General features: G+C 34.0%; 4 protein-coding genes and 1 non-coding gene across 5 annotated transcripts; 3 read left to right on the top strand and 2 right to left on the bottom strand.

Moving 5' to 3' along the window:
- Window positions 1-5,274: 5,274 nt before the first annotated feature.
- On the bottom strand, window positions 5,275-6,804 carry LOC146723564 (uncharacterized). The gene is made up of 2 exons (XM_085481632.1): window positions 5,652-6,804; window positions 5,275-5,339 (listed from the first exon to the last, which is right to left on the bottom strand). Exons 1-2 carry the CDS (start codon window positions 6,802-6,804, stop codon window positions 5,275-5,277), a joined length of 1,218 nt encoding a protein of 405 aa, XP_085337758.1.
- Window positions 6,805-17,438: 10,634 nt separating this feature from the next.
- TRNAG-GCC (transfer RNA glycine (anticodon GCC)) lies at window positions 17,439-17,509 on the top strand. Its single transcript has one exon. It is a non-coding gene; the product is annotated as a tRNA-Gly (tRNA).
- A 99-nt stretch (window positions 17,510-17,608) lies between these two features.
- Window positions 17,609-18,118, bottom strand: LOC146723562 (uncharacterized). Its single transcript, XM_085481631.1, has one exon. It carries the CDS (start codon window positions 18,116-18,118, stop codon window positions 17,609-17,611), a length of 510 nt encoding a protein of 169 aa, XP_085337757.1.
- Window positions 18,119-19,483: 1,365 nt separating this feature from the next.
- On the top strand, window positions 19,484-19,780 carry LOC146723561 (uncharacterized). Its single transcript, XM_085481630.1, has one exon. The coding sequence runs from the start codon at window positions 19,484-19,486 to the stop codon at window positions 19,778-19,780; it is 297 nt and encodes a 98-aa protein (XP_085337756.1).
- Window positions 19,781-50,825: 31,045 nt separating this feature from the next.
- LOC146723560 (3-hydroxy-3-methylglutaryl-coenzyme A reductase 1-like) lies at window positions 50,826-51,974 on the top strand. Its single transcript, XM_085481626.1, has one exon. It carries the CDS (start codon window positions 50,844-50,846, stop codon window positions 51,972-51,974), a length of 1,131 nt encoding a protein of 376 aa, XP_085337752.1. The 5' UTR covers window positions 50,826-50,843.
- Window positions 51,975-65,444: the final 13,470 nt, after the last annotated feature.

Here is a 65,444-nt window from a genome sequence, read left to right as displayed (position 1 = left end):
TCAAATAGTACTGCTACGGTAATTCATCTCGAGTCTCCAGTCAAAGAGATCGAAATGAGCTTGGTGTCTTTTAAGGATGAGATAATAACACTTCAATTTTTTTTTAGAGATTTGGAAAGATTTGTAAAATTTAAATACGATTTAAAGAATGATAAGGTGGAGGATGTTGTGGGTGAAATGGTAGAGGAGTGTATAGTAAGAGAAGACCAGTACCTCTTTATGTGTGAGGTTCTTGGATCTTGTATAGAGAGATCGATTGAAAAGATAGAAGAATATTCTAAGATAGAAAGGAACAAGAGGGATGAAACATTGAATGGAAAAACAAGTGAAATTGGGGATGAAAGTGACATAAAAGTGGAAAATTTCCCTAGGGTCTATGATGATGAGATGGACATTGAAGAATTTGTCTCGGAAACCTCAAGAATAGCAAAGAGGGAACTGGAGATTACTCAAGGATGGATTAAAACACTCAGATCACAAGACATAGAGAGAGTAGGGGATCTAAGAGTGCTGGTAGAGGAAGATTGGGATCGTCTGGGTCTTACGGTATTTTCTGCTAGAGCCATGAGGAATCTTCTCTATGGAAGCGATCATCGCCTAGCAAAGGAGAAGGAACAGTGTGTTAACACTTTAATAGAGGCCTATGAAGATGATTTAGATATAGAAGAGTTCTCCAAGACCCTGTCTCGTTTAATTGGTAAACCCACCCTTTCTGCTATTTGGGAGGTAAAGTTGCTATCCCAAGATGTTAGGAGTGTGGGAGAGTTAAAATTGCTTCATCAAAAGGATTGGGACAAGTTAGGTCTAACAGTCTTTTCTTATAGAATAATTAAAAACACAATTTTTAGGAGGGGGAAAACTTTACACGATGGAAAGGTGGTGTGAGGTGGGATAGAATGACAACCTAATTGTGTAAATAAAAAATTAATTTTTACTTTCTTCCTCAGTGTTTCTAAGCCCCCTTGATGATAGGAGTAGAGGAGATAGATGAGTCAAATATAGAAGTACTGAAAGAAATAGATAGAAGAATATTCCAAGTAAGGTATAAAGAGTGTTTTTATATAAAGCTAATACAAAACAAGAATAGGAAGGGGTACATAATGAGATTAGATGATAAGTGTGTGGGAGTATGTACCTACCACATAGACTTAGATTTAAATAGTTGTTATTTAATGACTTATGGTGTTTTAGAGGAGCACAGAATGAAGGGAATTGGATCTGCCTTTCTCAAATACTTAGAGCGTTTGATATTTAACAAATTTAAGGTTAATAGAATTCATTTACACGTACAGAGTAATAACTTGGGAGGGAAGACTTTCTATGAAAGGAATGGCTTTAAAGTTATTAAATTTGAGACGGAGTATTACAGGAATATAGCACCAAGATCAGCCTATTTTTTGGAAAAGGTACTTGGTGATGATATCTTGGAGATTAATTTTAAAGAATTTGGCAAGCTGTAAAAAGTTTAATTGAAAGGGTGCATGATGAGTGCAAATCTATCTTTTAAAGAATTTGTGGAAATATAGAACTGGAAATTCCTTCTTTACTACCTCTTTAATGGTAGAAATGGTAATTTTGTTATTTTCATTCCATGCGGTGGTTATAACATTTTTAAGGTAGTGGTTAACACCCTTTCTCAGTACCTCCCCATTCTCTAAGTTGGAACTCCCCTTAAGACCATAGTGAAGAGTAATCTTTTGAAGCCTTTTGGATATCTCAGGAGTGTTAGGGATCTTCTCTATCCTTGAAGAGAGTTGGTAATTTGATGGGTGTGAATACTTTAAGAGATAGGGTTTAGTTGATACCATTGATAGAAATTCATTAAATTTAAGTTTAAAAAGGTTGTCTTTTGTGTGAATATGCCTTAAAGGATGGTTCTTTGATGTATCATCACTAAAGTTTAAAGGAGGTTTATCCTTTAAGCTCTGCTTTATCTCGACCAAAAACTTTTTATCTAAAAAATGTGAGGTTTTTAAGGTAAGAGGGAATCTCTGAGGTACCTTTTGAACAGGTAACTTTAATTTTCTTTTCATTTGCTTTATTTTTAAGATGAGGTGCGTGTTATATTCTTTAATTGAGATGTTCCTCTCTTTTAAGATGCTTTGAATCTCCTCTTTTGATAGTTCTAGCCTTAGCTGCCTCCTTAAGAGCGTTGATATCTCCTCTTCTATCGGTTTTACATCTTTCTTATTCATAGGGTAGATGGAAGGTTAGAAGAGAGAGGGGTAGGGAAAGGATTGGTAAGAAAAATTTTTTTGAAAAGAAAGAGAGGGGACCCCCTCTAAGAAAAAAGAAAGGATGAGGTTGAATGTTGCTTTTCCAAGGAATGGAACACAGAAAATGGTAGATATTGATAAGAGGAGTGAGAGTAGGTTGTACGGTTTAAAGGTTGGGGAAATCTTTGATGGTGAGAGAGTTGGGCCGGAGTATCAAGGATATAAATTTAAGATCACCGGTGGTGATGACTTACAGGGATTCCCAATGAGATTGGGTGTTCAGAGTGTTAAGAGGGTTAGATTGCTTTTAAAGAAAGGTGATGTAGGGTATAGGTGCAGGAGAGATGGTGTTAGAAAAAGAAAGAGTGTTAGAGGTGGTATAGTATCACATGAGATAGCCGTTCTATGTCTTAGTATTATTGAAAGCGGTTCTAATCCAATAGAGGGACTGACTGACAAGATAAATCCAGTAAGCCATTTACCTAAGAGGGCAACAAAGTTGAGGGAGCTCTTTGGTATTCCTAAGGAGGAGAAAGACTTGGTTGGTGTTATTAAACGAAAAATTAAGGAAGGGTCCGAGGAAAAGGAAGGGAAGATTAAGTATCCGAGAATTAGGCCTACGAGGATTGTCACTCAAAGAAGAGTTGATAGGAAAATACAGAGGAAGGAGGAAATCAGGAAAAGAAGGGAAGATTCAATCCTGAAAAGAGAGGAGTATTTAAAAAAGTATTGCTGTAAGACCGAAGTTTAATTAAAGAGGTTACTTGAAAGATTTAATATTCTCCTTATTCCCTGGCCCTTCTTTGCACCATTTACCCCATTCGGGAAGTGGTGCTTTGAACACTTTACCAGCTAAGATGTACTCAGAGGCGTGAAGGCAAATGGAGCTATCTTTATTCTTATAGATTTTATTGTTCTTTCCAGAGCAGTTCTTATAAATAAATGATATAACCTCATTATCACTCTCTCCCGTACAACCAAAGCCTACTTTCCCTTTACCAGCCATCTCATCCTTCCTAAAGGCCTTGCTATATAAAATATCTCCAAGAATTGGAAATCCAACACTTTGCAAATGTACTCTGATTTGGTGTGATCTACCAGTTAGTGGCTTACAATCTACAAGAGAGTACCCATTTTTATACTCTAACCTCCTAAACTTAGTTATAGATTCTTTACCCTCCTCGCTTATAACAACAAATTTTCCTGGAATACTCTTCAATTTTTTATTTACCTCTAACTCCTCGGGAAACATCCCCTCTACCTTACAGAGATAGGTCTTAGCTATCTCTCTATTTTTCATGTAGGTATGGTATTTCCTATGGTTATCTCTACTCATTATCAATACACCAGAGGTGGGTACATCCAGTCTGTTAACACATGCTAGCTTACCATGTTTTTGTAGTGTCCTGGTGACACTGTAATAATTGTACTCTCCTGTGGGATGTGAGGACATACCCGATGGTTTATTTACAACAATATAATCCTTTTCTTCATATAAAATCGGTATTTCTATGGGATACGGTTCATGGATATGAACTGTATGTTCTATCTTATCACTTAACTTTAACAAATGGTTTGGTTTGATCTTCTTACCGTTAACTTTTATTACACCAAGATTTATAGCTTCTCTGTAATACTCCGGAGGTCTAATTTTGAATTCCTCTTTGAACACTTTTAATATCTCTTTGTTAACCCACCTTTCCTTAACATTTGTCTTAAATGTATGAAAATATGTTATCCCACACTCATTTTCTTCCTTTTCTGCTAATTTATCTTTTATCATTTCCTGTTCACTGTCTTCTCTTTTCATTTACTTGAGAAGGGAAGGTGAGTTGTCTGAATGGATAAGCAAAAGAGAAATGATTTGAAGAGTTAAGAAGTTTTAATGAAAAATAACACTTCTTAGTTAATGACCAGATTTAAATGGAGTTACTAATCTTTCATTGTAAAGGAAACAATCTCAAATTGATTTCCACTTCCAACTTGATCTTCTTTCCTCCTCCTCTTCTTTCCTTCTCTTCTCGTCGTTTCTTATCCTTTCTTCCCTTTCCCTAATTTGTTTTTCAATCTCTTCCAATCGTTGTTGATTTAGAGATGTATTTCTACTTCTTTTGGGTCTTTCATTTAGAGATGTATTACTGGTTCCCTTTAACCCTATACTCCAAAATAAACACAAAAGCACCTTAATTCCTACCAATTTCATTATTTTCGTTGCAAATTGTAAAGGGCATATTGTATTCTTGCTCCAATATAAATTGTATATTTAGAAAATGAGTTAATTTTAGAATATACAGTGATTTTATTGGGAATATTTTTAATACCATAAATGGAAAATAGCTTTTTTATAAACTCATTTATATCAAAGATATTTTACAATTTATTATATGCAGTAGTATAGTACCTCTCTCCTATCTTTTCATGTTTCTCTCAATTCTTTTATGCTAAAAATTTTATTTATAAAAAGAAGAGTGTCTTAATTCAATATTTAAATTGTTCAAAATTTATGCTTAATATGGAATATTGGGTAATTCTAGCTTAAAAGGATGGGTAACAGAGTGGACTAGTCTCAAGATCATAGATCAAGATTAAATCTGATGAAGTGGTAGATCTTTCAAAATTCATAGACATGGATAATGTGTTCCAGGGTAAAAACCACAACACAGATTGTTAAATCTTGTCTTAATGAGCCTATGACAACGGTAATGAGGTATGATACCATTCTAAGAGGGAATTGCTAAAAATTCTCCCTGGTGCTAAAAGGCACAACCCCTGATCAACAGTATCACCTTTTTTAATTATACTGCTTTAAGTAAAGGCTTTAGTTTTAAATCTCTATTCCCCATATCTTTTCTAAAAAATTATACAAACTTACTTTTATTTGTTTATATTTCTAGGTTATATTGTTTTTTATGATTTATACCATTTATGGTCATACGTTTCTAAATAGACACTCCATTTTTGACACTTTTTCAAAATTTTCCATAGAAAAAGAGAAATATGAAGAGATGGGTGAAAGATGGGATACAACATAAATTCAAGGATTTAATTAAAAATTACTTTAAGAATGTTTTTTAAATGTACGAATCATTTCAACCAGAGCATTAGTAGAGAGATCACCTTTAGGTGGTTTTGAACTTTTTATATCCTCTAATACTTCTTTTGCAAGAGACTTCCCCAGTTCAACGCCAAATTGGTCAAATGAGTTGATGCCCCACACACACCCTTGGATGTAAATCTTGTGTTCATACAGCGATATCAAAGAACCTAACGTATTTGGTGTTAACTTCGAGAGACAAATCGTTATTGATGGTTTATCTCCTGAAAAGTCTTTATGTGGGGAACTCTCAGAATTCTTTCCCACCATCAGAGCCTGTGTTTGAGCAACACAGTTGGAGACAAGTAAAGTGTGGTGGGAATCAGATACGGACTGAAAATCTGCTAGGGGTTGAAGGGAAAAAATAAACTCTGATAGAATCTTCCGTGTTCCTTGATGTAGCAATTGAAAAAATGAATGCTGGGAATTAGTACCTATCTCACCCCAAATTATCATTCCTGTATCCATGCTAACTTTCTTCCTGTTTATAGATACACTCTTTCCATTACTCTCCATTTCTGCTTGTTGTAGATAAGAAGGTAGCTTTTCTAGATATTGGTCATAAGGTAAGATACACTTATTGTTGTAATTTAACTCATTGTTATAGAATAGCTCTATTATGGCATGTACCATAGGAATGTTTTGAGGTATGTCCTCTGATCTAAAATGTTCATCCATTGCAGATGCACCGCTTAAGAGTCCCATGAAATTCTCAAATCCAACATAGAGGGATATTGAAAGTCCAACCGTACTCCATAAAGAGTATCTCCCACCTACATAATCCCCCATTCCAAATACGTTTTTTATTCCAAAGCTATCTACCTCTTTTAGGTTAGAACTTACAGCGACAAAATGAGATCGTACTATCTCTTTTTCCTCTCTTCCCAGCTTTTCGACCATTAAATTCCTTGCGAGCTTAGCATTTGCTATGGTTTCAAGAGTTGTGAATGTTTTACTCACAACTATAAATAAAGTTCTTTCTGGATCTATCACATCAAATACCAATTTTGTATCTGTACCATCCACGTTAGAGATAAAAAACACCTTTGTATTTCTTTTTTTGTAGAACTGTAGTGCTTTGCATACCATCCTTGGTCCTAAATCACTTCCCCCAATTCCTATACTTACCACAGTATCAAGTGACTTACCAGTCACACCCTTTAGTAACTCATTTTCAAACTTCTCACTAAACTCTTTAATTTTGACCAGTTCGTTAAATACTTCCATATTCTCTTCTTTCAGGTGTATTGAATTATCTCCTGTACATAACTTTCTTATAACATCTTTGTTACGTAAAGCTACATGTAATACCTTCCTATTTTCTGTAAAGTTTATTTCCTTACCATTAAACATCTCTTCTATTCTTTCCTTTATCTTTAAATCTTCCAGTATCTTAAGATATTTCTCTAGGATTTCCTTACTGAGATGTGTTTTTGAATAATCAAAATACAAAAAATCTTGTCCAATGTTCATTCTCTTTGTAAACATTTCCATTCTCTTGTTGTCAAATAATTCTACTATTTTTTTCATTATTTTTTCTTTTCAGAATTTTTTTTTATTTCGAATCCTTGAAACATCGTTTTTGATTTGGAAAGATTGACCTTAGGGAGATACCCTACCCTGAGATTTGAGTACATGTAACATGATACCTCCCTTTAAATTAACACTGTGTAGATCTGACTACACAAAAATTAGGATGCTTGTCCCGAATAAGCTCACTATATGCTAGTAGGGAGGTCTACCACACCCTACCATTAATACCTTCCTAGAACCAAAGGGTACAGCTCATTAATGCTAAATTGTGGTGCATTACTTTTAAAGGGTTAATTCTTCTCAATTAACTTTAATTAAAATTTTAATTAAAAGTTCAATTAAAAGTATAAAAATAAAATAAAAATTAATAAAGCAATGAGATACAAAGAAGAACTGGAAGTATTTCTAGTAACGGGAGTTTCATATGTAAGTAAATTAAAAAAAACTAATTTGTAGTTATCAATGATAGCTTATAAATCTTTAGATTTAAAAGATACCTCACTTTTAGATTCATTTCTAGGGTTTTTGATTTGGATAGTTCCACAATATCTTTCTATATTCTATCCCCAGCTCGTTCCTCATATTTTTGGTTTTCTTATTCTAGTGATCTATCTTAAAGGTAGTAAGAGAATCTTCCTCTCTTTAGATAATAAGAAGGATAATAAAATGAAAGGTACTACTAGATACTACCCTATCTTCGATTCTTATAGATCATATCTTATTTTAATGGTCATAATTTCCATCTTAGGATGTGATTTTGAGATATTCCCTGATAGATTCAAAAAAACATCATTTTACGGCATATCCCTTATGGATGTAGGAATAGGATCATTTCTCTTTAATAATGGTATCACTAGTGTTAAACTATCATCCTCTAAAAGCTTTAACTCTTTCTTAGTATTACTACTCTTGGGGGTAATAAGGTTAGGGACTATTTCTCTCTTTAACTATACCATTGATATCACTGAGTATGGAGAACACCTAAATTTTTATTTCATCCTCTCCTCCATTTACTTCTTTTTCTATCTCTTCAGTACCATTAAGGACAGAATCATTGGGAGATGCAGAGATGTAGGGGAAAAGGGTAAATTAAAGGACAGCTCTCTTTTAGAGTCACTCCTTTTACCGTTAAAAAATGTAAAATTCATGGAGTTTAAAATTTCTCTAATTTTAATTCTAATCTACGAGTATCTTTTGAGAGTTAAAGAGTTTGATATTTTCATATTCTATGAGAAGAGAGATAGTCTTCTTTTAAGAAACAAGGAGGGTATAGTTGGTGTCATATCAAGTCTTTCCATTTTTTTATTTAGTAGGGAAATAGGAAAGATTCTCTTTGATAATGAGAGTGGTGTTAAGAAGGACTCTAATACCACTCTTGGTATGTCCAAAATAGCAAGACTATGGATACTTTCCATAATATTCGTTATTTCGTACCTAATCTCCAACGAATACAGCATGGTATCTAGAAGACTTGGTAATATCTCCTATGTTATGTGGGTATTATCCTTCCATTCTCTACATTTAACCCTCACCTTTACCATCTCACATTTCATACCATTCACCCCACCCCCAATTCAGCTCTATGTAAGTAAGAACCTGTTATTTCTATTTTTACTGAGCAATCTTTATGTCTTACTCTCTAATCTATCTTTCAACTTATCCTCTTTTGGTTTTATTCCTTCTAATCTTTATATTCTCCTCTATCTATTTCTAGTCATTTTCATTCCTTTTAAATTTAATCTTAAAATTTAAGAATCTAACTCCTAATAAAACTGTAAATAATTTAACTTTCTCATTTTCTTATTTCCCCCTCTTCTAACTCATCTTCTACATTACATCTTTTAGAATACTTTCTTAAAACCTCCTTATCTATCTCATTTAAATTACTCTCCTCAAAATTGTGCTCGTACTTGAATAATCTCTCCTCTAACTTGTAAATAAATAGAAAGAAAAGATCCTTCACTAGGTTATACCCTAAGAGATGGTTAAATGCTTTGTTCCTTCTTATCAAAGGTAGAATCTTTTTAAACTTCATTTTGTAGAGAATCTTTCCATCTTTGTACATGGTGTTTAGCAGAATGTTAAATTCATCAATATATTTCTCATTTATCTTTCCTGTCCTCTTATTCCCTCTAATTACCTCCTCTTCTAAAAGGTGGATTCTCTCTTCAAAGCATTCTAAGAGATCTAAAAGTGGGTACTTAGCAAATATGACCTCGTTTTTTATATCCAAAAAAGATGTATTCAAATCTATCTCTACTTTACTCCGCAAAATATTTCTTATTTCCTCCTTCAAGTTCCTTTTTATCCTCTTTTTAACATCTTCATTAAACATTTCCCTTAAAAACCTCACTTTATCGCTTATTTTATGGTAAAATGGATATCTCCTGTATTTCCTATGAAAAAATCTAAAAAAAGCATCAAATCCTTCATCTTTATGGTTTTTTATGTCACTTTTCATTATCTCTCTCATTTTAAGTATCAATTCTCCCTGCTCCTCCGTCTCCTTCTCTCTCTCAATCTCCTTGAGTCTCTCTAGATAGCCTTCAAAATACCTCTTCTTGTCTGAGAAGGAGGAAATGGATCTAAAAATTGAGTTATTAAAAAACTTCTTGATAAAACTCTCCCAAGTGCAATTTGAATTTACTTTTGAATCCCTTAAAAATTCACAGAACATTCTTTCTTCATTTTTAGGATCGTCAAATGTAACACATCCTCCTAGAAGACACACACCTGGTAAAAATATCTCTTCTTCATATCCATTGTTCCATTCCCACACCTCCTGAGGTACATCCCAAGTGGTTTTTTTCGTTATTAAATTGTAAAAGAAAGGCTTTCCGCTCCTAGATTTGTACCTCTTGTAACACTTTGGAGAGAATATCTCCCCATCCTTCTTCAAAATATCAGGTTTAACAAATGTACTCTCTTTGGTTCTATTATTGTAATAAAAGACGCTTTCATCTACTTTTAATATCTCCCACTCCTTATTCATTGCTTCATTCTCCTCTTCTTTTCCTCTTATCTCCTCTTGCATAATCAAAATGTCCTTTTCCTTGAATTATGCACACTGACAACAAAATACTCACACCACTTCCTTACCACACTCTCTTTTCTTAAAATACGAAAAGGGGTGGGACTGGCGCATAAATAAAACAATTAGAGGATTATATTTATGGAAGGAAATAAAAAGAATGCTAAAGAAGATGATAATTCATCTGATAAAGAGAAAATGATACTAAATAATAACAATGATACTTGTAGTGAAAATGAAGAAAATGATAAAAAGGGTCATATCATAGATGAGTGTAATGAAAAGATAAGGAAGAATGAAGTAAAGTGGAAAGGGAAGAAGAGTCACAAAAATATGGGTGATGGGAAATGTGAAGATAATAAAGAAAAATTGGAGGGTAGTGAATTAGATAGTACCAATAGTATAGAAAATAGATGTGGTCTGTCCCCAATTTGTAGTACCTTAAGGGAAGAAATGATGAGAAAAACCATGAACTCTATAAATGACATGGATGAGGATACGTACAAGAAATATGTAGATAAATTTATAAACACTAATTGGGATGAGCTGAGAAAGTTCTTTGGGGTCTTTGAGATGTACGCTTTAAGTGGGGGCATTTTATTTGTTAAATGCTTTTTTAGAGATCCTCCCTTTAGAAAAGAGGGATGCTTCCTAACCCTCTCGCCTTATAAATTTGGAGAGAGAGCTTTGTGGATACCAGCAGAGTTTAAGTATCTCATGGACGTGATTCTAACCAAGGATCTAGCGGTAGGTGGTATTTTCAGGGTCACACCTTCGTATGAGTTATTAGAAAGATGTTATAGGGAGTTACAAGAGGATATCTCCTCCGGTAAGAAAGAGGAGGAGATAAAGTCGAAGCTGTCAAGATATGAGTTGGTGGTTCTAGCCTCATGTTTCAAAAAGTTATTTCAGGCTTATGACAATCTGTTAATACCTGAAAAACAACAAGAATTTATAATTAGAGGGTGGATCTATCCATATACACCATATGACAGGAAATTGGTACTTAAAGCTGTCCTCTATTCACTACCTGAATTTAATAGACACCTTTTAGAGTCTATAACCAAATTTTTTCATTTGATCCACACTTTGAGTACTCTCAAAGATGAGAAGCACAAGAGGAACATGGATCTTAAGGGTATAGCTGTAGTTATGTGTCCCAGAATATTTCTTAAAAAGGATGTATTAATTGAAACAGATAGACTTAACAAATTGGTTGAAATCACAGAATTTATTTTTACAAACATTGACTCTCTGTTTTGTATAGATGAATCGACCTTAAACAAAGTTGGTGTTAGGATATAAAAGATGTTATCTGGTAGTAAAGAACATAGCATTATGTATTTATAGAAGGTATAATAAATATAAATTTAATTAAAGAAGAATTGTGTAAGTTTGCATATTTTTATAACTCTCTCTTCTTCCCTTTTTGAAATGAAAGGTGCAATTCCACTGGACAGGAGAGAAAGAAGAATGAATCTCTTCGATATAAGAGTTAAAGAATTGGATGGGATAGAATATCTAGAGGAAATGCTAGAATGTAAATTAAATTTGATACCTTTACATATGGAAAGGAATGTACTGAATTATTTGATGATATTTAACAAAATGAGAGAGATAGATGGAGATATTAAGGATAATCAGGAGGTAGAGAGTAACACATCTCTGATTTTAATTTCAGATTTAAATAAAAGGGAGATAGAGGAGAGGATAGGTAGAAGAGTGAAGATAAAAAGAATTGATGAAAAGATAACACAAGTATTCTTTAATGAGGTTAAAGATGTGAGTGATACCTTCTTAAATGAATCTTTAGAGTTTTATAGACCTAGAGGATACCAGGGAGGTATTTGTAAAGTAAGGGATGGAGATAAAAGAGAGAGACATGAGAACAGGGTGATATTTGGTCCTCTAGATATTAAAAAAGAGGAATTTTTGGATATATTGAGAGGAATGGATGAGGTTTTGTACTTTAAAGAATGTAAAAACAATTTTTTTATCTTTGAGTTTAAAAATAGGAGAATTGTTAAAACCTTTATGGAAATTCTATCGGAGGTAGAGATCTACGATCCAGGTAATAGTGCTTCATACGATCTGATAGTCAAAAAGGTATTTGATAATTGTAAGATAATGAATTTAGGGGAGAGTGTGAGAAGAGGTGTTTCTAAGGGAATGAGAGGAGAGATAATTTGCAATTTAGAAAGGAGCAGAGTGGTCCAAATAATAAATCTCCTAGGACCTGATGAGATAAGAAATGAAGAGCAGCTAAGAGGAATAGAAGAGGATCTACTCTTAGAGTGCAAGAGACATGTTAAAGGGAGTGTAGACATCAAAATACCAATTCGATCTTTTAGAAAAGAGGATCTCTCTTATTGGATTAGAAAGAACGGGGAAGGGAAGGTTTATTTAAGATGTGAGGATATGACTAGCTCAGAGCTAGTCTATAAAAACCTTTCTGGGATGATTTACAAAGACAGAATCATTGGGTGTACATACTTCCCGGAGATTCTTTATGAGGTAGAAGAATTTGAATGTTGCTAAATCTTTTAGCCATCCCTAAAATGAAAGAAAGTGACAAAGAAAGTGTAGATATGAATTTGATTGAAAATGAGAGGTATTTGAGTAACGAGATATATCATATAGATATAAATAGCAAGGGAGATACCATGATATATGGAGGGGGTGATGATACCTGTACTATAAGAAGAGTACCATCTAAAGAAATTGTCTACGAGATAGATGAGTTTGACGATTCGGTTATTTACAATAAGTTCATAGGAGAGAACTCAATTTTGGTGGTAACACTCCATGGGAGTATTTCTATGAATTACTTTGGTGAGGTGGAGATAGTAGAAGAGAATAGAATTGAAATGGAGGAGGATTTAACCAAAGTTGGTGTTTTTGGTAAAAGGGTGTTTATAGGTACGGAGAAGGGGTGTATCCACTCCCTGGATCTGGAGTTAGGTGATGAAAGGATTTATGAGGGGCATTCCTCAGAAATTAAAGATTTTTATTTAAGAGATGGTCTGATTTACAGTCTCTCTTCCGGTAGATTTGTAGTTCACGACGAAGAGAACCACACCATTGTGTATAAAAGGGAGATAGAAAATGGTAACACTTTCCATATCTCACCAGACAGTACCACTCTATTTATAGGAAGTGATACCTCAATAGAGGTATTGCTTAACATAAATAGGGGAAGATCTATCACAAGATGTAGAGATCATCCAACACTCATAAAAAGATTTGGTATTAAGGATAACAGCACCATAGAAAGTATAGCTTATAGTGGGAACACCTTGGTATTGGGTGGTAAAGGAAACATTTTGTATTGTTTAACGGTGAATGAGAGCTATAAAATTTATGAGATAAAGCTTTTTGATGATAATCTACCGATAGAAGGAGTGGGTAAGGTTATTTTAAAGGAAAATTCAAATTTTTTAGTTTTTTCTACTTTTTGTGGGAGAATTGGAGTTGGTGATTTTAGAGGAGTGAATTTCAAGTTTTTTAAAGGGAGCGTTGGATCAATTTTTGATTTTTGTGTTTTTAACACTCTGTGTGTCATTGGTGGTGAGCTAGGAATGGAAATTTTAGAGATAAAATGAAATTTTAGAGATAAAATGAAATTTTATTTTTATAGACACCTGCTTATTATCTCTATGTCCTCTTCTATGGTACTAGGTGCACTTTTGTACTTCAAAAATAGAGAGGAATCTCTCTCTTTCTTGGAAATAAAAGGTAAATACATTTCCATGTCCATTTGTTCATATTTAATAATTGAATCACTCATCTCTTTATTCCTCTTTACTACATTACTTCTATTTTCAGATACAAATGCTAAATAATTATCTATTTCCTTACTTTTAGTTCTACTTTTAACTCTACTTTTAGTTCTACCTTTCTTTCCTAAATCCTCATCCGAACTTTTACCCTTTTTCATTTTTAGTAAAGGGTCTCTTCCCTTTAGATTAGATAATAAATTGATGTCTGATAACCTTCTCTTCTTAGGGTAGACTAGAGAAAGGTAGAAGGTGCACTACCTGTTTATGAATGGTATCTTTATAGACAGGACCTGGTAAGACTATGGGAATGCCAAAAGTAAAGAGTAGAAAAATGATATTCCATAACAAGATCACAACCAAATAAACTTTTTATTGATAAAGGTAGTTCATTCCATTCACTACACCAACGTATTGTTACCATAACTTGTAGTATTTCCACCGTTCCCGTATGTCTTCCCTGAAGCACTATCTAAATAGGCTATTAGAGCTATACTGGAAATCTGTACGAAAGAATAAACCAGTGTAGGACAAATAACCTTAAGCGCAAAGTGGTTCTTCTCAAGTATGTTTGAGGTGAAAATTCCAATAATTATTATGATACTATACCAAAATGCAAAGATTGAACATAAAACACCTTGAATCCCATTAAATATACTAGTTATCATAGCCAAATCCATACGTAAATAAGTATCCAATAGATAAAGAGATAACAAGTAGCTAAATTCGTGAATTAAAGCGAGTATTACCATTATAATGGATCTTTTTACGGGAAACACCGAAACCATTACAAAAATTGGTAGCACTATGATAAAGCTAGTAATGGTTAAAGGAAAAAACACAATGCTTGAAGAAGAGAGACCTAATAAACCATAACTCTTACTTAAAATAACTATAACCACCAAAATTATAATATACCACCATCTACCTTTCATTGATATCTTCTTATCATTTATTTTACCCTGTGATTCATTGTCTTGTGTTTCATCCTGTATTACAGTATGTTCTCCCATTTCCATCATCATAGACCCTTCCTTCTCCTGAGATTTATATATTTCTTTTTTACGTTAAATTATTACCATAAAAGGTATCTTATCTTAAGATTAGAATTTAAAAATCAAATTACCATTTTTTTGAATAAAAATTTTAACTCTAACTACCTTTTTTTGAAATCAACTTTATTTATTGATCCACTGCGCATCCAGCGCTGACCATGGGCTGTGCCCTTTGGCTCTAGGGAGAATTTTTGGTGGAGGGTGGTGAGGAGGTGGTACTGCACCTCATTACCATCGTGGCTCCGTCAGAGACAGAACACACCAACTCGTGCTGCGGCAGCAGCTTGCCGCCCCCTCCCCAGGAGCACCCAGCTTACTCACCACCGCCGAGTTTTGAAGGATCTACCACCTTGCCCGGGCTCGAACCCAGGACCTCGGACCTGTGATCTTGAGGCCAGCCCACTGGCTACTTGCCCCCACTCTAACTACCTTTTTATAAAAAATGACAATTTGATTTGTAAATTTTAACCCTAAACATTTAAATTTCCAAAATGAAGATAATTAACACTTTGATTGAAGTATCTCCCATACTCCTAGTGGTATATCACCTTATAAATATCTTAGGGGATAGATACACCAATATCAAAAGAATACTTGAAATACTTATCACCATCTTTATATCATCAATTTTGAAAGAAATATTCAAAGTAGAGAGAATTAAAGAATATAAGGAGATAGATGGATCAAATCTCCATAAAATATTATTTAATATTCTATTAAGATGTGTTATATCTAACTATGCTTTTCCCAGTACACATGCTATACTATTTAGTTATTATTACTTTTCAGATCAATCTTTCTATACTTTCTTTGTATTAGTATTGGTATGTATCTATAGAGTGGGGTATAACCATCATACGATGTTCCAAGTGTTATTTGGCGTATTTGTTGGGTACACAGTGGATAGATTCTTAGAGTTAGTAAGAAGTAAGGCTAAGGAGAGGTTTAAGGGGAAAAGGAAGTCTAAGAAGGAGAAGAGACTGGAAAGACATGAAAGGAGAAGGGAAAGGTTTAAAGAGAAAAGGAAGGGGAAGAGAAATAAGAGGGGGAGAGAGGTGAGAATTCAAAACTTTAAAAAGTTTTCTATTTGTATAGAAATATTAAATAGAAGAATAGATGTACCTGAAATACAAAGTAATATTAACACCACCTTGATGACAGAAAGAGAAATGAAGAGTTTGATAAGTCAAATCCAATTTTGCTATTCAAAGAATAGAAGAGTTACCAACCCGGTCAACTTAATTGTTAGCAACTCTAAGGAGATAGAAAGCGAGAAAATAAAATTTATTAAAACTTGGGATATTACACTTTTAGATGGTTCTATTCTTGAAGGATCTAAGGATGGATATAAAAAGATAATTTTTTTATCTTCAGATGCACCAGAACCTTTGGAGAATATCTCCCCTGACAATCTTTACGTTATTGGTGGATTGGTAGATAGAAATAGATATAAAAACCATGTTTTGAATTATTCTACCTCTTTAAAGGTAGAATGTTACAGATTACCTATCCTTGAGAATATTTCATATTTTAAAAATTGTAAAGCCTTGACCACTAACCACGTCTTTGATATCCTCTTAGACTTTATAGAAAATGGGAATTGGTGTGAATCATTTGAAAGGAATATCCCGCAAAGAAAGATCAACAAGAAAGGTGTACAAGATAATAAACCCTTTAGAGACACTTTAAAAATAAAAAATTTTAGGGTTCTGGAGAATGGTAGGGAGAATGCTGGTGAATGTAATAACCTTCTTACTAGTGCTTTATAATAGCTATAACTCTTATAAGGTAAGGAAGTATAAAAATAAGGAAATATCAAAGCATTACTCTCATTATTTCGTGGTAATGGGAATACTTCTGTCAACAGATAAAATGTTAGGTTTTATAACACAGGTCTTTCCATTTTATCAGGTTATAAAATTGTTCACCGTGTTATGGCTGTCTATTCCCTTATGTTCCGGATCTTATTTCATTTATAGATCTTACATTCATTCCATCTTTGAGTGCTATGAGGGCGAAGTTGATCAATTTTTAGAAGAGATAAGAAGGAGGGTTTATGACATGGTGTGTCATTACTACTTGTATGCTTATTCTGTCTATTCTAGTAACATTAAAAACAAGATAGCTAATAGCTTGTACTTTAAGAAGGGTTCCAAAGAGAACGATTCTATCGAGCTGATGACAATCGAGGAGAATCTTTGCGATGTGGTACCTAAAGAATAAGAGAGAATGATTGACATTAAAAATGTGCTAGTTTTATTTTTTATCTTCCAGTTGCTCTACTATTTTAATAAAATCCTCATATTCTATCTTACCATCCTCTTTAAAGAGATAGATCATGTCCCTTAGATCGTTAGGAGAGATATTAAAATTGAATTTATTTGACAATACGGAAAGTGTGTTAGTGTCTATGTACCTGGTGCTATTTGAAAATAGATTAAATAACTCTGAATAATCTTTCTGGTTTTGTGTTGGATACTCTAGGAGTTGTTCAAGTACTTTTAGGGTTATCTGGTCAGGTAGTTGTTTTTGCTTATAAGGATACTCTTTAAGGGCCAAAGAGAGTGTAGTATATTCTCTATATGTGAGATATCCCTTCTTCCCGATGTCGAATGATCTAAATGTCTGGTTTAAAAGATTTTTATCAATCATTTGAGAGGGTTACGAAGGGAGGTGGTAAATGCAAAAATTATCAAGTTTGATATTTTAATAGATAAGTGCCCTGCCTGCGGAGCACTGCTGGTCTAATGGTAGAATTGTCGCTTGCCATGCGATAGGTCCGGGTTCGATTCCCGGGCAGTGCACTTTTGTTAAAAGTAACCATTAACTTAATTTTTATTTAATACTGCCCCCATAACAACTCAAATGAGTTATTAACCTTCTCCCTTCCAGAGAATATTCCATCATTTAAACTTTCCCTTGTGTTTAAACCTCATGTCAAATAAGAACTCACCACAATTCTCCTTACACCTCTTGGCGTTAGAAAGTAGGTCATCTAGCTCTTTTATTGAGTCCACCTGCTCGGCTACGTATTTATCCAAGAACTGTGTTGTTGCAAAGTCCTTCTTTTCACTTGCTCTTCCGTAAATCTTAGTTAAATGACTCATTTCATCTTTCTCAATTTCCAGTGACTTGGTTAAAACATCAATTGTATCTCCAAATTTCGAATTAGTAGAATTGATAGACTTAAACTGTACTATCAACCCAATTTTATTCATATATTCTATTATTCCAATGGCATGCTTTATCTCTTCCTTATAAAACTTCTTAAATTTCTTCTTCAGTCCTAGTAAAGCCACGTTCTCCCTATCTAAGTAAGAATACACCTCGCTATAAAAATAAAATGCCTTATATTCCAGGTTCACCTGTTCTGAAAGTAACTTTTCCAACTCATCCTTTCTCCATTTCTCCATATTTCAACACCCAATTTTCCTTTTTATATTTTTATAAATCATCCTTTCATTCTATTCGCTACATCTTCCTCCACTCTTCCCCTTTTTCAAGTCTCCTTTACCTTACCTTAGGATACAACACCAAGAAGAGGTAAGTGTAAATCACCGTATAAATTATGAGAGAGTTAGATCTAAGAACAATTCTTTTATTAAAGTAGGGAATATCCAAAACAAAAGAAAACAAGGAAATAACAAAAAGAGCACTTGGGATGATAATCAAACATACACCACAAAACCTTCTAAATCTTTTTCTATTCTCCATAAGGGAGAGTGGATATTTCACTTTTTATATAAAGGGACATCAAAGTTACAAAGAGAAGGTCCATCCAATTAACAAAATTCAAATTACCACTTCCATAGAAACTAAAAAGCAAGAAAATGAATGTTCTAGCAAAGAAGAGCAAAAAAGAGAATTCGTAGATTAAGGTATCACCTAAAATACAAAACAAGAGGAGATAATTCTTAAAGGTGGTAATTTTAAAGAATAAAACCACGAAAATATTCCTAACGAATGACTTGTTGGTGTTTATCAAGAAAGAGTAGTAGAATGTTATTAAAATTATGGTATGGAAATATTTAAGGTATTGTTTAAATAGATTTAAGTAATAAAACCAATGAGTGGTACTACACGGTAAGTGAGACATGCTATATGTTCTATTGTATGAATTTAGTAGAGAGATTCTCAATATCTCTATAGATGTATTGTAATACTCTAAAGGTATTAAATAGAGGGATGTGATGATGGTATCTATAACACCTCTATTGGCTTTTACAAGGATTTTGAGTACAAGTGGGAGATAGGAAAAGTTAAGGAAAATTAAAGGGAGAGATAGGAAAGATGAACACTTTAATTCCCTGTAAATTAAGGAGAGGATGAAATTCTCCAGAGAAAGTAAGTCATTGGGTAAGAATATGGAAAAGATAAAATAAAGATCGCTTTCTAGTACCAGAGAGGTGGTAAAATCTAGAATACAAATTAAAACATTAAAATATCTCTCTTGCACCACTTCATAGAACATCTCAAGTAGATCTAAAGGCTCTTTATTTACTCTTTTTCTATAAATCTTCTCATAGACTCTCTTTGGATCGTAAGGTGTAAAAATCACTCCTTTGGTGATATCCTTAACCTTTAAATAGAAAAGTAGAATAAAAAGTGGTATTTTCTGTAAATTAAAATATCTTTTTGTTATTCTATCATTCTTTTTAATACCCATCCTTCTTTAGGGTCCTAAGATTAATTATTGTGTGTTAATTAAACTTTTTGATTGACTCAACTAAAAGTCTTTTTAAAAGTTGGTATATTCTTCATTTCTTGCAATCCCTTCAATGGGAAATGGTCCAACCACTAAATCGAAGAAAGGTGGAAAGGGATCTAAGAAGAGATATGGTTCTAGAGATATAGATGAAATACAAAAGAACATTGAAAATGGTGTTGAGTGTGTGGTAAACGAAGACTTACCAGGATGTGGTATGTCCTATTGTATTGAGTGTGATAGACATTTTATTAGTAGGAATGACCTCATGGGACATAGAAAAACTAAGAGCCATAAAAATAGGGTAAAACAACTTAAAGATTCGACATACACACAGAAGGAATCCGAAATGGCTGTCGGATTATTTTAGAATTGTTTTTTAATTAAACACTCTACCTGTGACTGGCACCATGCTTTGACTTCCCTCTAAAGAGATGTGGTGGTTTACTGTTGTAGTACCTCTCTCTACCACTCTTTTTACCTTTCTCATTCCTTTCTCTTGCCTTAGCAATCTTACCACTGCTCATTGCAAATCCATCCCCTTCTATAACCTCTAGCTCATCTCCTAGCTTTTCACCCCTAATTACTCTCTTCCTACCCTTCCATCTCTCTGGTACACTGCACCTGTCCTTAAAATTTCGCTGTTTGATCTTGCTCATTCTCTTGTTGTTTATCATTTCTTTATAACCACTCTCCTCCTTACTCAGCACATCGTATCTTTTATTGTACCTCTCTTCCATTTCCTCTTCCTCTTGTTCTAGTCTTATCATCTTTTCATAGATCTCTCTGTCTATAAAATCAGAGACATTCTTACCATCCAATATCTCTCCCATATTATCGTATCTCCATTCTTCTCTATCTAAAATGTAACACTCTCTATCATTAAATAGATAATCTTTATCTTCTACTTCCTTTTCTCTCTCTGTTACTATCTTCTCAGTTCTTAAACAACTCTCCTCTTTATCTCCCAATTGAAATGGTTTGGTTAAACTAATTTTATTTCTAAACTCTTCCACTTTACTGTTCTCTATTTTGCTTTTAATTCTCTGTTCTAACAATCTCTCACACCCTATCTTTTTTAGCTCTTCTATGTTCTCTTCACTAAATGTACTGATCTCTACGTATTGCTTATCTCTCAGAAAATTGAATAACTCGTCTATCTCATGGATGGAAATGGTACTCCCACCACTCACATTATCTCTACCGTTGGAAAGATCCCCTAGTCTCTTAAGATCACTCTTGGATAGGACAATGATAAAGCTATCGGAGAAGAGGGGAAGGAGTGAGTTGAAGAGATTTATCTGTTGGGTAATGGAGTACCCACATACCTCAGATATATCCATGAAATACAAAACTATGGAATTGATATGTGCTAGTGCAGTTATTGTTTGCATCTCAATTGTATTTCTTTCCTCTATCAAATGGTCTAAGATCCCAGGTGTGTCTATGACTTGGAACCTGAGGTAGCTGTAGTCAAACTGCCCAACATAGAGATTCTTAGTGGTGAAGGGATAGGGTTGCACATCAACGTTGGCACGGGTTATCTTGTTGATGAAGGAAGATTTGCCAACATTGGGGAACCCACAGAGTAAAAAGGTACGAGTTGAAGGGTCTAGCTGTGGTATTCTACTCATGTGCTGTCTTACCTGCTCCAGATACTCGGTGGTTTTCTTTAGCTTTTTGACTATCGTAGCCATTCTACCTAGCGCTGCTCTCTTAAGCTGTTTACATCTGTAAAGATTGTCTCCATACTTGAGTAGCTTTACATACTCCTTAGATACATTCTCTACCATACACCTTGTAGTGTTGACATGTCCCAGAGCTAGTTTATAGTGATCTTTATCGTACAAAATATTTATTAGATCACAGTAGAAAGGATGGGTCTCTTCCAATCTCGGGAACTGTGAGGTGATTCTCTTCATCCGCTCTGAGAATTCGTTAGAAGCAAATTTTATCTTTTTGCTGTAGAAGGTCCGTATTTTCGTTATGTTAAACTGAGGATGTACTACTGTTGGTGTCTTTCTCTGTGTCTTATTTAGCACTATGTCTATCAGCTCAGTGTTTGATGGAACTGTTTGAATTGTTCTAAAGTTCGCTGCCATTTCAAGGGGAAGAAAATTTTTATAAAATTTTAGGGTGATTGGTTATTGGTGCTAGTAGAAGGGTGTGTAGAGTCAGTGTCAATGCCAAAATAACGAATTGATTAAAGTTTTTAATTTAATAGGGACACTGTACCTAAAGGAGTAATGGTGTTAAAAATAGAAAAGGGGTGACTTCAAAATGGATGGATTTTGTAAGAAGTTGAAGGACATATTTAAGAGGTTATATGATAAGATATTTGTCAAGAAAATACATATTATGTTTATTTCAGTGGGTGATACAGGTAAAAGCTCTCTTATCAACACCATATTTTCCAAAAATTACAGGGAATTGAAATCACCCTCTAGTCTATCGGTAGAAAGATATAAAATAAACAATAATTCGTATATCATCTACAACATGCCATCTTCTGTAGAATTTAGGGGAAAATGGGACCATTATTATAAAAAATCAGATCTTTTAATCTTTTTGATTAGTTCTATAGCAGATGATAGCACATTTGATCAGGGAAGAGAAGCTCTGATGAGTCTTCTCTACAGGAACATGTGGGCTAAAAAACCACTTCTAGTTCTAGCTACAAAAAATGACCTTCAAAATTCAGTTATGTGTAGAGACGTAATTCTTAAGTTAGATCTTGTTTCAATCATTGATCGAGAGGTAGCTTGCTATTCCGTGAGTGCTAAGAGCATTACAAATACGGATCTTGTACTAAACTGGATAAATGAACAAGCTGAGAATCCAAATGAACAAAAAGATATTTGAAAAATGTAATTTTAGCATTTTAAATATTAAATTCATCTTGAAGAACACATTACACTTACATTTTGATCTTTTTTATTTTAGCTAAGACTAGATCTGTCTATACTCATATTAAAACTGTTAAAGATTAAGTCAGATATTCGAATTAATTTCATGATATAGCAATAGCATTGTGTCAAATAAAAAAGATTTGATAGATTCCCTATCCTTAAGTGATTTTTAATGTTTTGTTCTATCTGTAGAGTGGAAAGTTATGTTTATCGTGGCTATTACAAGGTTTTTATATTATCTGGGGAATTACTGCTTTAGTGTAGATTCATTCTTAAATCTATCTTGGCTTGGTATTCCTTTAAATCTTACAATGTGATAGATCTAGACATTGGATTGGTAATTTACCAAGTACAAATGGATTTGATAGTACTCTTTTAGGAGATACAGAATTAGGAGAGGAGCGTAGGGATCTGAGTTTAGACAAACCTATATCAACTGATGGCTCACCTTTTTTGACTTGTAGTGAGATAGATGCCTTTTTTGATGAATTAGATCGCTGTGTTAATACTTCCACACAAGTGGAGGATGTAAATACCTACAACGATACAGAGACATGGTATCATCAAGGTGTGCTACAAAGGTGTTGTAGTGTAATGAATTATGATCCATCATGCTGCGGAGATGTCCAGGAAATGTCTTCTTGTCCACATGAGAACTACAATTTGGGATCTACACCAGTTGGTCAATCCATCCAACCAGACCAAAACATGTCTTTAGATCTTAAGGAGCTACCATCTACTAGTCACGATCTTAGAATGGATGGGGGATGTAGTAATACACAAGATATACCCACATCTCTAGAGAGTGATCCACTGAGGTCGATCAAGAATGAAGTAACCCAATGGTTTTTCCTTGGTACATTTGATCCATGGTGTTTAATGAACCCCATCAGTGAGAAGGATGGAAGGTTTTATGAACTGGGCTACGAAGAAGTACTGGAGATATTCGAATTTGTGAGGAGCGAGGAGAGGAGATATCCCAGGGTTATTATCACAGAGGAGATGGTTAGAGAATTTAGTGACCATTTAATTAGAGTAGTTGAAGAGACACTAAAATACTCGATGTTGGTGTACTTCAGAGAAATGATAAGCTTTGGTGAGTTCTTAACGAGGAATTACAAACTTGGGTTGGTAGATCATCACTTCACCAATCTTTTTATCTTTCACTACCTTCTCTCCAGAATGGTAAGACACGATAACAACCTCAAGTGTAAAAGTGGTGGTAATAGCAGAGTTAAAAATAAGCACAATGCTAGAACTTCAGCTACATTTGGGAGAGATTTTCCCATATTCTATCTCTGTATCAAGGAGTTTCTCAGATCCTTTAACGATAAGATATTTTATAACTTTTTTGGTTATTGCTATGAGAGAAGGTTTGGATGTAAAGAGTACGAAATTGGAGATGATGTGTACTTGGATGATAACTTTTTGATACATAACAGAAGGGGTGTTTATAAGAAGATTTTTACATTCACAATTTTTATCCTTGAGAGAGATGTTCTTAGAGGTATTTATGAAGGTTGTAGCAATTTCCAGTTTTCTAGTAATACCAGGAGGAGTTTACTGAAGAACAATGCATTGAGTGTTTTAAAGATAGTAAGGAGAGATGAAATAGTTGACTCTTACTTTTTACTGTCCAAAAAGCTTGTTGAAATGTTACTTGATAATAAGCTTTGTACTAGTACAATAAGAGTTCACTTACGTATAGTTAAGAATATACTACCAAGGGTTGAACAGCGATTCAGATCCTCTACAAATGATGAGGAAAGGACCAATACATTTTTTGATCTTACTTCGATATTCTACAAGTGTTTTTATGTAAAAATACCACGTAGGTATATGGGTGCTCATCATATTCGCTTGGATGAATTGAGAAAATTCCTATCAAGGTATGAGAAGTAACTTTCTATCAATAAAGTGATACTTGGTTTAATTTTTATAAATAAGATATCTACAACCACAGAAGTATTTTATATCCTATGTTGGTGTTAGTCTACCGTTAATATCATCTTTACAAACAGGACAACGTTTCTCACAACCTTTTAAGTGATCCAAAATACATTTAAAGCAGTAACAATGGTTGCAGTCCGTAAATACTTTCTCTATACATTCCTTTTTACAGATATTGCAAAACATATCATCTTTACTACTCTTCGCAGTATTATCATCCATATTTAAATATCTTTCATGTAAGTATTTGCATGTGTCCCCATATCCACCTCTGTCTCCTTGAATGGTTTACAAACAACCTTTGTGTAGTCTACAAATTAAACACGAAATACTCATAGAACCAACGTTATCAGTTATAATCCATTAATATCCCAATTCTCGATCATTTCCATAACCTTTAATATAGGTCACATCCTTTGCATAGCCATGGAGAGTCATACAATTGGAACTGAGAGGAGTAATTCTAAATGTAAAGATAAGGAATATGAAGATGTACATAGAGAAATACATAACATAGCGAACACCAATAATATGATAGTTCCATTTGACACTCCTTGGAACCAACAGACTTTCAAGATTTTTATAGAATCTCAAAGGGAGCTGGAGGAATACAACAAGAAACACATAGAGCAGTATATTAGAATAGAAGAGAAACCCAGAAATACTAAAATGGAAAATGTAAAACATAGAGAACCTTTCGGTAATCTGAATTCTTTACACTCTCTAGTTTCTACGATCTTAGAAATGGAGAGTGTTATAACAAAATTTGATATTGAGATTGAGAATGAGGATATAAATAGATTAAGAGATGGTAGATGGTTGAATGACAAGATAGTAAATGTGTATTTTAAAATGATAAAAGAGTATGGAATGAGGTACAACATACAGACAGAGGTATTTTCTACATTTTTTTACACATGTCTAGAGACTAAGGGAATAGAACATGTACAGAGATGGATTGATAGAATTAACATTTTTGAGAAAGATTATGTGTTTGTACCGATTCACCTGGGCAATCATTGGGTGCTATGTGTATTAGATGTTAAGAGTAGATTTATTGAATGTTTTGATTCTATGAAGATTAAGAGGAAATGGGTGATATCGAGTTTAATTAAATTCTTTAAACGGGAAGAGTTTAGAAATTTGGGATGGGAGAGTAGATATTGCATCTTTTTTAGGAGAAACATTCCCATTCAACACAATGGTGATGATTGTGGGGTGTTTATGTGTACATATGCTAAAAACAGGGTTAGGACCAGAAATGTTCTCTTTCGATCCTCAGATATTCCAACAATTAGAAAAACAATGATTCATGAAATATTTGTTGGTGAGATACTGTACGAAATTCCTTATAGCTTAGATAAGTTATGAAACACTCTCCACTCTTCTTTTAGTATCTAACACTATGAGATCTTATAAGAAGGGTGCCAGGCACTGAGTTTTCCATCCCCAAATCCGATGAAGGAGGAATTGTTTAGAGAAACTGAAAGGTTAATTGAATCTACGTTGATGTCTGTTAGAGATATAATAAGTGGATTGCTTGAAGAGTGTAACACTAGAGGTAATGGGGATGTGAATAGATCTTTGAATGTATCATTGGAGGATGTCCTTGGAAATATAAAAAGTATACAAAAGAATGTAATGAAGTTCTATGGGAGATGAGGATGTGAAGAGATAAGGCTAATTATTAGAAAGAGAGGGATGGTTGTAGGTAAAGTTACTTTATTTATGGTTTCAGTGTTAGTTTATCCCATTCTTGCTTGTTTCCCTTGTGACCCACTCATTCTGTCTACAGAGTGCTAAAAGCTAAATTGGGTTAAAGGGAACCGTTGGTGCTTACAGACACGTAGAAAGCAGAATGAGGTTGGATCAAATAAATGAAGATAGTACTAAGAACAGAAATCTATCCTTGCACATCTCTATAGACAGTGAAGGTTATTTGAATATCCAAATAGAGATATCGAATGTATCAAAAGTCATTTTGGAGAGTAGTGGGGTACACTAATGACATGGAGGTGGAGAGTTGGAGTAGAAATAAGAATCTATCTCCAATTAGATGACTAATCAAAGATGGGTACAGTTAATCACCATTTCTTTATCTTATCTCATATCCTTTTATGAATGTATCTGTGGCAATAAACAGATAGTCATCAAAACAACACATACCGTTTATTTGTGTATCACTTTCTATTTTACTGTACCCAATTCCCACAGTGTATTGATCACCCAAAATCACTTCATCACCCTTAAAAGATAAATAATTTACATAATTTAAATCCACAGCTCTTATATCACTCTTTCCTTCTTTATTGTCTTCACCCACAAAATAGATCAATTTAGCCCTAGACGTACCAATGACCAATGTCTCATTCATCTCCACAAAGTTAATTAGAGGAATATTAAAATCAACTTTTTTTATCTTTTCATTTCCATAGATCAATAGCTCACCAGAGAGTGATGTAGCATATAAACTATCTCCTACAAATCTTATTCTCGATACACCTCCCCTACAACTAAGGGTTTTTACTTCCCTGTAATTCTCCTTGAAGTCCAAGAGCTTTATTGTACCGTTCTCTGTACCATAAGCTAGAAAGGTATCTGAAGAGGAAATGGCTGTGATTTGGGAACTATCTGTAGATATCACGTCTGTGGATCCCTCCTTGTACACGAATATCTCATTGTTAGAGTTATAGAAATAGAAGATCTCCTTACTTACTACTGATACTCCCATTATAAGGTATCCCGTTGTACCAATAGTGTCCTCTAACTCTATCTTTCCATCAAAGCTGTATATCACGATCTTATTATCACTCGTACCAATAAATAGCAACTTTCTATAAACCTCCAGAAATAAGACACCAGATCCCAAGTTAACTTCAATATCCAATGGAAAGTCTTTTATTTCAGCATATTCTATTATAAGAGTGCTTTCCCTATCAAAACCATTGTTATTTATCACTTTTTCTAATGTATCCCTAAAGGATGCACCATTTATGAATAACTTGTACTTTTTAGTATTGTTTAGGGTTTGATTTAAATATTGAACTACATCTTGATCGGTATATTCTGTAGAGAGTTGTATCTGATCCATAAGAAATACTCCAGTGGTCTTTGATTTCAAGTGAACTAAAATATCTTTCATCAAGGGATGTCATAACTAATTTCTTAATTCAAAAGCTTGGTGGTGCTCTAAAGATGTAAATTACATTAAAATGACGATAATATCAGAAAGAAATGAAAATACAGGAGAGAAGGAGATATGGGAAAGGTTAATGAATCTGGAAATGAGTGAAAGAGTTGTGTAGTTAGAGCCCATATAAATAACTTGTTATTGATATAAACACCAAGAAAGTACAGGTTCTTCTGGCCTTTGACCCACCCCTATTCAATGTGCTTTCTGAATACCTTATCACAATATGGATGTATCTATCCCGACACCCCAAGTTATCACTTCTCTAGTCGAGAATAGACACTGGAATGGATACGAAGTAGTACAAAGATAAAACAACAGTGTTACATATTACTACCAATAACTTTATTTCATAGTGTTGATATTACTCTCAGCAGATACCGTTAAATATTCTTCCGCTAAACTCAGTGATCCTGTAATAGGAAAAACGAGAGATAACAATAGAAAGAGTTTTGTTTGACTTGGGATCAATATTTTGATATTCTTCAAGAGGATCATATGGTAAAACCTCAAAGATTGCACAGTTTAGACTTGGCATGATACTTTTACAACTTTTAGGAAAGAAACGGTAACACTGTATAACAACTCTTTTAGCTTTTCCCTTAAATAAATTGTCAAGAGCATAGATACAACTTTTCCAATCACTGGTATATTCAAGATATAATAAGTCTAAATTAGCGTTAATACTTAGTTCATAATCTATGTATCTCACTGGACACTTTCTTACATACACCTCCTTCAAGTTTTTACATCCTGACAATGCTTTAAGATCATCTGATGTTAACTCAAAACCCTTAATATCTAAACAAGTCAAACACCTCGCTAGTTCTGTTGGATTACCTTCATGAGTCAAGAGATTAGATAAAGTATTCTCTCCACCAAATTCCTGACAATCATTCCTAAGGAACAAAGAAGTCAATGGGAATCGTCTCAACTGTTCCCAAGCAACAATTCCCTCATTAACATCATCGTTTATATAATACTCAATGTGAAACTTATTTAAGTTTGATAGCCATTCCAATACTTCTTTTTCTTCTTCTTTTAGATCAATTTCTTTCAAGTAATAAAGATTTGTTGATATTGACAGGTTTTTGAGGCTTTTATTGTTAGCAATTGCTTTTAGATTGTCATAAGTAAAGACTATATCTTCACTAAAGACTAAAGTAAGAGATCTGAGAGATTTGACAAGCTTACTATCCTCAACGAATATCTTATCTATAATAGAGCAATTGACATTTTCAAGATAAAGCTCATCTAATCCAAGACTTGATAAGTTTGAAAATATTGGTAAGAGTGATAATGTTTTTTTAGAAGTTAGCTCATCTCCCCACAACTCGATACCTAGTTTTCTTAGACTTACCAACGATTCTTTATTGCTTAACAGTATACTCAATTGATCCTTAATATCAACCCATGAACCATAAAATATTATGCTCAACTCTTCAAGTCTCTTAATAAATTTATTGGTATTTGGTGATTTATTCAAAATAAGTGAAGAGTCACATCTCAACACAAGACTTGTCAAGGAATAGTGTTTCTTTAATATCTTTATACTCTCAGCATTGTTACAATAAAACCCTGGCATGTTTAACACCTTTAAATGTTTTTTTAATGTACACTTTTTCTCTATAAATTTATAGTCTATCGATTCGTCACCATCAATGTAAAGTTCACTCAACGAAAACTTGGAGAGTTGTTTGAAATCGTCTTCTTTCATTTCTCTAGCTGTAAGATCTAGTATTTTCAAATGTTCTATTAATACTTCACTCTTCAGTATTACATCTAGGTTAGAACATGCAACAACCTTCAGTTTAACCAACTCAAAGTTGGCAACACATTGTAACTCTTCCTTTGATAATTCAATTCTCCTCACTTCAAGTGAGTTAAAATACCTCAAGTTGTAGAAGATTTCAAGCGCCCTAAAGGAGCCCTCCATTAAATTTCTGAGATGAGTTATGGCATGTGGTTCAAAAACAATTCCTTTTATAACCACTTCAACTTCTTTCTTACCCTTTTTGATCTCCAATCTATTCTTTCTAAACCCTGCATCGATCATATCTAGAAAGACTCTAAAAAGTACTTTCATTATATTTCGAGTAATTGTCTTATTATTAATTATTTTTTCATAAATCTTACTATTTTCTATTTTTAACCATATCACAGAAAATAACAAGCTTCGATATAAATTCTTCGTGCCACTGGTGTAACTAATCAATTTACCTACTTTCAACAATAGATCAACTATGATCTCATCTTTTACACATCCATCAAAACTTGCTTTCTGTTTGTTTAGTGATATAATCTTGTCAAATACCTCTTTTGTGATATTCATTAGTATTTGTTCTATATTATTAGATGATTCTTCAAAACGATAAATTATTATCCAATTTTGTGTAGAGTAAAGGTTGAATATAGCGACATCACTAAGACTATAAGAATATATTGTTCCATCTCTGCACTTAATTTTAGCTGTTTTTTCTTCACTTCTTCCATAAACAAGTTGTAATAACATTACAAATATGTATAACATCTATGGATGTCCTTTCTTCCCTTCTTTTATACTTTTTTTTATTTATGGAATACTTTTTAACTCAACAATCATATCATAAAAGATTGAATGAATTATAATACCATAAAAGGTAATATTATAAAAAATGATAAATTGGTCATTTTGGGTGTACAAATTTTTTTGCAAATTTTTTATTCTCCCTCGTACCAATGTGTCTGAGGAGTGAACATCAAGACCCTTAGGGTGGAAGAGAAGCTTAACATTGATGCGAATGATAGAGTAATTTATTGAAATATGAACAAGCCATTGAGATAGTGTGTTAGCTGGAGATGGTGTGAAGATATTCTAGGATCGAAGAGATGTACAAAAGAGTGTCCAACACCAGAGAGACACGGTACACAACTGGACCCTGGTTCCACTCCATCACACCCTTGTTGTAATCTACCGTTTCTCTTGTTCTACATCCAGTACTATTTCATCATACACACCTGGATCTAAGATCAGTGAATGGATGTGGCAATCCCACTCTCTGGCACCAGGAACACCATCTTTGACCCAAAGTGTCTTTCCACACCTCCAACAAGTGTGGTTTTGTGTATCCTTCATTAACGCTATAGAATGGTCTTTCCTGTCAGTAGTGGTGTTCTCACCTGTTCAACTTTGTTAAATAATGTAATTTTTATTGTAATTCTCAATCCCCAACATACAATATCTTCTGCTATTCTTTCTTCATGTTATATCTATGAAACACGTTTTAATTCAACAGGTATACCATAAACGATAAGCGTTATACAAAATGACAAATTATCCACTTTTGCTACTTCAATCTTCTATTCTCCTCTGTTTAAATGTGTGTCCTCGAGGAATTAAAGTAAATTTTTTCGTTGGGAGAGTGAAAATCTTTCATGGTCACTTATCATACCCTCTGTGACAATGAATTAGAGTGAAGAACTTGAAAAATAGAAAAGAGAGGGGTAATGGAAGAAGAAATTTATTTCACCAGAGGAGGTAAGTCACATAACTTGAGCATGGGAATTGTAGGGCTGCCAAACGTGGGGAAATCAACTCTATTTAATTATTTAACAAGAAGTAATGTCCCAGCTGAGAATTATCCGTTTTGCACAATAGAGCCAAGTGAGGGAAGAGTAGAGATCCCAGATGAGAGATTTGAATGGCTTTGTTCTCTTTACACCCCACTAAAAAGGATTCCTTCTTACTTAACGGTAGTTGATATAGCAGGACTGGTTAAGGGTGCAAGTGGAGGTGTGGGCTTGGGAAACAGTTTCTTGGAACACATAAAAAGGGTAGATGGAATCTTCCATCTGGTGAGGTGCTTTGAGGATCTAGGTGTGCCACATTATGAAGACACAGTTGATCCCGTAAGAGACATAAAGATTATAAATGAAGAGCTGAGACTTAAAGATAAGGAGTTTATCGAAAGAAAGATTGAGAAATGCCAGAAAGAGATGAGAGGAAGATCAAACGATAAGAAATTTGTGGCAGAGTTCAATGTGTTAAGAAAGTTGCATGAGATCCTAGATTCTAAGTGGGTCAGGGAAGAGAAAGGCTACACCAACGAAGAGGTGGCATTTATTAACACTTTGAATCTCCTTACTGCCAAAAATGTGGTTTTTCTTCTCAATCTGAGTGAGGAAGATTATCTAAACAAAAGGATCAATACTCATTTGAAGCGTGTCCTGCAATACCTAAAAGATGAGATTGTAATTCCAATTAGCGGGGAATATTTAGGTAGCAGCAGTGGTGTTAATCTGGGATTTCTCTCGAAGATTTCTAGAAGTGGATACAAGTCCTTGAATCTCGTTAACTTCTTTACAGTGGGATCAGATGAGGTGAAGAGCTGGACAATAAGAAGGAACACAAGGCTACCTCGTGCAGGAGGAGTAATCCACTCAGACTTCGAGAGCTACTTTATTATGGGAGAGGTGATGAGCTATGAGGATCTGCATAGTGTAGGAAGTGAATGTGAAACGAAAAAAAGCGGGAAGTATTATCACAGAGGAAGAACCTACGTGGTGGAAGACGGTGATATCATCTACTTCAAGGCCAATCCACCAAGGGGTGGATCTAAGAAGAGGTGATCTTTTCAATTAAACTCTACAGAAAATCTGTGCTTTATTTATGAATCTCTATTGACAATCTAAAAGAACAAGAAAATGTAGTCTTTGCCGTTATTTCCTGGGTCGGTGGGAAGTGATAAACTCTTTCTGTCTCTCCCGAGTTCTTCTTGATTCTATAAACAGTTGTTGTGGTTCTTGTATGACGTTGTAGCGTTCAAATAAAATGGTGGATCTATATGGTAATTCGTCTTTCCCATTATCCATCTCATTCTTTCTGTAATCCCAGGCACATCTTCTGTGATTCATGAATACTTGATAAAAGTCAAGGAAGAATATCTTGATGGTACCACATACCTGGATGAAAAGTCTTGAAAGGGAGACATCCAAGAGACACAGCATTAGAGATGGAAGATTGAGAGAAGTGGATGTGGAAAATGCTAAGATGTATGAAAGAAAGACCCATTGAAAGTGAGATGGTCATATACAAAAAGATGATTCTTGAAGCAAGAAAATAAAACATAGAAAGACAATATTAGCCCTATTCATCTAGAATCACAGAGTTGAACGAGAAAATAACCATATCTCACTCTACATCATAGCCTCTTTTCTTACCGTCCAAGAAATGGATCTTCTCAATATTTTGCTCCAATTTTTAGTTTTAAGTGTTATAAGTAATGTAGAACTATCAAAATTATACTGTACTACATCTAATACTGTTTAACAAGTAATTTTCATGGTTCATCTATCTTGTATTTTTCTAACTGTTAAAGAAAGCTATGAGTTCCTCTTTCACAAGAATTGGATCTGAGAACGTTACTTCGAGCTGAGAGAGACACCAAGATAAACTAAATGACAATTAACACTAAACTCATAGAATATAATGATGTAGAGATACCGCTAACACATGAAATCCAAATAAAGTAGCACATCAAGGTAGATGAGAATTGACTGACAGATCTAGATAGTCTAAAGGGAGTGTAACTACCTTAGACCCCCACCCCTCCGTAAGTATCATGAAAATATTTTTATCTATATATGGTACACAATTTATTAAATTGCTCTTCCAAAACTGTTAGTGACCTCTGGATATTTCCAAGTGGAAGAAAAGGGTACATCAATGAGAATAGTGCAGTACATTATTATTTTTGTAGTACTTATGGTAAGCTTGCTTTCTCTATGCAGTGTAGCACTGGTGAGTGGGAGAAACAGCTCTGAAGTACTGAATACTAGCTCTAGCCGTGGTGTTGATGGAAAGAAGAACACTACCAAGCTTAGTAGAAGGAAGAGAGGCTTGTTTGTAGTCTTGGGTATAATCTCACTTGTAGGTATAACTATGGCTGGAGCTGTGACTGTGGGAATAGTAGAGACAAAAAAGGCAGAGAGTAAAAGATCAGAAGTTGTGAAATATCTGTTAAATACATACAAATATGAAGTATATGGTTATATTCCTGATACATATAATATGAAAGCTGTAAATCCATGTTCCAAGTATTTGGATCTGGATGTGTCTTCGAGAATCTTCGATGCTTTTAGCCACGAGATTGGGGAGGGTAGAGTGTTCAGGGTTAATGATTTTATGAAGGAGTGCTTTGCAAGAAAGCTAGACAAAGATGAGCTCCTTAATATAATAACAATGTTTTATTGCTTTAAACTGGAATCTGGTAGCTAAACTTCATCGTAAAGACCCCAATCCTTTCAATCTCACAACAAGAGGTGGGCTGTAGGAATTCTGGGCGTCAAGACAATCTTTGGGTCTAAGATAATTAAAAGCGATAGTTTATCAACAAGCTCTGTTTCTACTGTATGCTCAACATTTCTTTGCAATGAGTCGCTAAAATGTGTGTGAACAAGTGATAGAAAGATGAGTTACATGGATTGGTGAGGGTGTGAAGTAGCAGACACTGTATGCATGGGTACTCAAATGACACAAAACTACAAGGTTGGCATGTTAAAGATAGTTGTGGTGCATGAGTGTGTTGGAATTGTATGTTTTACAAACCCCAAACAATGTCATAGATTGTCACTGATAGTTACACTTCACCCTTTTACCCCACCTCCTTTTTAATTTAATTTGTAACACTTTTTTAATTAATAAAGATAAGGAGATGAGAATGATCTACAACATATTATATGCATTAACAGTTGTGTTACAAGTGGTGTGTGGAAGTGAAGAAAAAACAGTTAAAATTAAACTAAGAGATGGCATGGGTGAATATAAATGTGAAGATGTCATGATATTCGATCCTATAAAAAACATGTTAGATGAGCTTTCTGGAGAATTTGAGGGTGATACAGGACCAATATCAATAGATACAACAAAAGAAGTATTTGATATGATTGTATCGCTAAATAAACAGGAGCCAACTATTGATAGCTGTGTAAAAGATAAGTCAATAATTGATGTATTGTTGAAAGTAAACGAATACATTGACTACACCAATGACACTAAGAATCTGTACCAAAGTTTGTTGTTTTCAGTAATGTGGCTAGTGGAAGACAACTATAATTATGTAGTGATGAAAGAAAGTGGATTGTGGAAACGACTATTCTATGGTATGGGGAAACATTTGCGTAAAATGATATATGGGGAACTTAGTTGTAAGGAAAGTTATGAGACATACGATGAATTAATCAACAATGATACTATTAGAGAACATGTTATGAGAGTACTGTTCCAAGTCTTTCTAGACATGATTGGTGCTAGATTTAGAAGAGATGTGTTGAAGACCAAAGAGGACAACAAAGATGTTGAAATACCCATAAAAGAGCTTGTTTTCGAACCGCATGCTGTAACATATCTTAGAAATATCGGATGTGAACCCTTCATTATTGTCAAGTTTTTCAATAATTGTGGCTACTTTAACTCACTCGACATGACAAATAGTGAATTGAATTCCTCTGAGATACATCACATTGCAGCACTCAATCTAGTGAAACTAAAACTTATCATACCTACATTTACAGCTGGTAAATTGAACATGTTACTTAAGAGTGATACACTGAGAGAATGCTTGAAAGTGATGGATGTTATGGTCTGGGAAATAGTAGAAGATGACTTTATAAAGTTATCTAATTTCTCGCTAGAAGAACTGTACATCAGTACAATATATAATCGTGAGATCGTTATAGACTTCCTATTTATTTACAATGACTGCAAGCTACAGAAGAGTCTCAAGGTGTTAGATATGTTGGGATGTAAGATCACAAATAGTGAAAGTATAAGGATAATATCACTGTCATATTCCTTGACAAAATTCACTCTAGATTGTAGCGACTTTTTTGTTGCATATACTTTGTTCTGCAATGATAGATTTGTAGAAACTCTAGAAGAGTTGACAGTAAAACTAAGTGATGTTATACCCTCCAGCGAACTAAGCAATGAGATCTCCAGTAAGCTAAGAGAAAGGGGGATAGACTGTCCACTGGATCTGATACTAAAAAATGAGAAGCTACAGAAAAAGTTGAAAAGGTTGGGTGTTAGTGTTACAAAAAAATACGAAGGAATTGGATACAGATCTACACAAAACATCTCACTCCTGTCACAGTTTAGCTTGGATGAGCTTTTCATTCATAATTTTAATGATTTCATAGACAAGATCTTTGTTCGAGATAGTAGTATTGTCAAGACTCTTATATCCCTTACTTTAAGTTTTTATAGCTCTCACATCCTCACTTTGAGTGATCTAAGAACCATTACCAACATAAAACTCAGAAAGCTATGGATACGATGTAATAGAATGGAAGAAATCAAGTTGAAAGAGGAAGAGAATGTGTTGAAGTACTTAAAAGGCTTAGAAGAATTTCATCTCAATTATTCCGGTAATGAAGAAGATAGACATATTGCTTTGCAAAATATAAAAGACTTTCCACTAACATCACTCCTTTGTGGAACGATAATTCAACCTTCTATTTTATCTTCTATCTTGAGTGACAATGAAAGGCCAAGTATACTATCACAACGTTTGGTTTCTTTGGTCCTCATTAAAATTTCTTTAGATAGGAATGATTTCATTTCTTTGTCACATTGTGCCAAGTTACAAAGATTATGTTTCTATGAATATGAAATAGTGGATGATATATCAATAATGGACTCATCCATATTTAATGTTAAGTTAAATGAGTTGTGTTTTGTGGAGATGAGAGTCCAAAGTATTGAATCTATTGCTAAACTATTCAAAAATAATACTGATAGGCTTGTTATAGGAGGTAGAGACTTGACACTTCAAAACATGAAAACTATTATTTCGCTGTTAAGCGAAGGAACTAGCATAGAAGTACTCTCCAAAACTCGGAAACAATACAACTCATTCCAAGTAATTCCATACAATCCGAAGAAGATCTGCAGTTTGATTGTCTTTTTTGATCTTTTCTCCAGAATTACTGAATTCAGTGGGAGAGCATTCTACTTTCTCTGGTCCTAACATCCATAAAATAAACTTATAGTAATTACTCTAACATTTTCTACAACTATCTCTCTATACTACTTCTGTGACCAATCTCCAGACCAAGTTAGTTCTCTTATCTGAGTAATAATCGTGAGTATGTATCCAGTACCTCGTTGTGACCATGACAAAGTAAAACAACAACTTTGCATCCACCTTTATATCACCCTTCCTGTGTTACACAGTGTGTTAGTTCTCACACTCTACCTTGCTCCAAGACTGTAAATGTCCTTTGGTGGACATGGAGATGAAAGGTCGATTAGACATGGATGGAATGAGTCCCAGAAAATTAGAGTGGAATGACTCAATGGTCTAAGGAAGGGTAGTAGATGCACATTCTATTCACGAAACATAGAGAGAAGGGTAACTCGAGATATGTAGGGGTATGGTATAAGATACGGATTCTTAGGTGTAAGAAGTGTTATACGAATAAAGAGGGATAAAGACCCTACAAAGATAGCATAACATGATCCAGCAAAGCTGTGTTCTTGAGAGTGTGAGGAGGAGTCAGTAAAGTTAGACCCGAACTCGCTACATTGGTGGATATTGAGCTTCTATTCAAGACTTGGTGTATGCTCTGAAGGAACAAAGACAATAGAGTGGTGAGAATTGCACTCTAGTGGGCTTTAGAACTGGAAGTTAAACACTCTAGTAAATAATTTAATTGTAGATCTCTCCTTTGTAGCTTCCCAGTTAAAACCAGACCCAGCTTGGTTGAACAGATGAAGGGGCTCAAACAATTGTTGGGAATGGGATATTGTTCTCTTTACCAGAAAATCTAAATAATACAACCTTGTTGATGTGTAAAGGTGTAGTATTAGCGTAGCTTTACCCCAGTGTGGGAAATACAATGGAATCTCCTACAGCCCTATAGATGTATTTTTACAAAGGGTGTGGTCAGAGTCTAGCAATCCTCACGAGTGGTGCAACATTTATATGGTCTAAAAGAGTGTAACTACCCTACCCACACCCTTCCGTAAGCGTCATTAAAGTTATTTATCTATATATGGCACACACTTTATTAAATTGCTCTTCCAAAACTGTTAGTGATCTCTGGATATTTCCAAGTGGAAGAAAAGGGTACATCAATGAGAATAGTGCAGTACATTATTATTTTTGTAGTACTTATGGTAAGCTTGCTTTCTCTATGCAGTGTAGCACTAGTGAGTGGAAGAAACAGCTCTGACGTGTTGAACACTAGCTCTAGTCATAGTGTTGATGGAAAGAAGGACACTACCAAGCTTAGTAGAAAGAAGAGAGGTGTATTCCTATGTATAATTATAGCTATAATTCTAAATACAGGTGTGGTTGGAGCTATGACTGCGGGAATAGTAATAACGGAAAAGTTAAAGGACAAAAGATTAAAAACTATAAGATATTTATTGCGTACATACAACCATGAAATGTGTAACCATCCCATCTGTATACCTGATATCAAAATTGTAGATGCATGTTCCAAGTATTTGGATCTGGATGTGTCTTCGAGAATCTTCGATGCTTTTAGCCATGAGATTGAGGAGGGTAGAGTGTTCAAGGTTAATGATTTTTTGAAGGAATGCTTTGCAAGAAAGTTGGGTAAAAGTGAGATAAATGGTATAATAGTAATGTTAAATTGCTTTAAACAGGAATATGACATTTATATTCTACACAAAACTTCTAATTTCTCTACCATCATGTAGCAAGGATTTAACTCTATCTTGGATTCCAAACTTCAAAGACAACTTTTGGGTTTGAGATAATTAAAAATGACGTGGTCTCCATAAGATTCTATTTTGACATATTTTTTCAACAACTCTTTTCTAGTGAATGAATCCAGTATTGCCTGAAGATATATGTTGAGTTAGGGTTCATAACATCAAAAGATACATTTATCAGGGTTATAATTTACCTATTTACCAGTACCTCTGTAAAATAAAATTTAAACATTTTTAGTGAATATTATTGAGACATATCATAGTATATCTCATTGCTTCTAAAAGTCCGTTCCAAAGCCTACCATTATGTTTTCTTCGCCAAATAAACACTCCTAGGCTATCTCCAATATTTCTAACCCTACTTCTTGGTCTAATCATTATCTTTAGTGTATTGTTATTTCCCTCAACCGTGTTTGTATTAACACCTGTCTTTGGATTGGTAAAGTTTTGTGTGTGATTAACCATCTTATGCACAAGTCCCAGTTCTGCTGAGAGCTTGGAGTATCCCTTGAACATATCAGTATGGACTATAAATCCAGGCAACACATGTGTTTTTATAATTTCAAGCAGGGTTTCTGCAGAACGGTCTTGTACCTCAACCAAAAACACTTTTCTTTGCTCTGTCTTCTCAACATCTGCTACTACCCAAACACCGTCAACCCGATGACCTGATCACTTACTTCCAATGTTGAAGTTACTAACCTTCTGTTGCAAAAACACACTGACTGTACAACTAGAATGTCCACTCTGTGCCATAATTTGTGTTTTAGCACAGCGATTAAGCCAAAGATAGGCCATGTATAGGATCTGAGCACAGTTTAAATGACTTCCAAAAAGTGTGTGTTCTAGCTTATCTCAGTGTTACACTGTCTTCCACCACTTCTAATGATCTCCTTTCTACATTTCTTGCCATAATTTTCGAACACTCTGGACAAGGGGGCTTGCCATAAAGCACATCAGCCTCGTCTTTATCAAAGAGAAGCTTTAATATTGAAGAGATTGGTGAGATTGACACCATTAAATTTTGTTTTACAGGGTATTGGTAAATAAGTAAATTAATCCATAGTTAGTATAAAAAAGAAAAGCTACCCATAGATGTTGAGTATATTGGTAGTGGCATTACATTTGATAAATAGTGAGATGAATTGCAGAGAAGGGTCACTTAAATATAATCCTGACAGGCTGTACTATCTCTCATTAGATTCATTTATGAACATTGTAGGGACTATAGGAGAAGATGATTCCATACCTGACTGTCTAACTAAATTGTTCTATTCAAAAAGAATGCGAAACCAGTTGCTTGAAGAAGTTGTGGATAAGATGGGGTTGAGCGAAGGATTAACAAATACACGCGACAATTACAAACTAACAATTCAAGGTGATGTTATTGATCGTCTCAGAAACTCAAAGTATAAGTTTTTGAGAATATTCAGATTCTTTTGTGAGGCTGGATGTTTAAAATCGCTTGAAATAATATGGGGAAGAAAGAATTTATTGGTAAGTGAACTAAAAATTGTATCCAAGTTTAGTGCAGAGGTGAAGTTGGTTGATCTAAGCGCTATTTCGATTTTCAAATTTTATCCCGTACTAGAAGCTGGGGGCTCAGTAACATCGCTTGGAGTAAAAGGTCATAAACTATCAAGGGTCAAATTCGAAAAATTGCTCAGACTTCCGTTAAGAGAGCTTTACGTTAATGTACATCTTCACTGTGGAAACATAGACCACAACTTTCCAATTCTTTCCTACCACCATGATTTTGGATCGTGTCGCAGTACTCCCATAACACCACTGGTTATATCGGGCTTTAGAATTGATGGCAGAAAAAGCGTAGCAATGCCCCTACAGCCATGCTCCTTGAAAAGTCTTGCTTTGGATTGTAGAGACTTATCTGTTATGTACACACTCTTCTTCTACAATCAAGATTTAATTAATCAGCTTGAAGAGTTGGAAGTAATGGGAATAGATGATGTTTTTTCTTTCTATGAAGTAACGAAGGTATCTACTTACAGAAAACCAAATGATGCTTTACATGAAAGGATCGTTAAAGAATTAAAAGAGGATGGAATAGAATCTCCGCTGGATTTAGTACTAGGAAACAAGGGGTTACAAAGAAATCTGAGAAAATTAAAGATCACAATGTGTAGTGGGGAATGTAATTCTACGACTCCACGTCTATCAAAGTTTAAACTGTTTGTAAATTTTATACTAAAAAAATTGAAGATCACAATGTGTAGTGGGGAATGTAATTCTACGACCCCACGTCTATCAAAGTTTGAAAAGTTAGTTGAACTTGGCCTTATTGACTTTAGGGGCTCACTAGAAGGTATTTTTGAAAGGGGTAGTAAAATTACTAGAACTCTCGAATCTCTCTTTATTGTGACTTTTGACTCTAACACAAAGTTCTCTCCAAATGATCTGGAAGTCATTATCACCGATCCAGAAAGCAAGCTAGAGAAATTGATGCTAGCAGGATATGAGAACTGCATTGATTTGGTCACTTTAAAGAGTAACACAAAGGTTTTTGAGAGATTGAAAGAACTAACAACGTTCTGCCTTTGTTATTTATCTGCAGAGGGTTTGGATTTTGGAGAGTTGAGAGACCTTCCACTAACCACTCTATCCCTCTCCCTTCCACCATCTCACGAACTTAGTGTTTTATCACTTATCTTTGGTGAGAAGGGAAGCCCAACACTGATAACAAAAAGGTTGAGATATTTGAGTTTCGAATCCTACTCACTAAGAAGAGATGACATCACCGCTTTAGAGAATTGTGAGAGTCTCAAAAAATTATATCTCAAATGCTCTAAAGTAGAGAAGGCTTTGTCTGACATGGATCCATCAGAACTTAGGATAAAACCAGGTATAACGCTGTATATCGCTGTTCATGGAGACTCCTCTCTTGATACCACTGTCAAACTAAAAAGACTGTTCAAAGGTAGGATTGATGAGACTATTTTCGTTTGAATGATAGTTAGACCAAGTGTTATATCTTGTTATCACTCGGTTGCGTTCTAAATAACTCTAAAACAACACTTTTATTGGAAGCTCGCCTTATCAAACTATACCATCTGTAAGTCCTTTACTCACTTTGGTAGGGTCTAGAAGTAAAGCATCAGAGGAGTACCACTGGTGAAGTCAAGTCATCCCTCAATAAACAACAATTTTAATCGATATTCACCCATTCTTGCTTTGGTTGTAGTTGTTATCACGAACCATTGAAGATACCTCTTTGTATCATCCACAATTCACCAATTCAATTTATCAGAATGGGAGAGATGTTAAAAACAAGTTGTTAGGTCTACTAACAAGAGATAGCTTCTCAAACGTTCAAGTGAATGATTCTAATGGGAATAAATATAAGAAGAGAGCTGAGAAACACTCAGAGTTATCAAACATCTTAAAATCTTACACATTTCCTCTGGCGAAAGATAAAACTCCAGGATGTTCATTTTCAAACCCTTTTGATGTAAAATACCACATTCCTTTCCTATTAAAATGAGTCATTTAAATACTAAAGATTTTATTTAAAGCTATTCTTTGGTATATGTCGTTCAAAGTCTTTAATTATATTCTTATTTATCTCTTTTGTCAATAAATATCTCCTACTCTTGTCTTTCTTACAGCTCTTCTTGTACTTAGTTAACTTTCCCACTAAAACTATCTTTTTATGTGGTTTTTGTGCCATCTCCCTTCTTCACGGTTCGGTTCTATTTCTTCCCTTCTCTGAATTGTTTTAAATGGTAGAGAGATTACCACAGAAAAGATCCAAGAAGGATTCCATGAAAATCGATAAGAAAGGTAAGAAAGATCAATTATCACATAACTTTCTGAAAAATTTAGAAAATTATCACATCACAGGACGTGTCACTGAGAGTTATTCTAAAGATACTCTGAAAACCATCCCCTCCTCAGATAATGAAATTGAGTACGTAGAAGATGTGCTATTTAGAGCCGATTTCTCTAAGATAGAGGAATATCACAGAGATAAAAAGGACATTTCAAGTTTCCTCAAAGAATTTGTTGAATGACACATTTTGTAACTCAAAGTTTAATTAAAACACTTCTTGGTACACTTCATATCCAATCTTAATAGGAGCGTTGTTCTCAAGAGGGAGAGTGAACTCATCTCGTGGCCCACGGGGTTGCCTCTTTAAAGAGGGTAACTTTCCACCCTTCTCTCTGATATTCTTGACATTTTCCTTTCTCAGATCAAACTCTTCAGTGCATCTACTCTTATTAAGATGCTCAACTCTAATGTTGAGCCTCTTTTCTAGATATCTATTTCCCACTCTCTTGTTAACTACCACTCCTATACTCCTAAGTGCAACATCATAAACCTTTCCAGTCTTTCCATGGTAGTACTTATGAGGCATGCCCTTGTGTATAGATGGATTAACCTTTATATCAACATATTCTCCCTTCTTGTAAACTTGTAGATACTTAGAAGTAGACACAGGCCCATGCTTTCTAAACCCTTGACTGAATAACTTCCTGGTTCCTCTTCTATAACCCTTACTCCTCATCTTAGGGGCGTAAAAAATTTTAATTTTTAGATTCTCTTAGAGGAGAGGTAAATCTAAAAATTAAAAAAATTGTACCCTTACGAGTGTATGGTCCAGCCAAGAACATCGAAAAGATCGAGAGTGCCAAGGAGACCTTATGATAAGGATAGGCTGATAGAAGAAATGAAGTTGGTAGGTGTTTATGGACTGAAAAATAAGAGAGAGTTGTGGGTTATGCAAAAGCAGTGTGATGATATGAAGAAGAGGGCTGGTAGTATTTTAATATGTCCAGATGAGAGGGAGATGGTGGTGAATGGTAGGAACTTACTCAAAAGATTGGTAAAGATGGGTATCTTTTCTGATGTTGATTTTACAGATAAATCAGACATCGTTAGAAATTTGGAGCGTGTTCTAGATCTTACCTTAGATAGGTTCTTGGAGAGGAGACTGCAACACAGAGTTTTTGAGGCTGGTCTTGCCAATTCTGTGCATCACGCCAGGGTGTTGATCTTTCAGAGACAAATTAGTGTTAAGGGTGGGGTGGTTAACAAGCCTGGGTTTATTGTCAATGCTGATAGTGAGGGTCATATTGAGATAGCAGCTAATTCAGCACGTTCTGGATACAAGTTAGGACGTAAAAAGAAAAGAGATGTCAGGTCTAAAGGAGGTAACGAAGAATAAATTTTTCATTTAGTTTTATTATTTCGAGTTTCGAGAGTGGTCCTACAGTATCACCGCTCCAAGACCTCTTCTTGAATAGGGTGTGAAGGGTGTGTTTAAAACAACATTTTGGATTGAAATAGAATTTTTATTTTTTGGATGCTTTTTCACTTAAATTTTTAGCTGTTTCTTTTTCAAGGTTTCTTATATCCTGGAGAGATAACTCCTTCCATTCATCAATCGTACAAAAGATCTGCTGATTGGAGGAAAGAAATAACTTCTTCCAAAACTTCTTAATTTCACTTATTATGGTACCTGACCCTATGGAGTTTACTTCAATTGTCACATATTTATAACACGTCATTATAGGAATACCTTTCTTTTTGTATTCCTCAACCCAATCCTCGTTCAGCGGTCCTCTACCAACCTTTTCACTAGAGAAGGTATTCGGGTTATATTTCTTGTTTACTATCTCTCCAGATATGTCCAATTCTAAAACCTTTGTTTTTCTCCACTGTTCCTCATCAACCTTCAAAATATTCTCTACTACTTCATAGCTCTCTTTGTGAACTGATTCAACCGTGATTTTAAAGGTCCTATCTGTAAAATAGGTGCTGGTATAACTTGTAATACACTTAGGGTAATAGTTATAAGCTATCTCTTCTAAATGACATACCTTAGAAGGAACTATGGATCTAAGTAAGAATGGTATTTTAGATCCAACATCTAGAAGCTTTACAGTCTTTCTACACTCCCCATATCTCTCATGGTTAAAGTTTTCATTTTCCAATATCTCAATTTTTACATCCCCCTTACTCTCACTCTCTGATAATTTGGCTATAGCGTACAACTGTCCGATATTATACTCTTCCAAAGTAAGAGGTAGTCTAATTCTGTATTCCATGTACTCTGTGGTCATTTATGGTTTTAAAAAAGGGGACTTTTTTATTTTTTTGTTATTTCAAACTGAGAGATTGAGTTACTACTTTAAAACCTTAAAAATGTTTCAAAATTGAGATATAAGGAGGTATATCACTGGTCTATCTTTAAATTTATGAAGTTTTGATTTTTCCAGAATGGAAGTTTAAGTTTATACAAATTTCTATAAAAGATTTAATGGTTGAACCCTTTTAGATATGATTGGAGTAATAAGTATATTATTAGGTCTGGGTGTTATGTATGTTATGTATAATTTTAGTATACGTAAGAATGAGTTTGATATGTTAAAGAAGGAAATGGAAAGGGAGTATGATGTACTTGAAAATGCAAGACTATTTAAAAATAGTAGGAATGAATTAGACAACTATGTTATACTATGTAATACTCTGACTTTTATAGGGTTTGATTCTTTGATTAGAGTTTTATTTTGTGATAGAGAGTTGGTGGATTTTTTTGTTATGAACAAGTTTACGGAAGATTGTAAGGTTTTAAGATTGGTACAGTTATTATTCCGTGATATGTTAATGAATAAAAAGATCCAATGTGATATTTATGTTATGTTTCTGCAAGAAGAAACAGAGTTTAAGGTGTTATGTCGTAATGGCTATAGTAAAATTAGAGCTTTTATGAAGTTACTTATTGATGACTATGTCAAAGTACGTGGTAGAAATAAGAGAGGAAATTATTTGGATAGATATTTATTTAAGATTGATCTTTTATCAAGAGATTACATTACTGGTAATTTGGTAAATAAAATAAAACCTCTTATAATCGAAGATGCTAATAATTACATCTTAGGTGATGTATTTATAATACACCTAATAAATAAATCGAATCTTGTTACGGGAGATCTAAGGAGCTCGCTAATTTCGCCAATGGAAAAATTAGGATATGAGTTATATAGTGCTATAATCACTTCTATGGTTAACGGGTATAATATAGTGAAGAGAAACAATGTGTGGTTTAAAGAGACAAAGTATGAGCGGTCTATCTTAAAGGATGATTATGAGAGTTTGATTTTAAGGTCTCGCAACTCTACGCTGTTCTTTCGCAGGATTGTTCAAGTTAAATAAAGCTTCTATTTAAGTTATAGATAGAGTTGTATCTTTAACTGGTGGTCTAGTTTTTAAATGCTGTGATTTTAGAGTTTTTATTTGGAGTATGGAAAGTTTCATTCTAAATCAAAACATAACCCAACTAAAGTAAGAAGATCTTTTAGGAAGGAATAGAACTTAGAGCGAATAGCTAAATGCTTGAAGAGAGAGTGATAAAGATAAAAACGAATGATAATGAGATAATAGAACTGAAAGATAGGCATCTAAATCAAAGTTTGTTACTAAGAAATATAGTAAAATATACAATTATAGTAAATCCAATAGAATTAAACATCCCAGCAAAGATACTGAACATAGTCTTACAGTACATGAACCAAAATAACATAATTCTAGAGAGGGAGTATGACTCATTGGATATAAACTTTAAAGAAATGGATTATTTGTTTATTGGTAAGTTGGACTCTAATACATTGGTTGAAGTATGTAATGCAGCTAACTATTTAGATTTTCCGGTTTTATTAGAGCTTTGCTGTAAAGTTATAGCCTACAAAATGAAAAATAGATCTGTTCAATCACTCAAGGAGTTTATAAACGTGGAATTTGATCTAAATGAAGAAAATAGAAGAGACATAGAAAATGAATTTGAATGGCTTACCTCTTCTATGGAATACGACATTTAAGTAAAGAATTTTTATAAATTTATTGAGATGGTACTGGTATCTCCCTTTAAAATATAACACTGTGTAGATCTGACTACACAACAATTAGGGTGCTTGTCCCGAATAAGCTTACTATGTACTAGCAGGGAGGTCTATCACTCCCTACCATTAGTACCTTCCTAGAACCAAAGGGTACAGCTCATATTAATGCTACATTGTGGTGCATTACTTTTAAAGGGTTAATTTCTCTTTGTTTCAATCCTCCAATAATCTTTCTCTATCTAAACCCTCTAAGATGTTAAAATTTGAATCAGCTCAAAACTTTGAATATCAGATCGTTTATAGCTTGTTGAGTAGAAAGGAGATAGAAGCAGACATCAATAAAGATGTAAACAATGAGAACAATGTAAATACAAAGCATTACTACAGAGAGGATATGGTGTTCATAAGCTCTTTTCTAGATTTGATATTAAAAATATCACCAAATTCAAGTTACAAAATACGAGACAACAAGATACTCTTCATGCCTGGTAATATCATAGGTGGCAAGATATCTCACAAATGTTTAGATAAATCTATTTCCAGCTATCTTTTACCATTACTCGTTGTCTCACCCTTTACTAGAAACCCATTCCAATTGACTCTCCAGGGGATAACAAATGATAGATCTCTAACCGTAGATACTCTGAGGTTGGTTTATCTAAACATTTTGAAGTTATTTGGAGTTGGGGATCCAACGCTTAAAATTCTAAAGAGAGGATTCTATCCTCTAGGAGAGGGAGAGATTTTCTTTAGCTGTGGAAATGTTCAAAAATTGAATTTTATCGATTTTGGAATTGAGAATCTTAAAAAGATAAGAGGAATGGTTATCACCTCACGAATTAACTCGCACACAGCACATTCTATGATTGAGATGATCAAGGAGACACTCTCCGATGTTTGTTCTAATATTAAAATATTTTGTGATATTTCCAATAAAAATGATTCAGGACCATCTCCGGGGTATCAATGTGTTCTGTACGGTGAGGGTAAGAACACGGTGTATTATGGAGAGGAGATTAATGGTATGAATGAAGAGGGTATAGACAAAGGTAGCAATAAAGTTAGGGATGTGGTGATGAAAGGTACCAATAAATTACTTAAAAGTGTGAGAAGGGGTGGATCCTTTGATTATAAAACACTTCCACTGGTTCTCTCTTTGATGTGTCTAACTCCTATGGATGTGAGCAAGATTTGGATCTGTGAGCTAACAAATGAAAACAAAGGGATCTTAGGGTTACTGGAAAGGTTCTTTGGATACACGTACAATCTTAGGAAGGAAGGTGAGTTATACATCCTCTCCTCCTTTGGGATTGGTTTTACCAACTATTCTAAAGTACTTCAATGAATGATCACACTCTTGAAACCAACTCCTTTACCTTTACAAATTAAATTTAACCTCGTCACTTTCTTTGTTTACCAGAAGAAGAGATCTCCCCTTTATGGAACACTCTCTAGCACAGGTGAGTAAGAGAGCCCAAATAATGAAATCTCTGTATAAGATAATAGAGAAGCTATTTCATTTACATTCCTCGAAGAAGATGAGTGACGACGTATTTTTAGAGAAGACAGCAAAGCTTAAAGAGAGAGTTAAAGAGATAATAGAGGAGAGTATTAAACTTACCTTGGAAATAGAATCTAGGGAAGATAAAATGTATCAATCCGTAGATAGCAAAGATGCATTTAATACCACTACGGGTGGTCCATCCACTAAACTAAAAGCATCAAGGGATGGATCTTTGGAGGTATCTCCTAGGAAGAGAAGAGATGATAGAACACTCCAGTTTTTTATAATAGAACATTTAACCCTTTGTGGTTATCTCATTACCTCAGAGAAGTACACTAAGAAGTGTTGTTTAGAGGATCTGTGTGCTTTTGAAGTTTTAAACTTCGCGAGAGAAATTCAAAGTGAAATTTTGAATGGAAAGTTCAGTAATGGAATTGAGTTCTGTAAAGAGAATAAGAATGGTTTAAAGGGTATTTATATAGAGGATATGGGTGGTAAGGTGTATTGTAGTGAGTTAGAGAACATGTTGAGAATACAAGAGTACATAGAGATGTGTAAATATAACAAGAAGGAGGAGGCTTTACTCTACGTAAAAAACGCTTTTAGTAAGGAGTCCTCTCTTATCAAACCTTACCTCCCCTTGTTGGTGTGTAGGGATATTAAATACCTCAACTCTTCGGATAACTACGAGAAACTCTCAAACTTGTTTAGAAAGTGTGTTCTATCCCTTCACAAGTACCCATTCACTTCTAGGCTTAGTAAGAGGATAGAATATGGGATAATCTCCCTCAAGACAAGGTTCTGTACCTTAAAGTATAACTCTGACTGTCCCACGTGTTTACCCTTTCTGAGAGAGTTAAGAGACAAGCTACCCTTTAGCAAGAGGGAGAACAGTGTGTTGCTCTGTAAAGGGAGCGGTGTTGAAATGAATGAGATGAATCAACCCTACGTATTCGACTCAGGGTACATCTACTGTGAGGAGTACATTAGAAAGCTAGATTATAACTATCTGTGTAAAGAGACAGGTACTCTATGTACTAAGAATCCAAAATTGTGTTATTTCCTTTAGAGCAAGAATGGTTTAATTAAATCTCATCATCGTTAACTTTATAGAGCTTAACAAAGACTCTCTTTCCTTTTACCGTTAAAGAAGATCAAAATTTACACTTTAGGCAAAAAAGGTAAAATTTTAGTCTTGTGGAAGAAAGGGCAAGAATGAGTAAAGAAATTGATAAAAGTAGTGAAAATGAACCATTCCCTTTGAATTGTATTAGGGATAATCTTAAACTTACAATTAGCTTAATATTTAGACATATTATGCTATTTGCCTATAACTTGAGTTTTTCAATAATTGTACGGAGGAGGATTAAGGATTTTAATGATCTTTTGGTGAATTTAATGATATCTTTTGGTATAGAATCGATCTTCATATTAATATATTACATTTTTGGTAAATACTTAATACCTGAGAAGATTCAACCAATCTTTTTATTAAGTGTAGGTTTTTTATTCTTACTTTTAAATTTCTATTCTTTATTTTTACTTAATTCTAACCATTCCTGCACTCTCAGTGTGTTTTTGAGATATTTCAGCTCGTTTGATGATCTGAAACACCTTACCTTTCTAATCTTTGCGCTCATCTTAAATCCATGGATGAGGTTTGACTTTGAGAAGGAATACGGAGGATTTTTTAAATATTTAAATTGGATTGGTTTGGTTTTGAACTTAGTTGGTGTTATACTTGTTGTTCTGAATGGATATAGCTACACTGTGGTTTATTTTCGGATATCTCTGTTTGTTTTAACGCTGGCTGGAGATTATATGAAGGTATCCTTTAAATTTAAGAATTACATCTTAGAGCTACTCACCGTGGTGTTATCAAGCATTACATTGATCACATCATGGAATTATTCCTTATGTAATGGTATAGATAACAATACTATTAATGGTAACTTATATTTTAATTAAAAACTAGCTTAAAGCTTGTTGATCCCTAAAACAATCTTATCTTAGCTTTACTTCTCTTAGATAGACTCTTCCCCTTATTGATCCCTAAGTTTTTATAAAGTATTGGACATCTAGAGCTGGTTAAATAAAGAAAGGTAATACCTTGTTTAAATATTTCCTTTTTACTCCTTTTATCTTTCTTTAATTGCTTAAAACTAGAAATCTCCCTGAACCCATGGAAGATCAAAGAAATGAGAAATTTAAAGGGATTGGTAATGATCCACTAAAAAATAATTCTAAAAAAGATGGAGGATCTTTTGATGTAGAAAATAGTTTTGAAATATTAAGAGATGGACCTATGAATTTATTGAGTACTCTCTACATTTCTTTAGAAATGATTAGATCCAATTTGATTATGGAATGTGATCCAAATGTAGAATCCGGGACAACCACTGATACAAGTGATAGAGAGAAAATAAGCACAAAAAAAGGATGTGAAGAGGGTTTATATCAACCATTCTGGAAGGAAGAGATCTCAGACAGGGTTTTATTATTTGATATTGATAATACTCTCTATGACGAGAGCAATGGATTGAATGTTAGAATGACAGAGAGGATTCTCTTATTTGCTGGGTTGCACAAGATTTTAGATACCGTTAAAGTGTGTAACGAGTACTACAAGAGATATGGGTTATCAATCAAGGGTCTCTTGAAACACCATAATATAACGTTATTCCACAAGTGGAGGGAGATCTTTGACGATGGATTGGAAATAGAAAAGTTTTTGTGTGAGGATAAGATACTCAAACGTATATTAAAGAGTATTCCCCACAGAAAGTGGTGTTTTACCAATGCGGATATAACCCATTCTAAGAAGGTTTTAAGGGTATTGGGAATAGAGGAGTGTTTTGAAGGTGTTATCCACTGTGATTATCTCCCTGGCGGAGATTTTCTATGTAAACCCGATAAGAGTGCTTATCACCTTGTTGAGGAGATCTTAAAAGTTAAAGATCCAAGAAATATCACCTTTTTTGACGATAATCTTGAAAATATAACTGTAGCTAGCAAGAGAGGATGGAAATCCATTCTAGTTAAAGGTAGTATTAAAACATACCTTAAAGAAATGTTCGAAGAAGATTGTTTATACATAGAGAGATAGAGATTTAAATAAATGGATCTTTTTAAAATTTTATTTCTATTTTGGTTTTTCAAGATCCTTGGGAAATGGTAGGAACAGCTAAGAAGTGTAGTAATGAGAGTGGAAGAGGGATGTGTAGTACAATGGATTGTGATAACACCAAAAAGGATATTAATAGCGCAATAAAACTAAAGGCTAAGAAACTTTTTGAAGATATGTATGAAGAATGTAATATAAAGGTAGAAGGTGTGATCAGAGATGATGATTTTAGTGAAGTTGCTAATAGGTGTTGTGAAAATATCTTGGGATACAAGAAGATCCCTCTGGGTGTATCTAATAGAAGTGTTACGATAAATAATATGAAGTTTTGGATCCCGCTGTGTACAACAGAAGGTGCTTTGGTTGCTTCGATGTGTAGAGGAATAAAACTTATAAATGAATGTGGTGGTGTACAGGGAGTAGTAGAGAATTTAGGAATAACAAGGAGTTTTGTCTTGGAATTTGAAGATTTCAAGAAAAGCTGTGAGTTTTATAAGTGGTTAAAAGAACAAGCGAACATCTCTAAACTAAAAGAAGTGGGAAATAGCACCAGTAAATACTTAAAAATAAAAAGTATTACGTCAAAACACGTCATAGGTAACAAAGTATTTATTAAGGTATATGCCTACACAGGAGATGCAATGGGTATGAATATGGTAACAAAGGCCTGTAATGAGATCTCCAGAATGATTATTGAGGAATTTGGAAATGTGAAGTTGTCGTGTATTAGCGGCAACATTTGTACGGATAAAAAGTGGAGTATGGAGAATTATTGTAATGGTAGAGGGAGGAGGGTTTTCTTAAATCTAGTCATTTCTGAATCACAATGTAGGTCTATACTTAAGGTGGATCTAGAGGAATTGTACAAGGTTTATCACACAAAGATAGTTTTGGGGAGCTCTCTGGTGATGGGTGGATTCAACTCTCAAGCCTCTAATTACATAGCAGCTCTATTTATAGCGATGGGTCAAGACCCGGGTCAGGTAATCGAGAGCAGTAATTGTTTGGTTAGTATGGAGAGGGTATCTCCTACCAAACTTAGCATATCACTTTGGATGCCCTCTCTTGTGGTGGGTACTATAGGGGGTGGTACACATTTGGAGCCAGGGAAAAGCTTTTTAAAGCAGTTTTACAACTTTTCTGATACTTCACACTTCATAACTGACTCATCTCTGGATAAAGCAATAGCTCCAAATTACCTAGCGCTAGCTATTGGATCAGCTATTCTAGCAGGAGAATTGTCCCTCTTAGCTTCGTTATCAGAAAATACTCTCATGAAGGCTCATCTATCTCTAAATAGGAAGTAAAAGATTGATATGAAATATTCCCTGTGGTTTAATTAAATATTATTATCTGCGATTGATATAAAACACATTCTCTCTCTCTTCCCATTCACTAAATACACTCATTCTATCAAATAGCTCGAATTCGAAATATTTAAAGAACATCTCCCTATCATGCAGCACAAAAATAACCTCTCCTTCACAATTTTCAAATTCCCTATGTAAAATACCATTTAGAGTATCATCTATCTCATAAATGCCATAGTATAAATATTCTAAATCATTAAATACTTTATAATACCTTTTTATTAGTCCACAGGTGTCTATAACTCTAATTTTTATTAAATTTTTCTTTATTACCTCCAACTTGTCATCCAAATTCATGTCCCTTAGTCTATTCACAAGTCCTCTAAAATGATACTCTAAAACATTGTTGAATACCATTACCACTCTTCTTTATATTCCTTGGGCTCACTTTAAGAAAATTTAAAAATTTTCATTTTTAAGGCCATTAACCTCTTTTTCAGAAAAATATTTAAATAAATTATATAGAAGTAAAGTATTTACCTTATATGGTATATTTGAATTGTATAATTAGATGTGTGAGAACATCAAATTTAAAAGGTTAAATTAACCATCTCATCAATTTAAAATATAATTTTGTGATTTTTTGAAAATTTAAGGCTAATTCACTCTTTTAAATCTAAAATTTAAAATTCAGTCCCTTAAATGAATTTGATTCTTTGTTTTTATTTAGAAAGAAGTTTAAGTAGTGCTGTTGAGGAGAATGTTCTTGAGAGGGATATAACTACCATGCTAGATAGTAAGAAGGAAGGAAGTGATTTTTTGAATAAGGAATGTTCTATCAGTGAGAATAAAATTGAGGATAACCCTGCCAAAAGAAAGGATAAGGAAGAAGTAATAGTGGATAATAGTGACGTGGATCTTGGCTTGTTATCTGAGGGATCTCATAAATCTGAGGATTGCAACATGGGAGAGAAGGAGAATATTGAAGAATTGGAACCTACGTCACCATCACCTAGTGATAATAGTGATGAAGATGAAGGTAAAGGTGAAGGTGAGAATTACCTCAGTGAGTCTCAGAGTGGGGAAAATGGAGATGAAGACTACAATCAATTGGATTTGAATGATTCGTTATTTTCCATTTATGAATTCTTTGCTGAGTTGCTCGATGACTTAGTTATACCTTTGTGGCAATATTTGCTAAAAGTTCCTTCTATTTGCATTAACAAGGTAATCTCAATCTTCTCCTGTGGAGATGAGGAATTGAAGATCCCAAATAAAACCGAATGATTTTTAAATAAAACCATTCACTTGGGAGTATTCTTAAGATGTTATGTTTTATCCACTTCCATTGTACCTTTCATTCATTCCTTAGCTTTGAATTTTTATGGGATTTTCTCAACAAATTTAACTTTGAGGTTAAATAGAACTTGTTAATAAGATCTAGGAAAAGTATTCTATTAAAAGGAAAAATTGTATTATATAAAAGTTCATTCGTATCTTCCAGGCCTGAGTGTGTGTTATTTTCTATTTTATTATAAAATGCTGTAATAATCTCTTCATATTTCTCATTCTTTATCTTTCTACTCTTCCAGATTAGTCTTGTTAATGTGGCGTAATACGTTGTAATAAATCCTGGTATTTTTATATTGTTATAATCTCTTATGTTAGTTTGTATTTTTGGTGTAAGAAAATTCCTTATCACATTTAATTCATTTTTACTAACCAAGAATATAATAGTGGTGAACAATTTTATAGTGTAAGACGTTGTACCAGTACATATCACACTATCGAACCAAATCACTCTTGATAATCCACTAACCTTTATTACCATTTGGGGAATTCTTATATTAATATACGAACCACTTTCGTGTTTGTACAAAAATTTAAAAAGCTTGTATCTCGACCTATCTTTGAATGACTTTAGCATTTCTGTAATCAATAGATAGTTTATGATGAACTCGTTCTTAAACTCAGGATGTTCAAATGGTCTGTATGAATATTTGTATTGTTTAGTGCTGTTCTTGTAGTAGAACATCTCGCTCTTTATCTCGCTCCTCCTGATTACAATTTCAAACAGCACCAGAAATACCGGGATTCTATCCTCTACCACATCGCCATACTTAAACTCCTCGTTTACCATGTCTTTAAATCCAATCATTTCTGGGAAACACAAGACTAGGATCGAGCTGAAAGGAACAAACTCTTCATCGATTATAATCCTTTTCATCTCATCAAAATATGTCTCTTTGTACGATGTTCCAAATGAACTTACTATTTCCCCTTCCTTATCCATGATCATCTGTATCACACTTTCTATGTTCCTTTCTTCTAGTCTCTCAGTCAACAAAGGAGTTGAAAGCAATCCGTTGATCCATTCCTTGATACCTTTATTGAATTCATCATCTAGTAATTTACTCAAATAAACAGTCATGTCATCTTGAGCACTCTCAATACTACCATCACCCTGCATCCCACCGATATCAAGTTCACAGGAGGACAGGTCCAGCAATGTACTACTTCCACAAGCCATTTGTTGGTCGATCTCATTAGTATATGAAGGATGTGGTTGATCACACTGTGGATAGTGGATATAAGATGGTTGTTGTGAGGCACTTTGTGTAGGTAACCTACTGAGTGTTGTTATGTGTTCATTTCCAACATCTACTAGGTGTGTTTCTGGATTTTCTATCCATTGTGTAAAATCACTATAATCTATACCATTTCCTTGTTCACATCCATAATTTAAGTAGTTTTCCACTCCATTCATGCATCCCTCCAACAAAGTATACTCTATCATCTCAACGTCCTCATTACCTACATCTTCACTCATCAATGCAAGGTCAAAAAGTATAATTAGACACATTAACACAATTCCTTTCATTTGAGGGGAATATCACAGGTATATTAAATTTTTTACCTTTTGGAATTGAAGCTCAAAGACTATAGTTGGTCTATATGTGCGGTAGCCACGAAAAAGGACTATAATCACCCCACAGTTATAGTTAAGGGATGATAGATATACATAGAAGATTTTCCTTCTCCTGGTGGAAAATAATTTAGAGAATTCATAAAAACAAGTAATTTGATGAACTACTCACAAATCGCTTCAGTCTTTTCCTGCCATAAAGACACATACACTATTATGGTTGGTAGAAATTAAACCAAGTATCACTTTATTGATAGAAAGTTACTTCTCATACCTTGATAGGAATTTTCTCAATTCATCCAAGCGAATATGATGAGCACCCATATACCTACGTGGTATTTTTACATAAAAACACTTGTAGAATATCGAAGTAAGATCAAAAAATGTATTGGTCCTTTCCTCATCATTTGTAGAGGATCTGAATCGCTGTTCAACCCTTGGTAGTATATTCTTAACTATACGTAAGTGAACTCTTATTGTACTAGTACAAAGCTTATTATCAAGTAACATTTCAACAAGCTTTTTGGACAGTAAAAAGTAAGAGTCAACTATTTCATCTCTCCTTACTATCTTTAAAACACTCAATGCATTGTTCTTCAGTAAACTCCTCCTGGTATTACTAGAAAACTGGAAATTGCTACAACCTTCATAAATACCTCTAAGAACATCTCTCTCAAGGATAAAAAGTGTGAATGTAAAAATCTTCTTATAAACACCCTTTCTGTTATGTATCAAAAAGTTATCATCCAAGTACACATCATCTCCAATTTTGTACTCTTTACATCCAAACCTTCTCTCATAGCAATAACCAAAAAAGTTATAAAATAGCTTATCGTTAAAGGATCTGAGAAACTCCTTGATACAGAGATAGAATATGGGGAAATCTCTCCCAAATGTAGCTGAAGTTCTAGCATTGTGCTTATTTTTAACTCTGCTATTACCACCACTTTTACACTTGAGGTTGTTATCGTGTCTTACCATTCTGGAGAGAAGGTAGTGAAAGATAAAAAGATTGGTGAAGTGATGATCTACCAACCCAAGTTTGTAATTCCTCGTTAAGAACTCACCAAAGCTTATCATTTCTCTGAAGTACACCAACATCGAGTATTTTAGTGTCTCTTCAACTACTCTAATTAAATGGTCACTGAATTCTCTAACCATCTCCTCTGTGATAATAACCCTGGGATATCTCCTCTCCTCGCTCCTCACAAATTCGAATATCTCCAGTACTTCTTCGTAGCCCAGTTCATAAAACCTTCCATCCTTCTCACTGATGGAGTTCATTAAACACAATGGATCAAATGTATCAAGGAAAAACCATTGGGTTACTTCATTCTTGATCGACCTCAGTGGATCACTCTCTAGAGATGTGGGTATATCTTGTGTATTACTACATCCCCCATCCATTCTAAGATCGTGACTGGTAGATGGTAGCTCCTTAAGATCTAAAGACATGTTTTGGTCTGGTTGGATGGATTGACCAACTGGTGTAGATCCCAAATTGTAGTTCTCATGTGGACAAGAAGACATTTCCTGGATATCTCCGCAGCATGATGGATCATAATTCATTACACTACAACACCTTTGTAGCACACCTTGATGATACCATGTCTCTGTATCGTTGTAGGTATTTACATCCTCCACTTGTGTGGAAGTATTAACACAGCGATCTAATTCATCAAAAAAGGCATCTATCTCACTACAAGTCAAAAAAGGTGAGCCATCAGTTGATATAGGTTTGTCTAAACTCAGATCCCTACGCTCCTCTCCTAATTCTGTATCTCCTAAAAGAGTACTATAAAATCCATTTGTACTTGGTAAATTACCAATCCAATGTCTATCTTCATGGTTATCTTCGTTACCCATAACGACATTTTCTATCTCATTACATTCCATTTCATGCATTCCCACCACCATCTCTAAATATAAAAAAAATAAAATTCCTTCTAACAACATCCTTCCCATCAATCCTATCATAGCATCAATTTCACTTTTTATAACTTGTATTAACTGCTTTAAGTAAATTAATATGTTCATAGTAAGTCTCTTCCCTGATAAGAGCTTCTTGAATCTACACTCACTCTAAAAAGATAAAAGCATCCCAAATGTGATGTTTATGCATAAGCTAATCGTTGAGAACTTTTATGCAGTGTAGCCATTAAAGTCTAATTAGTGGATGTTAAGATTGGGAAAAGAGGAGGGGTAATGGAAAGTAAGGAGAAAGACTTAAATGGAGTTAACACTTCTTTGATCAACACCCAGTGTGATCCACCACACAAGAGTACAAAGAAGGATATTATAATAACACATAATGGCAAGTTTCACTTGGATGAGGTTCTGGCTTGTGTCATACTAAAAAGTATAAGGCCAGAGAGTGTGATTGTTAGAACCAGGAATTCAGAGTTGATAGAAAAATTAAAAGAGCTGGGATATGTGTATTCTATAGTGGATGTTGGAGGTGTATTTGATAATACCAAAAGATATTTTGACCACCACCAAGCTGGTTTTGAGGAAACCTATTCTGAGAAGTACTCCGTGACTTTGAGTAGCTCTGGGTTGGTTTACAAGTACATGAGAGATGAATTTTTCAGGTCTGTGGGTGTAGATAAGGATAAGGAAGAATTGTATGAAGAATTGGTGGAGGATATATACCTTGAGTATTTTTTGTATGCAGATGCTATAGATAACGGGGTAACCATCTATGGAGAGATAATACCCAGAACAATGGCATCAATGATAGATTCACTTTATGAATATAAAAAGGATGAGAATGAGAGAGTAGAAAATGATATAAACAGTTTGATAGAAGAGATTCTAGAGGATAGGATCAAAGATACAGATCAATCCTTTTATAAAGGGTTTAATCTTGTAGAAGAAGATTTAAAAAGATATCTCCATAAAAAGATAAACCATTGGTTACCTTCATTTAAGAATTTGGACAAATTTGTAAGAGAATCTACCAGTGATACACTAATAATAGATAAGGATACAGTTATAAGCACAGAGATGATAAATGTGGTAGAGAAGAAGTACAACAAGGATATAAAATTTCTAATTTACGATGATAAGAACCATAAAAGGATATGCACCATTAATAAAGCTAGATGGAGATTTGAGTCCAAACACAGCTTAAAAAAGGAATGGGGTGGTCTTAGAAATGAAGAGTTGGATAGGGTCTCTAAGATCCCTGGAGGGATATTTGTTCATAGAACGGGCTTTACAGGGGCGCACACAACTCTAGAGGGTGCTATGAAGATGTGCAGGGAATCTCTAAAGGATGAAGAGAGGAGATAGAAAATGGTTTTATTTAATAAATCGCGTTAAACCTTCTCTTTACCCTTATTATAACACCTTCTATAGCACAGTAAAAAATCGTTCAATCTCCTAGGAACCCTGAGGGTAGAGAACTCCAAAGAACCATCCTTGGATCTAACCAAGTTAAACTGAGAAATGAAATATGAAATATTCACTATCTCTCTACTTCTAACAAGGATAAATGAATTATAGATGTGGATATTAAAAGATAACACTAAAATGGTAGATAAGACAAATCTAAAGATGAGATCTTTAGATATTAAAACTATCTTGGGATATAGAAATATCTCCCCTCCGCTGTCCCCCTCCTTGACCTTTAGGTACCAATAATACAAATATGAAATATAGCACAATGAAATTATAAATTTGTATTTGTAGATTGATTTTATTTTTGACTTTATCCTTCTATTTAAAAGCTCTTCTAATATTAAAATATCTTTAGAGGTATTAGGAATGATCCCTTTGTTTACTTACCTTTAAATGGACTGCTATTCTCTCTTATCATAGACTAGGGGGAAGTGATTTGATGGTCTCAAAATTAGCTTTTATTTACTTTTTCGATTAATTAGTGAAATCATAGAAATTCTCAACTATCTTCATATTCTCATAACGTAAAGGTTCTGTTTCAGGATATTTCATAAGAGAAGCAATGGTTTGGAATAGATCTATGCACATCCTTCTTTTAACACCAAAATCTCTCATTCCCTCCTTTATATTCTCAGAGTAATAAATGTCCCCCTCTATATACCCATTGATATATCCTAATTTTATGTTCTTCATAAGCAAAAATTGTACATCGTTGGATTCCATTCCAATGAGCTCAGAAATATCCCTAAAGCATATCCTGGAATATACCAAGCTAACCTTTCTTAACCCTTCTTGGATTACGTTTTGATACAATCTCTGTATTATAACATACAACCCATCCTTAAGGTATATCTCTCTATTCCTTTCAACTATCTTCCTAAATGTACTCAAATTAGAAGATCTAACACACTCTACCAATTCAAAATACTCCTTTTGATTTCTCTTCCATTTAAAGTTCTTTAGAGTAAGGAACTCTCCCCCTAGAAGTAAGCAAACAATGACATACTTCTCACAATGGGGTATAAACCTAGAACTAGAAGATAGAATGATGGAATAGTGGAATGATTCCAAAGCCTCTTTGTACCTTAGAGATACCAAATAAACAATCCCTTTAAAATAATTAAATTTTGAGATATTCTCAGATCCCACTATCTCTATGTCTAGGTAACCTAAACACTCCTTGAACATTTTCAATTTTATTAGAATATCCAAAATGATATTTACCAGCACTGAGGTGGTATGTCCATTTCCTATCTCTCGATTGGTAATAAAAATATTAAAAAAAAACTCATCTTCTTCAATTCTTAGCTCCTTGACTGCTAGATAATAAAAACTTAAAATTAGGGAATTCAACAGATCAACCCTTCTATTCTCCCCAAGAAATACTCCACTCTCCTTTAAAGGTGTAACTACCCCTACTACCTCCTTGTACTTCTTTGTTCTAAGGAATATCCCAGCTTTAACCAAAGTTAGCCCTAGGGATACTTCGTTTGACATCAAAGATTTAGATTCAAATTCATTCTCTATACTCACTACATCATTTACATCTAAACCTTTAATAATTTTATGCAATGTTTCTCTCAACATGTCTCTTCCTGATTCCTTCCCTATCTCTAAGAGAATATCCCTTAACATCTCCGATTTGGTTCTTTCTATCTCCATGTTGGGGGTAAGAGAAAGTTTAGGATGTGAGGAATGGAATTAAAGGGAAAGAGAAAGATTCTGAGAATTTGGTAGACGGTGCATTTAATTAAAATTCATTCTTCTTTGTTTTTATAGTTTGTGATTAGTCTTAGAATATAATCTTCATAATTGGTACTCTTTGCTTTGTATTCTGATTCGATAAATGAAAAGGGTTTTTCATTTCCTATTTCTACGGTACCATCAAAATTATCTTCTAATCTATCTATTCTAATGGCAATGTTTAATTCTTCATCTATTACCACATACTTGTGGAAGAACCCCGATTCATCTATCATTTTAATACACTCTTTTTTATCTTTAGTAAATCTATCACCAAAACCTGCTGTGTCAATCTTTAAATTTGTCTTTCCTTTCATTTTGTTTAGATTTAGGGTCAATCTATGAAATATAGTGGTATCACTCAAATTAGAAGGAGAGGATTGACTTGGTGCAGGGAGTGTTGGAAAGGGATGGTTATAACAGGTAAACCCAAAATATTTTATTGAAATTCATTTCTCAATATCTTTCTTCATGTTACTCTCCATGCGGTGAGTTAGGACAGTAAAGTAGTTATACTCGTTTCATTGAATATCATCAAGAGATACAATCTTCCTCGTTCTGCTTTCATAAGACGAAGTTATATCCACTGAGTCTATGAACCACATAGATGGGGACACTAACCCAAGGTTGATTGATCTTCTCGTGTAGATACCCCTCAGAATGTCACGATGGGGATTCGGGATCCTACGTGCATAGGGTAGCAGATATGACCAGAACCCTAGATGAGAATGTCTATCTGTCAATAGAACTAGAAAATGGCAATCCCAACACCTTACAGTGCAGATAGGGAGAGCTAAATTATGTAGTGTTAACAACTTACATGAATACCATCTCCCTGGAATCGAATAAATAAGGTTATGATAGGATCTCTCACTTAAGAATGACTCTTACAAACTCTCCTTCTAGAAAGAATGGGTGTAGAGATGTTAACAAATATAAAGCTATAGTAGAAAGGATATTTGAGTTTTTACGAAAGAAGTAATCTAAAGATCTACTTTCCAGATACTCAGTAAAATTACCTAATTTTACACACCATACTTTCACATCTTAAAGCTAACGTAATAATACTCTCCACACCCATCACTTTAACACGAATGGAAAGATATCTAACCTCATGTAAATTCTTGGTGGGCTTGTCAATTGTTTTAGAAGAGATCGGAATCGTACTGTGTGAAAACTCTGGAAGCTTTTTCACTAAACTCTGTGATTCCACGAAAATAATAATCAAAAGTAACGAGTGAAACAACTTTCCTTGGATTATAGGGAATGTGTTGAAATAATCTTTTTGTAAATTCATTAACTATCACTTCTACATAGTTTCCCTCTTTAGAATACGAAACAATTTCTTTTAGTTCCTCAGACTTCAGAAATGATCCTTCCATGAAAATTCTATTGATCTCCCCTTTGAATATCCTTGTGAAAAAATCAAGTTCAGAAAATCTGACATTCCAAAGATACAACTCACGCAATTTAATACCAAAACTAGGGAGTGTTGGCATTGGTAAACTCTCTATCCTACAATATCTTAAATAAAGCCTTTGTAACTTTTTACATTTTGATAGGGATATGAGATCACCTACATTCAGAGATAGATCAAAAAGATTCAGACTAACTAAATGTTTTGATAGTTCCGTTGGCTCACTCTGATTCTCTAAGATAGAAGAGAGAATACCAAATCTATGCTCTAGTTCGATATTTAGAGATGTCAATGGGAAATCTCTCAAATTTGGGAGATCAATGCGAATCTCATCACCATAGTTCATGTAGCTAAAATGAATTTCTTTGAATTGTGAAAGATATTCAAATACACCCTCTTGCTTCTTTAAGTTAATATCACCGAGTCTGTAGAATTTTATTGACAAATTTTGGAGCTTTTTGAGGTTTGTAATGGCACTCAGATCGTCTAGGGAGAAGACATGGTAAAAATCAAAATGTAAAGTGAGAGATGTGAGGGTTGTGGTAACCTTGCTATTTTGCACGAAGATCTGACTTACAGACTCATTGAAATTTCCAAGGAAAAGCTCATCTAAGCTAAAAGCTGATAGGAGTGAGATGTTTGTCACCTGTCTCACCACTACCACTGGTGGACAGGCCCTTTCTCTTAAACTCTCCTTTCATAAAATACTTCTTTTATTTAAAATAATTGTAAGGGTGATTATATTTAACTATTAAATATAATCGCCCTTAATCCTACCTTAGGAATGGGGGTTGAGGATAATATGTGGTTTCGATACCACTTTATCCGGCAACATTCCTTCCCCCTTAAATTCCTCCTGGTCCAACAAAATAGAGTCATACCTATCCTCTTCTCCTATTTTCTTCAAATCCTTTCTTGTCAATACATATTCCACATCCTTTTCCAATGATCTAACCTTATAACCACCATTCATATATTTCTCACTAACAATGAATGGGCCAAACCATCTAGGTTCTAACTTCCCTGGATTTCTCTCTCTGATCATAACTACATCATTTATAAATAAATCATCAGGATTTTTCTTCATTTGGTTATCTTTGTTTATTTTCTTATTTCTTTTACTATAACCTTCTTTCACGATTTCTTCAGCCCTTTCTCTCCAATTTCTTTGTTTATTAACTAGATTTTTAAGTTCTTCTTCAGTATCTTTCAAATTATACGTCAATTCTTCTTGTTTTTGATCTCCTTTTAAATTCACTTCTCTTCCAAATAATAATTCATAAGGTGAGTGTCTTAACCTGCCTATGGGTGAAATGTTATAACAAAATGTAGAAACCAATAAATAACGGTCCCAATCCTCTCCATTCTCAGAAATCAACTTACTTAGCTTACGAATAATACTTTGATTGGTTCTTTCTACCAATCCATTCGCTTGTGGGTTGTATGGTAATGTATATGACCATTTTATTTTCATTACTTCTTTTAGTTCTTTGATAACTTCATTTAGAAACTCTGTTCCCCTATCAGATCTAATAATCTTAGGTGGTCCATATCTAAGAACAATTTTATCTAAAAGAAACTTTGCTACAATCTTAGCTTCCTTATTTTTAACAGCTATGGCTTCACACCAACGTGTGCAATAATCTGTAGCTATTAAGATGTATCTTTTATCGTTTTTTGTTTTAAAAAGAGGCCCTATGGTGTCAATTCCGATCATTTCAAATGTTTTTACAAAATTAGTCGGAAACGTTTTGAAGACTTCTTGTTTCCCAAACTTGCCACATATTTCACAATTTTTAATCACCTTCTTAATAATTTCTAAAAGATTTTTCTTTGAACATTCTTTCTTACACTGTAAATACGTAGACTCAATTCCAGCATGACCTAGAAGTTTATGTATCTGTTTCACCTTTTCCTCCTCACCCAACTTTTCCTCACCATCTTCATTCAATAGATAGTTATTACTCAAACTAATAGTACAAATCCTAGACATAGTATCTGCAGCATTATTTTTACTTCCAGGATTATAAACAATATCAAAATCATATTCTGATAAAAACATAAGCCACCTCGCCACTCTGCCTGTTGGGTTTTTAATTTCTTTAATATAAATTAATGGTTTATGGTCTACTCGGATGATGAATTTTTGGTATAAATAAACTTTAAAGTGTTTTACAGCGAAAATTATAGCTAGAAACTCTTTTTCTGTGGTAGAATAATTCATCTCGGCACCTACTAAAGTTCTACTTCCAAATTTAATTGTTCGCTCACATCCACAAATTTCTTGTTTCAAAACACAACCTAATGCATGATTTGATGCATCGGTTTCAAGAATAAATTGTAGATCCATCCTGGGAAGATAAAAAGCATCAGAAGTCCAAAGTTCCTCAACTAAAAGTTTAATCTTATAATTAGCTTTCTCTTTTTCAAACTCACTCTTTCCATTTATCATATTAAACAATTCCTTGGTTCTCCCAGAAAATCTTTTAAAGAACTTACGATAATATCCTAAAAATCCTAACATAGAATGTAGTTCTTTTTTAGTAGTTACAACTAATTTATCTTTTATTTTTTTAAATCTCTCTCTATCAAATGTTACGGTACCCTTACATATTGTAAATCCAAGGTAACTCACTTGTTCTTTTCCAAATATTGACTTATCCCAATTTATTTTCAGATTTTGCTCCAAAAATTTATTCAAAATTTCTTTAATATCAATTAAATGTCGCTTATAATTTTCAGAGAATACAATAACATCATCCATATAAGCTAGGGCATTTTGGAGAATATTTTTACTTAGGATGCTGTTCATATACTTCTGAAAGGTTGAGGGGGCATTTGTTAATCCAAATGGCATCCTCTTGAACTCAAATTTCCCTATTGGTGTTGTAAATGCAGTATATTTTCTTGAACACTGATCTAACAATATCTGGTGATACCCATCTTTAAGATCAATGACAGAAAATATTCTAGCTTTCACTAAACAATCTAAACAATCCTCTAACAAAGGTGGTGGTGTAAGTTCCTTCACGGTAATTTCATTAATTTTACGGAAATCTATACACATTCTATAACTTTTATCAGCTTTTCTTACCATTACGATCGGAGAATTCCAAAGGCTATTACTTTCTTGTATCTTATCTTCCTTAAGTAATTTATCAATCTCCTTAATCACTATCCCAGATTTTAAAGGATCCAACCTATAATTCCTTAAATAAATGGGATTTGACTCTTTATTCAAAACTATATTATGCATGACATCTTTAGCTGGTAAATTTTCTTTTTTCTTGCTTTCATTATAATACCAATCAATAATTTCCTGAATTTGAATATCTTCATGTTTTATTCGCCTTTTCTTATTATTTATCTCAGAAGAAATTGAAGTAGTTGTTAAAAAGTTAATATGAAATAGGGGATACCCACGAGCAAGTTTAACTTCTCGGTTAGTAACATTAACAACAGGAATAGAAGTAGTAGTAGGTCCTACTATAGTTGCTTCTGCAGTTTGTACCTCTTTCGTTTCTCCTTCAATATATCCCATCCTATTTGGAGATTCAATCTCAATTACACATACTTCCTGAGGTTTTAACGTTATATCTTTCTTAACCTTGATTCTAGACCTTACGCAATCAGTAAATGGAATGGTATAGTCCTCTCCTATTCTCACCACTTGATCCCTATAAGAAATATCGATTCCTAAAGCATTAAAGATTGTTCGTCCAAAAATAAGATTTTCATTTAGATCATCTACAACAGTAAACTCGAGATTTTTTATTTTCCTTTCATAAATAATGTTTCCTTTCGCTTTCACTTCTTTTATCCTTTCTTTTTCCTTAGCAAAGCTTACCTCCATTTCTCTACCAGTTTCTTCTAACTTAAAATTATTGTTCAAAGCAAATAACCGATCAATATACCCTCTATCAGCACCATTATCTAAATAAGCTGATATTCTTTGTTCATTTAACTCTATATCAAGATA

The sequence above is a fragment of the Nylanderia fulva genome, unplaced genomic scaffold, assembly GCF_048542155.1.
Source record: "Nylanderia fulva isolate GAGA-0341 unplaced genomic scaffold, ASM4854215v1 Scaffold187, whole genome shotgun sequence".
Taxonomy (NCBI): domain Eukaryota; kingdom Metazoa; phylum Arthropoda; class Insecta; order Hymenoptera; family Formicidae; genus Nylanderia; species Nylanderia fulva.
Note: the sequence above shows the minus strand (reverse complement) of the source record. Positions and strands in the feature narration are given on the sequence as shown.

Excerpts from the sequence above, each read along its gene's own strand:
- LOC146723561 (XM_085481630.1), top strand. The coding sequence starts at position 19,484 with ATGGGAAATGGTCCAACCACTAAATCGAAGAAAGGTGGAAAGGGATCT.
- LOC146723562 (XM_085481631.1), bottom strand. The coding sequence starts at position 18,118 with ATGGAGAAATGGAGAAAGGATGAGTTGGAAAAGTTACTTTCAGAACAG.
- LOC146723560 (XM_085481626.1), top strand. The coding sequence starts at position 50,844 with ATGTATGAAGAATGTAATATAAAGGTAGAAGGTGTGATCAGAGATGAT.
- LOC146723564 (XM_085481632.1), bottom strand. The coding sequence starts at position 6,804 with ATGGAAATGTTTACAAAGAGAATGAACATTGGACAAGATTTTTTGTAT. Across the intron at positions 5,340-5,651 it reads TTCCCTTCAACCCCTAGCAG|CTAAAGGTGATCTCTCTACT; the intron begins ATTTTCAGTCCG and ends GTTCAAAACCAC.